Raw genomic sequence first — 72,089 nt, forward strand, 5'->3', positions numbered from 1 at the left:
TAGAGGTGTTATTACTTTGTAATGCCATGAGACTAACTTAATGGTTGAGTGCATGTGATAGGAAATCTATCCTATACTTGTTTGGTTTGAGTGCTTATATGGTTGCATGCTAAATAGCCGGTAAGTTTACCTTCCTGTTATCTGGACTTACTAAGTATGTCAATGCTTACCCATTTCATTTTCCCTTATTTTACAGTACGCATGGACTCTTGAGGATTGGAAGACGGTTGGAGCGTTGATCACACTATCAACTTAGTCCCATTTTGGTATATGAAAGCTTTTATTTTGTCATAATGGCATGTATAGGACTTTTGATGGTTTTGCTTGGTATATGTCATTAGTTTAACCAAAGTAATGGCTCATGAATGTGTTATTAATTCATCTTGTATAAAGCCATGGCTAATGGCTAATATTCATACTGGGTTATGCATTAAAGGTTGTTGTCCCTTTGGTAAATTGAATTGCTATTTGTTGTGGTTGCTTGGTCCATTGTTGATTGGGATATTGGTATGGTAGAATGCTATGTAGGTTATTATTAGCAAGGATGGCCTGAAGGCTTGGTAAATAGTCTATCTTTGGCCACACAGCCTGAGCACACGGGCGTGTGTCTCGGCCGTGTGACTTCATTTGAATCATGTCCAAATGGACAGAGAGCTTCACGAGCTGAGAATAGGGGCGTGTCAAGGCCGTGTGAAGGAAACAGGCCAAAGGCATGAGAGTGTGCCTTGCCCATGTGATTTCTTTGTTTTTAAGCCAAGTTGGCAGTATGTTCAACGGGCCATAGACACGGGCGTGTCCAGGTCGTGTGAGGAACACGAACTAGGGACACGGGCGTGTGTTCTGGCCGTGTGAAGTTTGCAATTGATTTATAAGAAATTGTGAATTAAATTGACCGTACGGACAAGGGACACAGGCGTGTCCCTAGGTGCTTAGGCCGTGTGAACCACACGGGCCATCAATACGGCCAGGTAGTGAAGGTCACACGGGCGTGTGCCCCTGTTTTTAGAAAAAAATTTCTTAATCCTTTTCAGGACTCGAGTTGTTTCTGAATGGGTTTCTAAGTATGTTTTGGGCCACGCAAACACATATTTAGGATGTTATGAATGTTCACTTTCGAACGAAAATGGATAGTCGTTTTTTCCCGAATATATTTGTGTGTACTTGGTAATGCCCCGTACTTTGTCTCGATCTTGGGTAAGGATAAGGGGTGTTACATTTATTGGTATCAGAGCTATGATTTAGTCGGTTCTCAGACTAACGTAGCACGTACTGAGTCTAGTTATTCATGATATTATACAAGTAATGATAGTGTGACATCTCCTAACCTTTGTAATTGTATTTGAATTTAGAAAATGTCTTTCAATCAAGCTCGAGATGAGTCCAAGGGAGCCGAGAGCCATGCTTCAGCTTCCGTATAGAGAGATAACTCTAGTAGTAGTAGAAGGCCCATGTCTGGGGGACGGGAAGAGGCGAAAGTTGCCTTCTTCGAGATGATGGACGAATAGTTCAGGGAATATATGAGAAATCGTCTTGAGATACCCCGACCTCCCCCATCTACTGCCCAACCTGAGGGAGCACCACAGGTCGTAGAACTTGTGAGATTGGGAAAGGCTCTGGTAGACAAACTTAAGAAATACGAGGCCAAAGAGTTCAGAGCCACCCTAGATGACTACCCAAAACATGCAAAATTTTGGCTTGAAAATACTATGAGAGTGCTCGATGAGTTGTTGTGTACTCCAAAAGAAAGTTTAAAATGTGCAGTGTCTCTTTTGAAGGATACTGCTTATCATTGGTGGAAGACCATTTATTCGATGGCACAAAGAGAGATCATTACATGGGAATTCTTTCAAGTCGAGTTTAAAAAGAAGTTCATCAGTCAAAGGTTTTTAGATAAAAAACGAAAGGAGTTCCTAGAACTCAAACAAGGAGATAGAACTGTGTCTGAATACGAAAAGGAATTTGTGAGGCTAAGTCAGTATGCAAATGAATGGGTCCAAACGAAGGTTGAAATGTGTAAACATTTTGAGGAGGGTTTGAATGAAGAAATTAAACTGTTGATCGAAATTCTTGAGATACGAGAATTCACTACCTTAGCTGATCGGGCCAAGAAGGCCGAAGAGCTCGACAATGAAAGGAGGCAAGCCAAGAGAAAGGCTCGGGTATCAAGTAAGAGGACTAGTAGCAAGGCGTATTCCTTTCCTACAAAGAAATCGAAAAGTCGCCAAGACCGCTCCACTTCATCAATAGGATACTCGAGCAGTGCGAAGAGTTCAAAATGCTATAATCTGAAGTCTTCTTCTCTTTCGGCCACAAGTGTGGGAAGTGTTGATAACCAAAGCCCCAAGTGCATGAGTTGCAATAAGTTTCACTTCGGAGAGTGCCGAATGAAGAGCAGGGCATGCTACAGGTGTGGTTCTCTCGACCACTTCCTTAGAGAATACCCAAAAAGAGCGAATAGAGAAGCTGAGCCAGCTTCGAAATCAAATGCTCTTAATTCCTAGGGTAGATCTTCTAGACCTCCCGAAAGTGCTAGTGATAGTCGAACAGTTGCCAAAAACTCCATTGCAAGGTCAGAGGCCTCAGCTCTGGCAAGAACCTACGTGATACGTGCTCAAGAGGAGGCCTCTACTCTTGATGTCATAATGGGTATATTTTCTCTTTATAATACTCGTGTTATTGCTTTGATCGATCCGGGTCGACCCATTCATATATCTGCATGAAATTGGCGTCTAATATGAACATGTCTATAGAACCCACTGAATTTGTAATTAGAGTGTCGAACCCTCTAGGCAAGTCTATTCTAGTAGATAAAGTTTGTAAGAATTTTCCTTTAACGATTCAAGGCCATTGTTTTTCGGCCAACCTTATGCTCTTGCCTTTTGATGAGTTCAACGTAATTCTTGGCATGGATTGGTTGACCGTCCCTAGCGTGGTTGTAAATTGTGGTAGCAAGTATATTGAATTGACGTGTCCTGATGGTAAAACTCTCCTAGTTGACTCAAGTGAGATGAATTCATTACTGGTTATGATTTCCTCGATGACAGCCCAAAGGTATTCGAGGAAAGGGTATGAGGCCTACTTAGCCACTATTTTGAATACCAAAGAATCTGAACTGAGAATGGAGTCGGTACCGGTGGTATGAAAATATCCGGATGTGTTTCCTGAAGAGTTACCTAGGCTACCTCCTGTTTGAGAGGTATAGTTTGGTATTGAGTTAGCACCCGGAACAACGCCTATTTCTATTACCCCTTATAGAATGTCACTGACTGAATTGAAAGAGTTAAGGGTACAGTTGCAAGATTTAACCGGCAAGGGCTTTGCTAGGCCTAGTTTTTCGCCTTAGGGCGCTCGTGTTTTGTTTATTAAAAAGAAGGATGGATCGATGAGGTTATGCATAGATTACAGACTACTCAACAAAGTGACCATTAAGAACAAGTACTCATTGCCAAGGATTGATGACTTGTTCGATCAGTTGAAAGGAGCCACTGTATTTTCCAAGATAGACTTAAGGTCCGGCTACTATCAGTTGCAAGTTAAAGAGTCGGATGTGCCCAAGACTGCCTTTAAGACAAGGTATGGTCACTATGAATTCTTAGTCATGCCGTTTGGTCTAACGAATGCCCCCGTTGTATTCATGGATTTAATGAATAGGGTATTTCGGCTGTACTTGGACAAGTTCGTTGTAGTGTTTATTGACAATATCCTGATTTATTCCAATGATGAGTCAGAACATGCGGAGTATTTGAGGACTGTATTACAGACTCTACGAGATAAGCAACTTTATGCTAAGTTCAGCAAGAGTGAATTTTGGCTCCGTGAGGTAGGGTTTTTGGGTCACATTATTTCAGGGGATGGTATCTGAATTGATCCAAACAAGATTTCTGCTATCACCGATTGGAAACCGTCGAAGAATGTAACCAAAGTTAGAAGCTTTTTGGGCCTAGCCGGTTACTATCGACATTTGTAAAAGGATTTTCCATGATTGCGACTCCGTTAACGAGATTGCTATAAAAGGATGTTAAGTTCGAATGGTCAGAGGAATGTCAGCAGAGTTTTGAGAAATTAATGACGTTGACCGAGGTTCTAATTTTGGTATTACCCGAGTCAGGGAATGAGTTCGTGGTCTATAGTGATGCATCCCTAAATGGACTGGGTTGTGTGCTTATGCAAGAGGGCAAAGTGATCGCCTATGCTTCGAGGCAACTAAAACTGCACGAGAAGAATTACCCAACACGATTTAGAGCTTGCCGTAATTGTTTTGGCCTTGAAGATTTGGAGACACTATTTATATGGTGAGACATTCTGTATATTCACCGACCACAAGAGTTTAAAATATTTGATAACTCAGAAAGAATTGAACCTGAGGCAAAGGAGATGATTAAAGCTGATTAAAGATTATGAACTAATCATTAATTACCACCCGGGAAAGGCGAATGCCGTCACCGATGCACTGAGTCAGAAGTCCTTGTTCGCTTTGAGAGCTTTGAATACGTAGTTAGCGTTATTTGATGATGGTTCAATTTTAGCAGAATTGAGAGCTAGGCTGACTTTTCTTCAGGAAATTTGTGATGCCCAGATTAATGATAATGAGTTGCAAGTCAAGAGAACTCAATGTGAGACTGGTGTTGAGTCGGATTTTTGGATCAATTCTGATGGTTGCCTGATATTCAGAGATAGGGTCTGTATACCCAAGCATGACAACTTTGTACGGAGAATTCTACAAGAAGCGCACGATAGCCTACTTTCTATCCACCTGGGAAGTACCAAGATGTACAATGAATTGAAGACAATGTACTGGTGGAATGGCATGAAAAGAGACATATCTGAATTTGTATCGAAATGTTTGATATGTCAACAGGTCAAGGCTGAACACCAAGTACCTTCGGGCTTGTTACAGCCTGTGATGGTTCCCGAATGGAAATGGGACAGGATTACCATGGACTTCGTAACCAGATTGTCGTCGACCCCGAAGAAGAAAGACGCTGTTTGGATTATAGTTGATAGGCTAACGAAGTCGGCACACTTCATCCCAGTGCGAACCGATTACTTTCTTGACAAGTTGGCTGACTTGTACATATCCGAAATCATAAGGCTATATGGAGTACCGTTATCGATCATCTTAGATAGAGACCCGAGATTCACTTCAAGATTTTGGAAGAAGCTACAGGAAGCTTTGGGTACCAAATTAAATTTTAGTACGGCATTTCACCCACAAACGAATGGTCAGTTTGAATGGACGATTCAGACTCTTGAGGACATGTTACGATGTTGTGTCCTTAAATTTCAAGGCAGTTGGGAAAAATATTTATCATTGGTGGAATTCGCCTACAACAACAGTTTTCATACAAGCTTAAAAATGGTGCCGTATGAAACATTGTATGGCCGGAAGTGCCAGACTCTATTGTATTGGACGGAACTCAAAGAAAGCCAGATTCACGGGGTTGATTTAATCAAGGAAATGAAAGAAAAGGTTAAAGTGATTCGTGACTGCTTGAAAGCGACATCAGACAGAAAAAAGTCGTATGTTGATCTAAAAAGAAAAGAAATTGAATTCCAAATTGGGGATAAAGTATTCTTGAAGGTATCTCCATGAAAAAAGGTGTTGAGATTTGGCCGGAAAGGCAAATTGAGTCCACGGTTTATCTAACCTTATGAGATCACTGAAAGAGTTGGTCCATTAGCCTATCGTTTAACATTGACACCCGAGTTAGAAAAGATTCATGATGTATTTCATGTATCCATGTTGCGTAGATATCGATCAGACCCCTCTCACGTGATTCCACTAGCGGAAGTTGAAATTAGACCGGATATGACTTATGGCGAAGAGCTAGTTAAGATTTTGGCTCGAGAGGTCAAACAACTGAAGAACAAGAACATAGCTTTGGTAAAGGTATTGTGGTATAGACATGGAGTGGAAGAAGCTACTTGGGAGCCTGAAGAAGTCATGAGGACACAATACCCGAATTTGTTTTTTGGTAAGACTATCAAAATATGGCCTAGTCAGAACAGTGGTTTTGGGACCATGAATCTTAGGCTAAGAAATTATTTTATTAATATTTTGGTGCTATAGCATGATTATATAGATACATGAAAATTTTCATAAGTTAATTTTATCGATTTTGAGCCCAATTCTGAAAAAAGACTAAATCGCATAAAGTGCAAAAGTCCAAATTGGATAGAAAAGTAGTGTTAAATTGTCATGGACTAATTTTGGGGGCTTTTAAAGGGCAAATAACCCCTAAAAATCAAGAGTGGCCGGCCATAGAGACATATAGGAGACAAAAATTTTATTTTAGGTGAACTTATTTGACTAGAAATAATAAAAACAAAGGAAGATGATATCACACTTCATCTTCCCCATTTTTCCACTGAAATTTTCAGCAAAGAGGATGGTTTTTAAAGATTTAAATTTTAGCAACTCATTTCTCACACAAGTAAATGATTTTCTTGATAATTTTTGTACTTTTAGAGTCCCCATTGCATGGGCTTTCTTTTGAGGGGACTATCTTGCAAAATGGTAAAGGTTCTAGGGAGTTGCCATGAAAGGTTTTTGAGGTTTGCTAAGTTTTCATGGAAGAAAATGAGTCTTAGTTGTTAGATAAACAACTTTTATGAAGGGTGTTACCATGAAAACACCTGATTGAACCATTTTGCAAAGTTTGCAAAATTAGTAAGAAATGTATGAAATAGATGGAATTGTGAGATGCCATGGGTATAAAAATTACTAGGCTAAGCTTGAATGATTAGAAAATGTGATGTAAATCGAATTACAAGCCCGAGGGTAAAATTTTAATTTTAGCAAGGTTCAGGGGCAAATTGGTCATTTTTCCCTAGGGTGAAATATGGACTAAAAAGGAATTAAATGATGCATTGATATGGTTATTTTGTTGATATAGACCCCGAGAGACCGAATCCAGAAGTCGATTGAGGGAAACGAAAGGTTTCGGAGTGATCAAAACTCAAATCCGAAACGATCACTAGGTAAGTTTGAATAACTCGAAGTAGACTTTTAATGTACCTAAATAGTATGTTCTTGATTGTAAGAATGCTGTAAATATTAATTGCATAATAATTATTGAGATTTATTAAAGAGAGTAAAATGCGTATAAGAATGTCCCGGTTGAATGAATCGAGTCATTCGATGGAATATCTCGAAAATGAATTGACGGTAAAAAGGATTCAGCCTGGATCGGTGATCCTAAAGTGATCTAGCCTCCTGGAGAATATGTGTGCCTTAAGGATTTAGCCCAGATGGGTAATCCGAAGTAGGATCTGAATTTAGCCCGGACTAGTAATTCACATCCGAACTCATTAGAGCATATGTCGTTGTATGGTATTTAACCTGGACTGGTAATCCCGACATTTACTCTATAAGTTTGTATTACGGAATATTTACCCTAATTTGGTAATCTTGCCATAAGATGCGAGGTTCGCGGGAGTTCGTACTACAAATAATCACTTATATGAATTGATGGGAAATGAGATGTCCATCGGAAGACCGTGAAATTCAACGGGACTAATATGAAATATAAATTTGGGAATAATGATGTGATAAGCTCATCTAGAGGTGTTATTACCTTGTAATGCCATGAGACTAACTTAATGGTTGAGTGCATGTGATAGGAAATCTATCCTATACTTGTTTGGTTTGAGTGCTTATATGGTTGCATGCTAAATAGCCGGTAAGTTTACCTTCCTGTTATCCGGACTTACTAAGCATGTCAATGCTTACCCCTTTCATTTTCCCTTATTTTACAGTACGCATGGACTCTTGAGGATTGGAAGACGGTTGGAATGTTGATCACACTATCAACTCAATCCCGTTTTGGGTATATGAAAGCTTTTATTTTGTCATAATGGCATGTATAGGACTTTTGATGGTTTTGCTTGGTATATGTCATTAGTTTAGCCAAAGTAATGGCTCATGAATGTGTTATTAATTCATTTTGTATAAAGCCATGGTTAATGGCTAATATTCATACTGGGTTATGCATTGAAGGTTGTTGCCCCCTTGGTAAATTGAATTGCTATTTGTTGTGGTTGCTTGGTCCATTGTTGATTGGGATATTGGTATGGTAGAATGTTATGTAGGTTATTGTTGGCAATGATGGCCTGAAGGTTTGGTAAATAGCCTATCTTTGACCACACGGCTTGAGCACACGGACGTGTGTCTCAACCGTGTGACTTTATTTGAATCATGTCCAAATGGACAGAGAGCTCCACGAGCTGAGAACAGTGGCGTGTCAAGGCCGTGTGAAGGACATGGGCCAAAGACATGGGCGTGTGCCTTGGCCGTGTGATTTTTTTATTTTTAAGCCAAGTTGGCAGTATGTTCAACAGGCTATAGACACGGGCGTGTCCAGGCCGTGTGAGGAACACGGACCAGGGACACGGGCGTGTGCTCTGGCCGTGTAAAGTCTGCACTTGATTTATGAGAAATTGTGAATTAAATTGGCCGCATGGGTAAGGGACACGCCGTGTGAACCACACAGGCCATCAGCACAGCCAGGTAGTGAGGGTCACACGGGCGTGTGCCCCTGTTTTTAGAGAAAATTTTCTTAATCCTTTTCAGGACCCGAGTTGTTCCCGAATGGGTTTCTAAGTATGTTTTGGGCCACACAAACCCCTATTAAGGATGTTATGAATGTTTTCACTTTCGAACGAAAATGGATAGTCGTTTTTCCCGAATGTCTTTGTGTGTACTTGGTAATGCCCCGTATTTTGTCCCGGTCTTGGGTACGGGTATGGGGTGTTACATGTGCCTTGACTGTGTGCCCCTTATTGGACACTGACGTCAGAAACAGAATGCCAAGGTTTTTTAACACGGGCTAGGACATGGGTATGTCATGGCCGTATGAGGGACACGGGCGTGTGTCAGGGGTAGGTTTGAATTTAGAATTTAATTCACACGGCATGGGGCACAGGCGTGCCCCTAGATGCTTAGGCCCTGTGTGTTACACGAGCCATCAGCACGGCCATGTCAAAATGACCACACGAGTGTGTTGCCCTCCACACGGGCGTGTGTCCTGTTTTAAGGTTTATTTTTCTAAAGTTGGTTTAAGACCCAGATCGGTCCCGATTAGTTTCCGATGGACATTTAAGGCCTCATAGGCCATGTTAAGGAGTTTAGATAAAGTTTTAAATTTGATCAATTTTGATGATCCGAAAACATTGTAATGCATGTGATTAAGTGTGGTAACGCCTTGTATCCCGTCCCGGCGTAGGACTCGGGTGTGAGGTGTTAGAAGAATGAAAAAAAGAAGAAGGGAAAGTTCAAAGAACATAAAAGAAAAAATAAATAGCTCAAAATGAAAAAAAAATATAAGGACCAAATGCATAATTTAACCTAAAAATTTCGTTTGAAATGATGATTTAATGTGCCATATCAGCTTATTGTTACACCGTTAACGACAATCAATGCTGAGTGACTAAAATATTGCAACATGATAACGTAAGAGACTAAAACGTAACATTTCAAATATAAGTGACTAAAATGTAACCTGAAACGAATAAAATTGACTATTTTTATAGTTTACCCATAATTTAAGTGGTATGTTTTACAGTTTAAGGATTAATTTAAAGATTAACTTATATTTTGAGGGTATCTTAAGAAATTAACCCTTTATTTTCGTTAAGTTAGCCCGACCAAACACGCCCTTCCCTTTAACCTTTTCTCAAAGTAAGTTCTATTTTTTATGATAAACACAAAGTGCGGTTCACTCCTCACTCCAGAGTCTCCAATGATGAAATAAAAACGCAGTCCTGAATAATTTGAACTCAGAAATGGAAGAGGTAAAATCAGCCAAGAATGCACCACCGACCCACGATCCAAATCCTACGCAACAACCTCCTCCGCAACAGCCACCTAGCAAGAAAAGATCTCTAGACAACTGCAACGACTTCAAAAACTCCAAGTTTTTCAAGATGCGACGTCTCCTCAAAGATCTTCGCCCTCATTTCATCGATGTAAATTTCCAAATTACTTCCCTTTTCTGTCTGGGTTTCATTTTTCCTTTTGCTGCATTTGGCATTAAAAGAAAAACCTTCTGTTGATCAAGTTTCGGTATAATTGGGTTGTAATTCTTCAAAACCTGATTTGTATTCATAAATGATTTCTTTGATGTAATTTTAACTAATGGAATAGTTGTTCAAGTTTAAATCTTGACCAGTAGTTGAATATTTGTTTGATTAGACTTGACAATGTAAAGGGATAATTCTCTAGTGTGAACTTGTATAGTCATATACAGTGTGATTGTTTTCGTTTTATTTTGTTGCTTGGCTATTCTCACTCAAGAATTAATCGTGCTTGAAAATTGAAATAGCTTCATCAACCTGGAATGCATGTTTGAATTATTTTTATCTTCACATAGCTTTATATTCATAGGACATTTTATTGATATATGTTATGGACTTTTTTATGTTTCTTGAAGGTTCTTCGAACGCCTGATTTTCGAAATTCTAAGGCTGTCAACGAAATTAAAGAAAGTAAGCGAATGGCACAAACACACACTGTTAAGTTTTGAAACTGTTGGCTCTGTAATTGTTGTTAACTACAGTCATACATGGATTTGATCTTTATTGCTATCTGTTTGCTTAGGATATCGGAAAGGAAAGGTATGATTCATATTGTTTGTTTTTCATTTATTAGCTATGATTAACTTCGAACATTTCCTGTTGAATCACTAAATTTTATGTGTAGTCACAAAATGTTGCATAACTCCAATTCGAGTTAGCCTAATACTCTGAGCCCTATTTGACTTGTTTAACCAACCTGTTAGATTAGACCATAAGGATAGCATAGTAGTGGATGGTGCAAGTTTGGATACCCACGTATTCAGATAATATTTGGATATTAATATCCAACCCGCTACCAACCCTAGTTAGATATTGAGAAAATAGTTGAGAAACAGAGTATCATCAGGGCAGGCCTGCCCTAACTTTCACATATAAATAGTTTATTCCCAAGTTTAGCATAAATTATTGATGGGTTTTAATATCCCTATGTCTTGAATCTCTTCTTTCATAAGCATCAATTCTCTTAAGATCGTATCATGTATTTATGTTTGATTCACAATTTGGGTTTAATGTTGTTTTGAATTCGTGATTTACAATCTGCAGATATGAAGCTTTTAGTGGAGTTATACAAGCAGGTAATGGCTGAAACAGTTCCCATAGAGAAATGTAATAATGCAGCAGTAAACCAACAAGTGCCAAGTGAATCTGGAATGAAGCAGAACCCAGAAGAGCAGCCGCAACTTGTTAAGCCGGCAATATCTTCCGAAAACAATGCTTTTCAGTCAAGTAGTGTCTTAGATAAACAACAATCCGAAAATGGTGAAGTTCCCGGGTCATATATTGTTGGGGGATCAGCATTCGGGTGGAACTTTATCACCTTTACGGGTAACAAACCAGTCTATTATGGAGTAACCAAGGAATTATTTCGTAGTGCTCAAGCAAGTTTAGGTGAGTGAAGTGTTTCTGATATGTATTGTTGGCTAAATAATGACTTTAACAGTAAATGCTTTTGGAGCTCTACCTTAATATTAACATCAAATGATTGTAGTGAAACGTGCTTATTAGGGTTTCAAGACGTATGTACGTATGTATGACTTTTTGCATTGCTCGATACTGATCTTTTTATTAATAGCATTACAGAATAAAGAAATAAAGGCTAGAAAGCCCCTGGGACAAAGGAACAAGTCCATAGTTAAACATAATGTAAAGAATCGGTACGATAGCTTGATCGAAAGTCCAGTAGTAGACCAAGAAAACTTGTCGTATCCTTACATCTTAAGATATAGAGGATGACAAAATCTCGCATCCTGTGAAGGCGACGGCCTCAATCAGGTCTCCCTCCAAGAAAAGTTGAGGGCCTACACAAGGCCAAGATATTATTTCTCCAAAAAGTCCTCTTTAAGCCGGAAAAACAAGCGGAGGCAAAGGAGACATCTGACAACCAACAAGGAAAGGGAGAGGAGGAAATGGAGGGAGAAGAAAGGGGGGGGGGGGGAATGGGGAGATATGGAAGAAAGAGAGAAGAGGGAGTTTGGGAGAAGGCCAGCATGGAGGGGGCGATGATTGGTGACCAACTGGCCACCAAGGAAGCGCAAAAGGGTAAGACCAAGGAAGAGTGAAGGAGGAGAAGCGTTTAGGGGAAGAGTTTTTCGCAATGTATTACTTTCAACGAAGTAAAAAATTACAGACACTCGTTTCGTTGTTATCCTTAAAAAGTTCCTCATTAGTTATGTAAATGGAGTAAATACGTAAATTGCAAAGTAATTAGACACAGAATATTAATGTTTATAGGTTGGATCAAGTTCAAGTTGAGCTAATTCATAATATCAATATCATATAAACACAAAATATTAGTTGAATTAATTTATAATATCAATATTATATGTACTTAATCTTGATTTGGGTCAAAATATAAACCTTAAATGTTATACAAACTCATTCATGGCTAATTAGAGTGGTTTAGACCTAATCATAATATTAGTGTCCTTGATGTTGATTTTCATCTCATTGCCATTCTTATCAAAGATAACCTCACCCCCCCCAACCCATTCAAATGGACCCAACGGTGGCCAATGGCCATAATGTCAGACCCAAAAGTACAAAACCACCCACGTCCTAAAAACCAAATAAAGAATTAAAAGAAAAAAAAAACCACCCAAATAAAGGTTAGGGTTAGGTTTAAGCACAGAGGAGGAAGAGCAGTGAAATTGGAGGCGGTGCCTACAAAGGAATATGTCGAAGAAGAATAATTTATCTCGTAGGAAAAAGCAGCACGAATTCGATCTCCAAAGTACGAATTTCTTCAATTATTTCCCCTTTCTCATTTGGGTTTTCTTTTCAGTGATTTATGATTTGTATTTGTCTTGTCGAATTAGGGGAGAGGGAAGAGAAAGAAAAGAAGGTTAAGAAGCTTCAAGCGAAGAAGAATAAGATGAAGGTAAAGGCATTTTATTCTTTCATTTGTTAATAAATTTTATTTATTTAAGGACTTATATCATGGATAAATCTGTAATGTTAATTAGGTTGATGGTAGTGAGAAGAAAAAGAAGAAAGGTGGAAGTGGGTTTCAAGTAGGGAAAAGAAAATTGAAGACCAAGTTAACTGAAGTTGCTAAAGCTAAAGCAGCTCAAGCAATGGAGCTTGACAAATGAGCTTCATGGTTATGTAATTTTAGAGGGAATATTCAATATCCTCTTCTTATTCTTCTTTTTTTATTTTATTTTTATTTCTGTTAAATTTTGATTATTGAGATGAATGCATATGTTAGCTTGAGAAATGAGAATCTTTTTGGGTATGACAGCATAATATTGGTTAATGAATCTATTTTAGCAAATCAATTTTCTTAGTTAAAAATGTGTATCAGTTTGGAAAACATGGAAAGTGAGATAATATAATTGCTTCCATTGATGGTTGTTTAAGTGCTAGTGTGCAACAGTGCGTTAAAGAGGATGGCAATACTTTCTTATGAATGTTTATATTAAGGTTTTAGTAAATTTCGCTAGCTATTTGATGAAGTTCAACTTGGCATGGTAGCTTACCCTTTTCGTTTAACAGCAAGTCGAATGTAATGTTTTTGTTGAAGAGTTTTATGATCTATGCTGTGGCCAATGGTGGAAATTTTGGGAAATGCTGATGACATTTGATGAATAAATTTGGAAAGATAGGAAATTGCTTTGCATGTTTGCATTGTTAGTAATGGGTAGATGGGGTAAATCAAGCCGTCGGTTCAGTTGCAAAACTTGCGTGGGTTTTTAGTTCTTTGGCATAAGATTTAGGGTGGTGGTCTGGTTTTTTCATAGTTCATTGTTGAATGATCAAATATTGAATGGTATAGAGTTTCATATTGTTGTCTTTCTTACTAGGAAAGGACATCTAATGAAAAAGTTTAGCCAAGACACATTAACGTGCCTCTGATCAAATGGGTTTGAGCTTTGGATGAACTTTTTTTGCTCCTTGTTTTTTGGTTTGAGAAAGGACCATTCATAGATTAAGGAACAATTCGATACGTAACATGCCCTTCGGAGTCAGCTTGGATCAAAGGGATCAAACATTCAATGGGAAAAGTATACAAACAAAAGTAGATTTTGCAGATGGGGAGCTTGAAAACTTGCTTCCAAGATACGCGAGGGCATCCGCATACCTATTTTCTTTGATGTTCGCATTTTTTGCCAAGGGAAGCCCATCACGTAGAACCCACAGCTCTGCCTTCACAAACTAGAAAGAAAAAAAAATGGGTTTGAAGTCCATTTCATCATTGACCAGTCTAGTCTTTGGAATTTTTCTAAACAACTTGCTCTGCTACTATTTTTGTGTCTGCAGGTTAGGTGAAATGTGAAACTTTTTAAAAGTCAAGTTTGGTAATAAGAAAAAACCAAAGCAACTTGTCTTGACATTGGTACTAAAATGTCTGGACCTGCCGACCATATGCCAAATTTCACCATTCGAAACAAATTTTAATCTTCTAGTTCTTGATTTTTTTTTTTAATTTTTTTTTTCTGAAATCAAGCCAAAACTGACGGCAAAATAATTAAAAGACAAGAACTACTCAGTGCGGCAGCCTATGTTAGTTTTTTCAAGGACAAAGTAATATTTAGTTTTTTTTTTATATTGATTTTAAAATTTTTTTCTCACTTTAGTCTGTTTTCTTTTAATTTGATCCCAAAATTTGATTCTACTAAGATATGATGATATGACATTTTGAGATTATGTTATAATATTATTTGAAATTTTTTAAAAATATTTTTATAATATTTTAGATTTTATATAAATTTTGAAAATTTTAGATGATGACATGCACTACCTTAAAGTGTCACTTCATTATGTTTTAATGGAATTTATGTTTAAGAACCAAATTAAAAATTTTGAGATCCAGAATTAATGAGGACAAAATATATTCGAGTATCAATTTAAAAAAATATAAAAATTTGGGTCTAAATGTTATTTTATTTTTTAGTGCACTTTACTTTTAACACCCTCACCCCCTAAAAAAAGTAAATGAGTCAACCATGGTCTACGCAGAATAATAGAGTAAGAAAAGGCACCAACAGTACTTATTTTGTCCGGGATTCGTTGATGGTTTGTCAACGTCATCCTGCAGGGCGAAGTGATGAATTCTATTTCAATTTAAAGAGATAAAAAAATAAAGATTTTAATTTTTTATTTATAAATTATGTTGTTGTTTTGATTTTTATGCTATTTCGTTGAAATATTTAAATTTAAATTTAGTTTAATTGATTCTTACAATTATGTTTAAATTCTTTTAATAAATTTAAGTTTATTTATTTTCATTTTATTGTGATTTATTCTTAGCAAAATAATTAATTTAAATTTGGCCGAAAAGAACTTCTGGCATTATAAACTATTATCAAATTATTGTGTATGGTTTAATTGATAGTTATATTTCGTCTTTAAGAAAAAGATGGCAGCTCTACTTTCTACCGTAAGACCTTTTAACTGATCGCAATTAGGATTATGAATTTAGATATTCCTTTCGAATTCTACAAATTTAAAAAAATATTTGGATTCAGATACTAAAAATATTATTGATAAAAATTAGATGTGGAGTTAATTCCTCGGATATTTATTATTTGAATCCGTATTCGATATTCGAATAACAGATGTGGATATCTGATTTCAAAATTCGCCTCTACTTACCATGCAAATCTAAATTCAAATATAATGTTGAAATTTTTTTGTGGATTCAAATATCTAACGTAAAGTTAAAAATGTTAAATTCAGGCTTGAATATCCATTGGATATTGCTATTTAATTCAAATTTGGATTTGAATAGTAAAAATTGGATAATTTGTGGATTTAAATTTTAAGGCAGATTTGCGGATTAAATTCGAATGATCCAGAATTTACAAATATCCAAACCGCTATCATCCTTTATGATTATCTCCTAGGGTTTCTTGTAGATTTTTGCTTATATTTTTACTTCCTCTTAAAACTGTTTGCTGCGGGTTTTTTCTGTTTTCTATCATTTTTAGCTTTGTTCTCGAGTTTTTGGGGGTCCTTTTGGGTGGTGGGTTTTGGTGTGTTTTTTTTGCTAATAATAATTTTCTTGGGGTGCTTGCATGGCTTCTTAACCCTCTGTGTTGTGTCTTGTTCCTCTATCATTTTAGGTTCGTTGGTGTTTGCCTTAATTGTATTTTTCGTTCCTAGTGGTTTATTGGTGCCTTATTGCTTCTCTTCTCTGTTGTGATCTTGCAAGTTGTATTGGTGGCTCTCGAGGAAAGTCTCTCGTGCTTGGCCTGATTTGGGGGTCATGTTTGTTCTCTTGCGCACTTTCAATATTGTCCTTGGATATGGCGGAGGACATAAATGTGCTACTGAAAAGATTAAATTTTTCAGAAGAAGAGTAAAAAAGAGTGATTAGCTCTAATCAATATTCTACAAAGCCTAAGAGCTATGAAGTTTAGGCTGTGGGGAAGACAATGTCTAAATATATATATATATATATATATATATATATATGAGTATATGAGAAACTCTTACCTAGTGGTAAGTTATATTATACTTTTAATAAGAGAATGTAGATTCAATTTTGAAAACTATATTATTGAAAGAAACAATAACAAATTTTGAATATAAATCATAAATGACATTAGAGATATCGATATATATCACAACATGTTGACTGAATTCAAACTCGCTTAACCATTACTATTGTAATAACTAAAATAAATAACGTGAATTTGAATACACTTAAATGTATATTTTATTAATAGATTATATATAAAAGTAAACTTTATATTAACATATATATATATATATATATATATATCACAGGCTTTAATTCATTAAAAAATAAAATAATAATAGTTGAAACAAAATGGAGTTTTTGCTAAGTAGGAAAAAAATTCCAAGCAATAATATTTTTTTGGGGACTTTGATACACCCACGAGTATTGTTGATAAATTCCATAATCAGTACTCTACCTCTCAAATAGTTCCATTTTCCTCCACGACAACAAGGATTTAAAAGTTGCCTACTTTCATTCTTGTTTCAAAAAAAATATTTTATATTTAATTATACGAAAGTACACATAAGTTTATATTTTATATTTTCTCATGATGTTTTTCAAAGCTTTAAGAAAATTTGTGACGATTTTTCTATATTTATAGACTAAATTTTTTATCCCGTACAATGCATGGGTTAATTATGTGTATAAACTTTTGAAATATAATATAAATATAATTTATACTTTAATTATGAAAAGAAAATTTGAAATATAAAATTGTTATAATATGTATATATAATAATAATATATATGATATCATCTTTTATCCGTTAATAATTAACTATCATTAAATTATTTTATTAGTTTATTTTAATTTTTATGAATGATGTAAAAATTAATTTAAAGAATATTATTTTATAAAAATATTAAAATTAATAAGTCATATTATTATGAAAGATGTAAAATAGATAATTTTTTTTTGAATAATCTCATTGTAAGTTCTAGTTATATCAGATCTCTTTTTTATACAATGCCTAAAACTACTCATAGCCCTTTCCTCAACCTATAAATAGGAGGATAATGCGTTTCAACGCACTCGAACTTACGTCCTCCTGTATTGGCAACAGTACCTAATGGAACTAAGACTCAATCAATAAGATGCAAAATAGATACTTGAATATAGGCTCCGTTTGTTTTATTGAAAATGACTTCCGAAAAATAATTTTTGGAAAAGTTAATATTTTCTGGTGTTTGGATAAATTTGTGTAAAATATTTTCTGTTGCTTGGTAGATTTCGTTAAAATATTTTATAAAAGTTGTTTTCAATTAAACAAACATACATGTGAGATTTTCTTATTTTTCATTGTTTAATTGAATTTATTTTTATCTATAATTTTATATTTTACATTGCTTTTCATATATTAAAATATTATGTTAAATTTAGATTTATTGCAACATCATTTTTAATTACATGACTACTAAATGAGTATTTTTATTTAAAATATGATATCAAAAAATTGACAAAAAAAATTAACGATATCAACAATTGGACTTGATTTTCAAATTTGAAAAGTAAATGGACTAAATTCTTGAAAATAAAAATACAAAGATTAAATTACAAATCATGAAATGTACATAGACTTATGATATATTTTAACTTTTATACTACAAAACATTTATTATTAATATATTTATAATTGTAATAAATATTTATTATTAAAATATTAATATTGAATATTTTCAATAATATGTGAATAATATTATTTAAAATTATTATTTTTAAAATTTATAATTAAAATAAAATTAAAATAATAAATTATATTTATTATATTAATAATTTATTATATGATTAAATATAAATAATTAAATATGTATGTTTAATAATATTAAAAATATAATATTTTAAATATTTTAAAAATAAAAATAAAATTTATTATCAATATAATAATATTAAGCTTGATTTAAGTTAATTTTTATATAAAAATAAAATTATCTATAGATGAGCACTTTTCCGGAAAATGACTTACGCTTTTTAAAAAGGTAAGTCATTTTACAGGAAAAATAGCTTATTTTACCTTGACCTGTAAGTCATTTTTCGTTGACCAAACTATTTTTTGTGAAACAAACACAGGAAAATGCAGAAAATATTTTTCGTAAAACCTTTTACATGTAAACAAATTATATAGATGCAATTATTTTATTTTACAAGTAAATATTTGAATAAGTGATATGATACCATTCAATAATTTTGCATTGCTCTAGGTATAGTTCTTTTTGTGAAAAGGCTAATTATTCAAATAAATCTTTAATTCTCTAATGTAGCGAGTTGTAAATAATGATACACGTAAGGAAAAATATAAAAAAGTATGTAATTAGTAAATATATATTTTCAATTATAATTTCTAAAATATATTTCTGTTAAACTTCATGTAAAATTTCAAATATATTTTTATTTAATGTTTTAGGGTTTAGAATTTTTAAATTTTTTATTTTTAATAATGTTTTTAAATAGTATTCAAAATTTTTGTTAAAAATTAATAGTATTTAAAAAACGAAATACAAATGAAAATTAAAAAAAAATTAAATGACTAATTAAATAATATTTAGTTTTCTTTAAAAAGTTTAGTAGTATTTTTTATTTTTTTAAAATTTCGTATAAGTTTAAAAACTTTTAATAAAATTTTTAAACATTGTTATATTTTATTTTAGAATTATGAAACCTTATAAAATCTAATATTTCAATCAGATGTTTTTAAACACTATTGATATTTTAATTAACTACTTAAACAATATTTATTTTTGAAATTTTATTTATACCCTTATTAAATTTTTAGCGGTATTTGAAAAAATTTAAAATTTGTTTAGTTTAATGATATATTTATAAAAGTAGTTTTAAAATTTAGGTAGCTTTTAAAGGATAAATTATTTTGAATTATTTTATTTAAAATTTTAATGATATATCTACAATTTGATTTTATTGAAAAACAAATATAATGAATAATTAAAATTAAAAAATAAATATAAAAAACGAGAGAACCTCACTTGTCATAATTTTAGTGTATGTACTTTGTTATATATATATATATATATATATAGATTATATTAAAAGATGGACAATCAAACCTATTTATTTCTCGATTCAATAGAAGAAAAAAAGAAAAGAGGTGAATAGGGTCCCAAATAACGAGAGATATGTAAAAAGAAGGCCCGATTACGCCCATTCCTAATCATAAATGGAATGTAACGACGTAGGGATCCATATGTAAACATAGTATCTATTTAGATACGCTCGAATGACCCCTTCTCATAATGAGAATGTATATAGCCCTATTTCGGCCTAGTCCGGTATGGAATGAACTTATAATCATGGAATCGACTCGATCATCAGATTATAGATTATAAGTTCATAACCCCGCCCATTCCCATTTTGGGCGAACAGATCTACTAATTCTTTGATTCCAGTTAGTAAAGAGGACCTTGAACTAAGAAATAGATTCTAGAAGCTAACTAGAAGCTAAACTAAAAAAGGGTATCTGAGCAATTGCAATAATCGGGTTCATTGATATTCTGGTATAGTAGATGCTATCACACATACAATCATACTCAATTCGATGGAATTGTTTGATCTTAAAGGGATCTTCTATAATTTCGCACGTGAGGGTTATTTCTTGGTTTCGTCCAATCATTAATAACTTGATTATTTTAGATAATAGTAGATAGAAACAACGCTCGTAAGGAGTCCTATTGAAACCAAGAAATATAGGCCCGCACGCCATCCACACCGAATAAATGGAGTTTTCCGAAAAACACGCTAGTGGAGGAAGACCTCCTAGAGATAAGAGACATAGAGCTAAAGAGAGAGCCAAAAAGGATCTTTTGTGTATAATCCTGCATAATCTCGAATGTTATCGGTTCGACGTAGACCAAATAATACAATGCAAGCAAAAGTTCCTAGATTCATGGAGATATAGAACATCATATAAGTTATCATGCTCGCATATCCACCATTTGAGTCTCCAACAATTATTCCAATAATTACATATCCGATTTGACCTATGGACGAATATGCAAGCATACGTTTCATGCTTGTTTGAGTAATAGCAATGAGATTCCCCAATATCATGCTAAGAATAGCTAGGATTTCCAGAAGAAGATGCCATTCAATGATGAGAAATAAAAAGGAATATCGAAAATTCGAGTGGCTGAAGCCGAAGCAGCTACTTTCGAAGTAACAGAAAGAAAAGCAACGACTGGAGTGATAAGAGTATGAGTATAAAATGCTTAAAATGCTGAGATTATTGCAAATTTTGAAATAGAGGAAAAATGGAATTTTGGTTTCCCTTCGTTTATGCATTTATTTTCAAATAAAAAGAAAATTATTGTTAAAAGGATATTCATTAACATCAAGATAAATTTAATGTATAGACTTCAAGAAAAAGAAAAAACCATTCTCGCTAGACTTTAAGGATCGAACTTTGAAATCTTTATTACTTCTCGCTCGCCCAATTTTGGAATCTAAGTTTTACATGCGAAGAGAAGTTATAAAACTCGATTCAAGTATTTGATTTCAATCCTAGAAGACTGACTGTCTGGGGCTATCACTTGCTTTTGGCACTTGAATATTCCAAGACTTTGATGTTTTACTTATAAATTCATAAACTCCCATATCATATTTATTCATTTAAGGATCCAATATCAGGCTTATTGTTCGAGGTCATAAACATAATATGCGAGATTTGTTTATTTTAAATTTACTTTAATTTTAATTTTAATTCATTATTAATTTTTTCCTTATTTGATTTCCTTTTTTTTGAGTAAATTTTAAATTGATAAGGAGTATCCAAGTTTTTTTCTTAATTCATGTATGATTGTGAAATTTTCTTTTATTTTGTCTTAAATATGATTGAATTTTATAGTTAGATTATTAAATATTGCAGCAGATAAATATATAATTAAACAATGGTGTATGCAACTATACAGGTCAAATTATAATATAGTGAAAATGTTACAACGAAACATTCCAAAAGCTTGAAAAGATTTTAGGTTCGAAGTGCAGTGTCACGACACATAGATGTGGTGTTGCGACATCGCCCTGATTTTAAAAATCCTGGGAGTTTCGAGGTTCGGTGTTGCGACACCACCTTTATTTTCTCCATTTTCAAGTTTTAGGGTATGTCGGTCCCTCCATTTTACTCCTAATTCCAAATAAGTCCCTAATAGGTTCCCTTTAACCGTCTAAGGCCTTAATCCTATTCTAATTAAAACTTTCTAACCTAATTAAAATCCAAAAATAAAAATCCCGACGTTCAAATGTACAAAATTTTACAACAATCATTCAAAGTTTCATGACGAAATTAAGTGTGGCTATCGGACTCATTCGGTAGCTGTCACGTTCCATGCATCGTCATTTTGCTCATTGGGCGATCATCTTGATTCATCCAACATGTGCCCTTCCATCTGGGGTCTTTCCACTTCTCGCACTCCCTTGATCCTTGCTTTCCTATACACATCAAGCTTGAACTGTACCTTTGACTAAGGTTGTTAAGGGTGCTAAAAGAAATTAAATAACAATCTTCCCCAACTTTATTTTCATATTCCACATTTTGGGAATCATGACCACATTTGAATATATCTATTTCACCATCGAGCTTCATATTAACTCGTTCTTTACAACATCAATTCTAGACATAGCCAAAAATGGCCGACCCAACAGAATAGGAATATCTTGGTCTTTCTCGAAGTTCAAGACCACAAAATCGATAGGGATTGGAAAACCCCTCACCTTAACCAATATGTCTTCAAGTACACCTTTGGGGTGTACGAAAGACCTATTGACTAATTGTAATGTAATTTCCATACTTTTTAGCTCCCTAATCTAGTTTTAAGTATGTGGATGAGGGTATTAAATTAATACTAGCCCCTAACTCACAAAGGGCCTTACTAAAATGTTTGTTCCCTATCTCCACGGGAATTGTTAAACTTTTTTGATCTTTTAGCTTCAAGGATATTTTTCAGGCAATTATGGCACTACAAAAGGCTTCGATTTTAATTTGCTCATCTTTCTTTATTTTCTTATGCCTAGACATTATTTTTTTAAGTATTTGGCATATTTTGGTTGTAACACCCCTAACCCGTATCTGTCGCCAGAATAAGGTTACGGAGTATTACCGGACTTATTACTTAAACAAATATACAATTCACATACAATTTTCATTTTCAAATAAAAATCATTCACATTTAATCATATTGTCCCTAATATGAGCCTACTAGGCCCAAATCATGCGTTAGAAGTGGTTTGGGACTAAACCGATAACTCAAGTATTTTTTGGAAAACATAGAAAATTTTTCAAAATACAGGGGACACACGGCCAAAGACACGCTCGTGTCATAGACTGTGTGGTCATTCGAAATGGGATCACATGGTCGTGTCCTAGCCCGTTTCCTACCCCATGTAACGCTCTGACTTGGGTTACACAGCCAACCACATGCTCGTGTGACTAGCCTGTGTACCCTTCGAAATGGCCTTACGCGCCCGTGTGCCAGACTGTGTGCTAGGCCGTGCCAAAACTGTAGGATATATTGACTTATGCCACAAGACCAAGTCACATGCTCGTGTTTCGGGCCGTGTAGAGCATACTGACTTGATTTCTAAATAAGTACCAGGGGACACACGACCATGTCACTTAACCGTGTGTCACACACGGCTGAGACACACTCTCGTGTCTCTACCTGTGTGGACAAAAATAAGCTATTTTCCAAGCCATCTTTCTCACCTAAATTTACATCCACCTAAACATGTCAAAAGGCATATGACCATATCATCAAACGACATTCAAACCAATCTCAATTAAGTCTAATATCATACTATACCAATATCAACAACTATAATGCTCATAAGATCATGTTTTACCGATTCAAAACATCCCAATTTCACATTCACAAATCACCCAAATGGTCACTTTCAACTATGTATTATTTTGCCTAAAACCACAAGCATACCATATCTCCAAATTTCAACCATTTGGTACTCAAAATACCAATTGACAACAAACATTCACATAACAACTACAAACCATATAACAAAAGGCCATTTGTACATATATATACATAACCAAATATACCAACATATGCCAAAATAAGCCAAATCACATGGCTATCAACATTACAAACATGTAAGCAATACTAACCACAACTTCTATACATGCCATATAACCAATTATACAAGTTCCAAAAGTACCAAAATGACAGCTTGATAGTGTGATGAGATCTCTGACAACTCCCAATCCGAGCAAGCTTCAAAATCACTGTAAAACATAGAAAAGTAAAAATTACCATTCAACTACAATTCAAACACCTAAACGTCACATAATTAAATTAAATTTAAATCCAAAACTTAACACATATTCTATCCAAAGGTTAGACATTAATTCCATCTATTTTCTCGATTCAATGATTGTATAGTTCACTTACATACTTGTACTAAATCGTATCAATTTAATACTCTTCTAATTCATCGATATACCCATTGGACCATTTGGAATAATATTGGATACTCGAGAATCTCACACCCTAAGTGCCAATACAAGGCCGAAGCTATCTCAATCTCATATCTCATATAATGCTCACTCTCGAGCTATCAGCGGGTTTGCTCACATAAGTTGTCGGTCAAGACGTAACTATACGGTGCTGCTCACACAAGCTGACGAGAATTCGCAACAGATGTCAGGAAACTCAGCCACCGGTAGAACGTACGGACCAGCACCCAAAACACAATAACCCCTAATGACATGTCATTTGTATCCTAATATATTCCTAAGGTTCAACCGGGATTTCATATTACCGATTCTTCGTCGATCATTTTTGTATGGTCGTATTCATTAACAATACAATTATAAGGCATTTAAAACACAAATAAATTAATGCTTATTAACATACGAACTTACCTCAGATTTATACGGAGAGAAACGAGCTATCAATCTAAGATTTTATTTTTCCCCCGATCTAATTCCGAACTTCGCTTTTATTGATCTATATATAATAAAATTTAACTTATTTAATTACCACTCTATTCAATTTAATCCAAATTTCATATTATGGAAATTTTACGCTTTTGCCCCTAATATTTTAACTTCTTTACAATTGAGTCCCTAGCTCATAAAAATACAAATTCACGCAATTAAGTCCACACCTATGCTAGTCAAATTTTACTTATTCTCATATCAACCCATATTTTTCATTATTTCACAAATTTATGACACAATTTATCACATTTTTCAATTTAATCCCTAATTAAAAATTTTATCAAAAATCACTTAATAAATGTTGTTTATCTAACAACAACCATCTATTTTCTATAATCAAACATCAAAATACACATATATTCATCAATGGTAAAACCCTAAACCTTTAAAAATTTTGTAAATTAGTCCTTGGGCTAGCTAGATTAAGCTACAACAACTCTGAAAACATAGAAATCATTAAAAATGAGACAAAAACCATACCTAAATGGACAGGAATGAGATTGTCGAAACTTCAAGCTCAACAATGGCTTTCAAAAGCCCTAATTTTGGTTTGGAGAAGATGAATAAATGAAAATTTCCATTTTTTATTTAATTTAACTTTAATTACTAATTACCAAAATTAACCTTCAAAATTGTCACAAATTTTAAAATTACCAAGCCATTATCATCCACTAACAAAATAATGGGCTATTTACGACATAAGGATCTCCAATTTAAGGTTCCATAGTTATTAGACACCTTTAGCTATTAGAACTCAAGTTTTACACTTTACGCGATTTAGTTCTTTTTATCGAATTAAGCATTCAAACGATAAAATTTCTTAACAAAATTTTCATACAATTATATAGTCATTCTATAGAACTCAAAATAATAATAAAATAAATATTTGGACCTCAGATTGGTGGTCCCGAAACCACTTTTCTAAAAACAGGCTGTTACAACTCTCCCCTCTGAGGAATTTTCGTCCTCGAAAATCTTACCAGAAAATAGGTTAGGGTATTGTTTTCTCATAGCTTCCTTGGGTTTTCACGTAGCCTCTTCAATACTGGGACGTTTCCATAGAACCTTCATTAAAGCTATGCTCTCGTTTCTTAACTCTTTAATCTCTCGAGCCAAAATTCTGATCGGTTCTTCACTATACAACATATCGGGCTAGATCTCCATCTCTGCCGGAGAAATGATATGTGATGGATCTGATCGATATTGTCATAACATTGACACATGCAATACATTATGAATATTTTCTAACTCTGACAGTAAAGCTAGCCGATATGTCGTTGGCCCTATTATCTTTATAATCTCATACGACCCTACAAATCGCGGACTTAATTTTGCTTTGCAACCAAAACGAAGAATCTTTTTACACGGAGATACTTTTAGAAACAATCTGTCGCCGATTTGAAATTCAATTTCTTTACGTTTCAAATCCGTATATGATTTCTATCAATCTGAAGCTACTTTCAAACTGTTGCGAATTGCTTTCACTTTCTCTTTGGTCTCTCTGACCAAATCAACCCCGTGAATCTTTTTCTCACTAAGCTTAGTCCAATATAGAGGAGTTCAGCATTTACGACCATATAAAGCTTCATACGGTGCTATCTTTATGCTCAATTGAAAACTGTTGTTATACGTGAATTCAACCAACGATAAATATTTTTCCCAATTGTCTTCAAACTTTAAAACACAACAACGAAGCATATATTCAAGAATATGTATAATTCTTTTGGGCTGACCATCTGTTTGATGATGAAATGCAGTACTAAAGTGCAACCGCGTATCCAAAGTTTCTTGCAATTTCTTCCAAAATTGTGATGTATACCTTGGATCTTTATCCGAAATAATAGAAATTGGCACCCCGTGCAATTTGACAATCTCAGCGACGTACAATTCAGCTAATCTATCAAGTGAAAATTCTGTACATATCAAAATGAAATGCGTAGATTTTGTCAATTGATCAACAACAACCTAAATAACATCTTTCTTTTTCGGAGATAGCGGTAAACTTGATATGAAATCCATCGTAACTCTATCCCATTTCCATTCTGGTATCATCATCAGCTGTAGTAGTCTCGAAGGCATTTGATGTTCAGCTTTGACTTGTTGACAAACCAAGCATTTCGACACAAAATCTAAAATGTCTCATTTTATGCCCGACCACCAATACAATTATTTCAAATCATTGTACATTTTAGTACTCATTGGATGAACAGATAAACAACCACTATGTGCTTCGTATAAAATTTTCTGAATAAGCTTAGAATTTCTCGGTACAAAAATTCTACCTCGAAACAATAAACAATCATCAGACCTGATCTGATACTCTGAATTAGTAATCGACTCGCACTGTACTCTTTTAACTTGCAATTCATTGTCACATTTTTGAGCTTCGCGAATTTGCTAAAGAAATACTGGTTTAGCTTTTAACTCAGCTAACATCGAACCATCATCGGATAAGGTTAACTGTGTGTTCATTGCTTACAAAACAAATAAAGATTTTCTATTCAGAGCATCTATGACTACATTCGCTTTTCCTAGATGATAACCAATCACTAAAAACTTTCAACAACTCGAGCCATCTTCTTTGTCGCAAATTCAAATCTTTCTGAGACATCAGATACTTCAAACTCTTGTGATCGGTAAAGATATGATATTTTTTACCGTACAAATGATGTCGCCAAATTTTCAATGCGAAAACAATAGTAACCAACTCTAAGTCGTGCGTCAGATATTTCTTTTCATGCTGTTTTAACTGTCTGGAAGCATAAGCTATCTCTTTGCCCTATTGCATCAAAACACATCCCAAACCCTTCAATGAAACATCGCTAAAAATCACAAACCCTTTTACAAGATGCCTATAATAGCTAGCTAATCCCAGAAAACTTCTGACTCAGATACATTTCTTGGTGGTTTCCAGTCAAAAACTGCTAAAATCTTACTCGGATCAACTCATATGTCTTCCACTAAAACAATATGTCCCAAAAATCCAACTTCTCGGAGCCAAAACTCACATTTGCTGAATTTAGTGAACAGTTGCTTATTTGTCAATGTTTGTAATACAATTATCTAATGCTCGGCATGTTCAGGTTTGTCTTGAGAATAGATTAGAATGTCATCAATAAATACATCAACAAATCTATCCAAATATGGTCTGAAAATTCTATTAATCAAATCTATAAAAACTACAAGAGCGTTAGTTAATCCGAATGGCATAACAAGAAATTCATAATGCTCGTACCTAGTTCTGAACGTAGTTTTTGGCACATTTGAATATTTAACTCGCAATTGATAATAGCCAGATCGCAAGTCAATCTTTGAAAATACTGTTGCTCCTTTCAATTGATCAAACAAATCATTCTCAACAAAGGATACTTATTCTTAATTGTAACCTTGTTTAGCTGACAATAGTTGATACATAGTCTCACTGATCCATATTTCTTCTTTATGAATAAAACTGGTGCACCCCAAGGTGAAAAACTAGGTCACGCAAAACCTCTATTGTTAACTCTTGCAACTGAGCTTTCAATTCCTTCATTTCTGTTAAAGCCATTCTGTACGGAGCTATTGATATCAGTGATGTTCCTAGTACTAATTCAATAGAAAATTCAACCTCTTTGATCAGTGGCAACTTAGGTAATTCTTCTGGAAACACATCCAGATATTCACAAACCATTGGCACTAATTCAATCTTCAATTCAGACACTTTTGTATCCAATACATACACAAGATAAGCATCGCAACCTTTCTTCACATATTTCTGAGCTAACATCGTCGATATCACAACAGGCAATCCAATCGACTTATCGGATTGGAGAAGATGAATAAATGAAAATTTTTGAAAGCCCTAATTTTGGTTTGGAAAAGATGAATAAATGAAAATTTTCATTTGTTTTATTTAATTTAACTTTAATTACTAATTACCAAAATTAACCTTCAAAATTATCACAAATTTCAAAATTACCAAGCCATTATCACCCACTAACACAATAATAGGCTATTTACCACATAAGGACCTCTACTTTAAGGTTCCATAGTTATTAGACACCTGTAGCTATTAGAAATCAAGTTTTACACTTTATGCGATTTAGTCTTTTTTATCGAATTGAGCATTCAAGCGATAAAATTTCTTAACGAAATTTTCATACAATCATACTATCATGCTGTAGACCTCAAAATAATAATAAAATAAATATTTTGACCTCAAATTTATGGTCTTAAAACCACTATTCCGATTTGACTAAAAACGAGCTGTTACATTGGTATATTGTTTATTAGCTTTAAGAGTGGCAAATTTATGTTAAGGGATTTAAAAAGATTTAGAAAAATTACGAATTCCTCCTCATCCCTTTTTTGGTTGTCCTCCACCCTTGATGGAAATGGTACATTCTTTTGCACTAGTTCTGAACGTGGAGTATTTTTCGGTTTAATTACCAGTTCGGATCTTCTCTCCATGTAAACTTCTGTTTCAGGCTCATCAAGGTTTTGGTCTTCCGGCTCGACCTTATTTTCCTCCTTATTAGCTTACTTTTCTGATTTTACTAAAGTTTTACTCGAACAAAGTGCAATTGCATTTACATGCTTTTTTCTGTCCCTCCGAGGATTATTTTTAGTATTACTCAGAATATCTGTGCCCATTTGCCTCTGTATATCTTTCAACACACTCACAATATTGTGCATCTCTTTTTTTAATCCGGCAACATCTATACGAGTTTGTGCACATTCAGTCTTTACGTGTTGAAAGTCGGACCTCATGTGTTGTAATACTCCTTACCCGTATTCATTGCCAGAATAGGGTATGAGGTATTACCGGAGTTTATGATTTTTTTTATATTCAATATAGCCCCTTTATAAATATCTAGCCTTCCCTGCAATATTAAATCGAGACCAATCCACTTCAACCAAACCAATTCAACATATTTTCAAGATAAATTCATGCATATTTATAAGATAACGTCATCTCATACCCAAAACCAGGTTTGTTAACCATACTAATGGCTAACTTTATATTCATTTCACGTTAACATTTACTTTATTAGCTTATACATGCCATTGATTTCCAAAATAAAGTTTCTTTATATGCCGAAATCCTGAGGTTGATAGTGTGATGTGTCTCCGACCAAATCCGACCTCCAAGCTCTTAACACTACAAAACAAGGAAAAAGGAAACGGAGTAAGCACTTCATGCTTAGTAAGCTCATGTAACAAGAATTATACTTACCTAATATTTTCAATACAATACGATAAGCATTCATATATCCATTCAATGCATTATTACCCTAATATGCACAAACTCAACATTCAAGTTAGTACAATAATTTCCATGTACCAATAATATATACCATGATTGATGAGCTCATCAATACCATGATTTCCATTCCCTTGTTATTATTTTTTTTTCCATATTTATCCCGTTGAATTTCTCGGAATTCGATGGATTTTTCAGAGGTACACTTTTAGTGTACATTTCCGTCCGTCAATTCATATTCATGGGCACACATTTCCATTTCAGAGAGCACACTCCATGAACCTCATCCTTACAAAGAGATTACCGGTCCAGGCTAAATCACAGTAATATAAACTCATAGAGTATTGTCGGGATTACCACCAAAGCTAAATCCCTGCAATGACCATTACTCTAATGAGCTTGGATCCAATTACCACCCAAGCTAAATTCAGTCCCTAATTCGAATTACCCATCCGGGCTAAATCCATTTTCCACATATTCTTCGGGAGGGCTATATCAGGATAGGATCACCTGTCCGGACTAGATCTTTTTTTACCGTCAATTCCTTTTCAGAGATCCATCGAAATTTCCTTTCATTCAACCGGGATTTCTTCTCCTTTTTATCAAATATATCAATGTTTCATTAATTTTCATACAATGAACATTCAAATCATATTCACATCAATAGCATACATTCTCAAGCATTTAAGAATATAATTCAAGTTACACGAACTTACCTTGATACTTGTTTGTAAACAAAAAAAACTACCAATCCTGAACTTTTTCCTTTCCTCGATCTAGCTTCGTATTTGAATCTTCTGGATCTAAATAAATAAATTTAATTATCAATTTAATACATTTCATGTTCATATGCAACATTCTCTATAATTCAACTATTATTATTTATAGTTTATTCAAAGCTGTCTATTTGAGTCATAGTCACTAAATTATTTATAACTCGAGCTACGAAACTCCAAATTAAGATCCGTTAATTTTAAATGAAATTATATTCATATATATTATTACCATAAAATTTTCAGAATTTTTGGTTTAGGCAATAAGTACATTTTATACTTTGAAGTCACCCCTGTTCTGCTGTCTGACAGTTCTGACCCTTTTTCACTAAAAATTAATTATATATTCATAAAGGATTCAAATGATGTTCTTGTTTGTTTCTATTGAAAATATACTCATTCAAGATTTTATACATGTAAATTTAAGCCCCTAATTATTTTTCTTCAATTTTTTATGATTTTTCAAATTCAGAACAGGGGAACCCAAATTCATTCTGACCTTGTCTCACAAAATTCATATATCTAAAACTTTACAAATCCATTGCTTACACTATTTTTTCTATGAGAAACTAGACTCAATAAGCTTTAATTCCATATTTTTTTCATCTTCTAATTCGATTTCTAAAATTTATGGTGATTTTTCAAAGTTAGTCTACTGCTACTGCCCAAACTGTTTTTGTGCAAGCTGTTTATTACCATTTTTCCCCTAAGCTTTTAATAAATGATAATTTCGTCCCTACTCAATTAGCCTCTCAATTGAGCTGATTTTTCTCAATTAAAATTTTCTTCTATCACCTTAAACTAGTTTAAAACCTTTAGAAATCATAATTTCAGCAATAGACTTTAATTCCAAGCATTTTCACAATTAGGTCCTAAAAATCAATTTCTATTGAAATTACCTAATAAAATCATCTCATAAACAAATTAAAGCTTTAATTTCATTCTATTTCATCATAAACGTACAGTACTCAACCATGGTGACTTTCAATTTCATCCATGAAATCAAAAACTAATGAATTTAATAGTAGGACCTAGTTGTAAAAGTCTTAGAAACACAAAAATTACAAGAAAAAGGCAAGGATTAACTCACTTGGTGCAAAAATTATGTAATACCAACTTAGACAACCCTCCTATGGCATTTTTAGCTGCTGGAATTGAAGAGAAATGAAGAGAAATCTAGATATTTCCTATTTAGTCCTAGTTTTATTTTGTTAATTTTGCAATATTCCAATTTTTCCCTTAATTTATCAATTTTCCTTTTGATTTCATGCCCTTGCCATCCAGCCCAAATAAATTTTGGGTCTAATTTCCTTTTAAATCCTTTCTCATTAGACTCTTAAGCTATTTAATCATTCTAGCAACTTTTACACCTATTATAATTTAGTCCTTTTCTTTTAATTGACTACCTAAACATTAAAATTTCCTAACGAAATTTTTAATACCTCATTACTAACATTTCATAAATATTTATAAAATTATTTTTGACTTGGTTTTACGAGATAGAGGTCCCGATACCTTGTTTTTATCCAATTTCTTCAATAATTTCTTTTTCTAACTAACCACTAAATCGGTAAAATTTTTTTCTATCAATATTTTCATACGATTTTCCTATCATATCAATTTTCATGCAAAAATATTGAAATAAATTTCTCTTTAAATCGGATTTGTGGTTACGAAACCACTATTCCGATAACCTTGAATTTAGGCCATTACATGTGTTGCATCTCATTTTCAATCCAGTCCAATCGTTGACCACAACCAACATGGTCATTACCTATGGATCTCTCTTGAGATCTTTGCAAATGAGGGATTGATATTGAGGGTTTTATCAATTTGGAACTGGGTTTCCACTACCTTGATTACGTCCCCACGTTAGATTTGGATGGTCCTTCCAACCAGGGTTGTAAGTGTTTGAATAAGGATTTCCACTATTATTACCCAAGTAATTCACTTCCTCTGATTGGGTCACTGAGTATGACGTGTAGATTCGAGCAACATCGTTCATATAGGGCTTAATAGTAGTATTTAAATGATGTAATTTCTCCAAAATCTATTGATACTTGTTGTCTTCTTTAACCACCTTAGCTCTTGAAGGCTTCTGACTATATGAAAAATGCTCGTTAGGCCACATGTATGAGTTCATTGCCATGTCCCCAATCAATTGACATAGTCACTCCTAGGTATTGTTCATGAAGGCTTCGATTGATGCTCCATCTAAGCTAGCTCTCAAGCTCCCATCCAATCCATTATAGAAAATTTAAAATTGTAGCCAGTCTTACAGATTGTGGTGTGGGCATTTCCTAAGAAGCGACTTGAATTGTTCCCATGCTTTGTATAATATCTCACCTTCAAATTGCTTAAATATAGCAATGTCACACCTTAATTGGATAGTTAGACTAATGGAGGAAATTTTGTGTAAGAATTTCCTTGCTAAGTCGACCTATGTTGTTATGGAACCCGACTCTTGTGAATCGAGCATTCATAGGCATTATCATAAAGCGAGAACGGAAAAAATTGAAGATGGATCGTGTCATCGGTCATTCCGTTGTATTTGAATGTGTCGTACAACTGTAGGAATCTTTTTAAATGTTGGTTCAGGTCTTCTATCATATTACCCCAAAATTGCAAATTATTTTGTATCATTTGGATGGTGGCCGTCTTAATCTCAAAATTGTTTGCGTTGATTGTTGGCCTCTTGATACTACCTCGGGCAACGGCTAAACCAGTTAACACTTACTCACGCAATGTCCACTCTTGTCGAGCCATTAGTGGCTCTCTTTGTTACTGTGCTGGTGGTTTGATGTGTTCTTTGAACAGTGGGTTCCCTCGCGGCAATTCAGCCACCACGGGTGGGTTGTTTCGCATTTGTTGATGAGCTCGCCTCAAGATTCTCTCCAGTTTAGGATCTGGCTCGATTGGAATAGTTCCACTTCAAGTCATACACTGAAATCAAAGTGTAGTGGAAATAAAATTAATAAGTGCAAAAAATAAAATAATATGACTGAAAATAAAATTTGTATCTATAATCCTAAATTTTCCTATTAAAATGCAAAAAAATTAAATTTAAGTCTAATGCCAAAACCTCCTTGGGAATGGTACTAACAACTTGACCGCCACCAAACGTGTGAACATTTGGGCTGAAAATATTGCAACAAATAAATCTATAATTAAACAACGATTTCCGTAAGTACACGTGTCAAATTGTAATATAGTAAAGAATGTTACAATGAAACACTCAGGGAAGCATTTCGAGGATTGTACCTAAAGGAGGTTGAATTAAACTTAGATTAACTTTCTACAGTAACAAGGCTAAATAGTACTAATCTAAAATTATATTACGCAAACCAAATTAAAATGGGCTAATTAAATTAACATAAATTATTTAAAACAAAAATCAACCAATTAACAATTGGAATTAAATCCAAGAAAACAAGTATGAGATCAACTCACTTCAATGGTCTTAATTAACTTCAGAACTCGAGTTTTATTGAGTTAGCTATTAATTAACCAGTTATTACCTCTTGGCCTCTAACTAATTAACTAATCGAAAAATACATGCTTACCTCTCGACCTCACTTTCTTGACTGGGATAAATTATGATTTACTCGGTAAACTTATCTCTCGATCTCGTTTATCCTAAATTACTTCCTAGGTGCGTCACTTCATAAGGTTTAATTACACATAATTTAAGCCAACTAATTCAAATTTAAACCCTAATTCATCCATTAATTAGTCACACATCCGTTTGCTAATCTCCCTAAGGAAATTAGCTACTCATGGATCTAGATGCAATAATACCTAAACTCATATTTAACATACAAAGCAGTAAATTAAATAAAAGAAATGAATAATAAAATAAATATGTTTTGATGTCGATTTGTTCTTGGAAGTGAAATCTCCTTTAACGATCGCGAAGATCACTCCGATTGCAATTGGAATCCGGAAAGAAATAACTAAAAACTATTAAGTTAAAAGCTTGGATCGAAATCGAATCCAATTTAATGAGAACAAAAGTTGTCTGGAGGACTAAATTGAAATAAATTAAAAACTAAAATAAAACCCTAAAACTAACTAAGTGGCTCACTTGGCCAAACCTTCTAAAATGAGGCTAAACATGCCTATTTATAGAGTTTATGATCTGATCTAATTAGGATCACTAAGTAGCCCAAAAATCTGATTTCAAGTCATTGTGTGGACAAAAATACCCAGGCTTAATTTTTCTAATCGTAGCTCGATTTCACAACACCACAAGACCGATGTCGCGACACAATCTTCATTTTCTAGATATTTTGGCTTCAAAGTTCAATGTTGCAACACCAGTCCTCACTGTCACGTCACTGCAGTTGTCCTTCGTCTTCTAAGCCCGAAAATAGTGTCCTGCACACTAAATAGAGACGTTTGATGTGCGTGATAAGTTTTATATTTATGATTGATCATACTTGAAAACTAACTATTATCACGATAAAGGCAAGTGCACCTATCGAATAGTAGTATAGCTCACAGCAAGACCGGAATGTCGAACCTACAGGAACTAAAAGTACTAGTATTAACCTTCTTTTTATTATCTAGCCTAAAAATAAAAGGATTTGTTTTATCTAAACTAATTAACTAAACTAAGAATGCACAGGAAGTAAATTGGGGAAATACTTTTGGGAAAACTGATTGATTTGGACAATACCCAAGGGAAAATCCACCTAGACTTCACTTGTTATTTGACTTTGAATTAGACGATTTATTCACTTGACTCAATCCGTAGAAATCCCTAATTTATATTATTATCTCTCTCGAGACTAACAACGTCTAACCCTAGGTTGATTAATTGAAATCTCTTTCTAATTAAAAACCCTAGTGTTGCATTAACTCAATCTATGAATTCCCTTATTAGGTTTGACCTTAATCCGACAGATTTTTGTTGCCCTATGTCTAGGGGTGCAATCAAATCCGCTTAATTATGCTAGATCTACTCTTATACAGGGACTTTTGCTCCTCTGAATAAGCACATCAATACTTGAATCAAAATCCTGGAATATTAAAGTAAGAATTAAGAACACATAATTAAGAACAAATCAAGTATTTATCATATAATTCAGAAAATAATAACAAGATCCGTCTTAGGTTTCATCCTCCTTAGGTATTTAGGGGATTTAGTTCATATATGTAAAAGAAAACATCTCAGAAGTAATGATAATGAAACATAAAGAAAACCCAAAAAACCCTAGAGGAAATTGAAGGGAGATCTTCAGTCTTGAAGGAAAATCTCACTTCTGAGATGGATCAATTGGATTTCTTCGAGTAACTCCTTGCCTTCTACTCCCCTCTCTCCTCCTAATCCTCTTCTAGGGTGTTTATATAGGCTTTAGAATGCTTCAAAACCCTAAGAGTTGCCTTTTTCAAGTAGAACTAGACTTGGGCTCGATAGGACACGCCCGTGTGACATGCCCGTTTGAGGTCGCTTAGGTCATGTTAGAGTTTTCTAAATAGACACGAGTGTGTGGTCTACCCGTGTGAGGAAGTCCAGGCCGTGTTGATTTCCCACGTTGACCCATTTTTTCCGTTTTTGGCCCGTTTCTCGCTCTTTTTACTCTTTTATGCTCACCTAAGTATAAAATATGAAATTAAAGGATTAGGAGCATTAAATTCCACAAATATAATGATAATTCATCCAAAAATGTGCTTAAGCGTGGGATAAAATATGTATAAATTACGACTTATCAAATACCCCCACATTTAAGCGTTTGCTTGTCCTCAAGCAAAATCCTCAATTCACAATTAAGAATTCATTTTTTTCAACTTATAATTCCTATCAATAATATCTCAGACTAATCCATAAGTAAATATACATTGAGAATTCAACTAGAAGAACATCAAAGTTTCAAACATTTCAAGTTGAGCATTTTATCACGAAAACATAGGTGTTTCCCCTCATCTAAGTAATCACCTTTGATTCAAAATATCACAGAATTCAACATCCTCACTAAAGATTCACTCAAATCACTCAAGGTGTTAAGGACAACAAATTTAGCACTCATCAGTCAATATGGAAAGTTATTACCATAGGCTTGCGTGAAAATCAAATCTCCACCATTATATATTTAGATGATGCATTAATCAAAAGGTCTTTAGAGGGTTGTAACGTGGCTTTGGTTAGGGGGTATGGTCACAAGCTAGAAGAGAAGGTTAGAATCAAGATTGAATTGAAAAATTACCTAACTAGAAAAATACTAAAGCTGACAAATTACATTCCTAATTAGATGATCCTAGAATTGAGCTTTTCTTCATGGTTAACATTGTTTTAAACCAAGCATTACATAATTTAATCTCAATTGCAGTAACTTCGTTCGTTCTTTTTTTTTTAAGAACATAGAACTTTGCTAACTATCAAAAATAAAACATAGCTAAGCAATTTATTCAAATCAAATCTCGACAAAAATAAGGATCAAATTAATTGAGGGGATTTCAACAATAATGGGTTATGGGTTAATATTGAGGGTAAATCAATGAATGGGCTCAAGGTTGTTCACTAAGGGTTGATTATGAAGGTAGACTTTTATGGAGTGAGTGGGTTAAACCTAAGTGCCTTTATCATCTCGACATATCAAATCAATAGTGTGGTCTTGACATGCATAATCGAAGCAAGTTCTAGAATACCAAATCAATATTGACGCATTCATAGCAACAATAAAAGTGAGCATGAAAGAATTAATATATGCTCTAAATGCTCAAGATCTTACAAAAATTGTGGCTTTTTTATGTTCACCCTGTGAATTTCAACTTCAAGATAATACCTAAACTTGGAGAAATAACCTAAAAATTTTTAATTCTCAAAAATCAACTTATCATGCTTAATTCTCTAATTTCTTAAAGTTTAAACAATCAATACATAAATGCCTATTTTTTAATTCAAGACATATCAATAAAAATCATAAATTAATCAAAATTTCATTCTAATAGTGCTATGAGTGAATCACGTTAGAATAAGACAAAATTTAGGGATTTTTTTGATAATGATATAAATAAGCCCGCCCACACTTAAGATGTACATTGTACTCAATGTACAAAGATATATTTACTAAAAAATATAGATATAAGATCATAAGATAGGGAGAGAAGTGAAATTTCCTGAATGTTAAATGGAATCCTTGAATTGGAGTCATGGAAAGTAATCAGTTAAGGCAAGGGTGAGATTGGAGGAGGATACACCGGTGGTGGTAGAGGTTGTTAGTCCACAAGTCCTACACCAAAAGAATATTGTAGCTGGTGGTATCTATGGTCGTGGTTGAGTAGGGCATGGCAGTCGTGGAGGACCTTTTCTAGTGGAGTTGCAAAGTCCTAAGTAATAGTGAGCTTTGGAGTTCTTTATAACTGCAATAGAATCATTAACTCTTTAGGAAATATAAAGTAGCATGATTACTCGTAAAGAAATGGCCAAAAACATAAATTACATAATATAAATTGTAAAACCTAAAGATGAAATAAAAATAGTATTAAAGAGAAATAAAATGAAAAGTAATTGAAAGAGATAAATAAAGATAAAAGTAAAAATTAAAATAAAAATAATAAATAAAAGTCTTCAAAAATATTCATCGCTAGATGGTTCGTGAGGTGGGGGTGGCGATGAGATGTGAAGGTGCTGACAAATCTAACGTAATGTTGCATCAATATGATCAAAGTGCTGAAAACATTGCTGCTCGAATCGAGTGAGGCGCTCTGAGATGTCAGAGAGTGAAGTAGCCGCATGAACTGGACGATGAATGGGAAGTGGCTGAGATGGTGGATCCTCGTGAGATGGAGGGCCATCATCAGTAATGTTCTCTGGGTCCTCCCGCTCAGCTGACTGGACGAGGCGGTACTGAGGACGATCAAATCCACGTCGTCTCTCGATCATCCTCATATGGAGCATACTCGAGATACCCTGTGGAGACATCTGACCGATGAGGGTGAGGGAGGATGCTTGCACCGTCGTGTTGAGAAGACCAAAGTATCGCGCCAAGCGAGTCACATAAGGGCCAATGGAAATGACTCCCTTCCTATGCCGCTCTGTCTGATGGCGAATGGCGAGGGCGATGAAATAAGCTAGGTCGAATACGTGCCCATGTGCCATACTCTATAAAAAATAGGCGTTGTTAGTGTTAATGATGCCGGTACTCTCTCGCCGTCCTGGCAGGGTGTGGGCTAGGATGGCGTGTAAGTATCTCAGTGATGAGGAGAGAGCCGATGCCTTGGAGCGACTAGATTCATAAGTGGCCGAAGCAGGGACTAGAGCCTTCTGGAAATTTGAAGGAAAGTAGTGGATGTGGCGATGGAGACTGTCAAAGTCGTCGTTATCATGAACTCCTCCGTATATAGTCCTAATGCGACACCAAACTCAAACATGCTCAACTGGTGAACTAAACTACCGAGACAGAACTGGACTGTTCCGGGATCATCGAACTATTTCATAATGACTTGGAGGTGGAAGGTCAAACAGAGTTCTAATGTGAGCTCGAGATATGTTGGCTCGACGATCTCGAAGAAAAGCCCCCATTGGTCAGTAGTTAGGAGAGCCCGGACTACGTAGTATATTCCTAAGTTTATTTGAAGCAATAACACATAGTAAACCTTAAAAATGTTAAAGCAAGAATAGTAGTAGTACTAAGAATATAATCATATAGAACATGAAATAAGGAATTTCTAAATGAACTGAGAAAGTCATCATTCATATGTAAAATTAAAGTAGTAAAATGGAGCGAAAGATGCAAGAAAGAAAATCGAGAGTAGTGGTTGGAGGAGGTGCCGTGGTGTGTGGCGGTTGGGGGAAGTGAGAGGGAAGGGGGGAAAAGAGAGAGGAAGAATGTATAGGGAAAGGAGTACAAGAGAAGGTTTTGATGTGTATGGAGGAAAAATGAGGAGAAATGGTGGATTTTGGGGTGATGATCGGAGCTTAGGTGGCGATGGCGGTGGTGGGAGCGGTGGCAAGGGTTAGGGTATTAGGGAAGGGGATGATGAATAGTGTGGGTATATATATAGATTTTGGGGCATACAACCGTGGGGCATGCCCTTATGCCCTTATTTTATCCTATGTGTTTCGTGATTTTCAAATTTGGGCTCATTTGGAATTCGGCCCACGCCTATTTTCTTTGGGCGTGTTGGTTCACACGGCCGTGTCGCACGGCCGTGTCCTGCTTCGTTTGCTTCTCCCACGCCCGTGTATATATGCACACACCCGTGTTATTTTGACAACTTTAACCACGGGTGGTGGGCGCGGGCGTGTCGCACGCCCGTGTTAATTTCTCAGTTTCTACCACGACTTATAGACACGGGCGTGTCGCACGCCCGTGTTGATTTGGCAGGATTGCCCACGGCTATGTTGTACGGTTGTGGCAACGTATCAAATCCCGTGTTTGGGGAAAATTTTGCTCAGTTTTCACACGACCGTATCACATGGACGTGTTGCCGCCTGTGGTCTGAGTACAGCCTAAGGTATGCCTGTGTGCCTGGCCGTGTGGATTTTAGAAAACCTGTGTTCAAGGACTTAGTTAGTAAGTTAGTAATTTAGATGTCAAAAACTTAAATTTAAAGAAATCAATACCGTTAGTGCTCGGGTTGCCTCCCGAGAAGATCTTATTTAGAGTCTAAGCTCGACTTACCTCTCTGTTGCATGGTTATGGTGGTGTAAGGAGTTTACATTCCTCATTCCTGCTATAAATTTTATCAAAATAAGGTTTTAGATGATTACTATTTACCTTAAATGTGCCGAATTTGGAGTGGGTTACCTCAACTGTACCGTATGGGAAAATATTAAGTACCGTAAAAGGGGTTGCTCCATTAGGTTCAGAAGTGGTGATACGAGGTTCTGCTGCGTCTAGTAGTACTTTGTCTACAACCTTAAGTTGATTTGGTGAAACATTGAGTCCATCAGGGCGTGGTTTTGGTTTATCGTGTGATTTCGATTTTTGTGTCCGCCATTCATCTGGTTCCTCGATCTGAAGTCTTCATTCTTCATAGATGGGTCCTTTGTTGTTTCTTGAACATGGCTTATGTATGCTCTTCGAATGTGTTTGCTGTAAAGAAGGTTGCACCACATGATCAGTATTAGTATCTTGATTTATACAACCACCCTCAACATTTGATGTGTTACTCAAATTACGAGCTTGAAGAGTGATTGTTTCTTGACCCACACGAAGTGGAGTTCACCTGTACCAACATCAATAATAGTTCTAGCAGTTGCTAAAAAGGGCCTTCCTAAAATTAAAGGCATGTCACTATCCTCTTCTGTGTCTAGAATAACAAAATCAATTGGGAATATAAATTTGTCAATTTTAACAAGTACATCTTCAATAATACCCCTAGGAAATCTGATTGTTTTATGTACCAATTGAATGCTCATCCTAGTTTGTTTGGGTTTCCCAAGACCTAGTTGTTTAAATATTTTATAGGGCATGACATTAATACTAGCCCCTAAATCAGTCAAAGCATCGTTAACGTTTAAACTACCAATTAAACTAGGAATCGTAAAACTCTCTGGATCTTTCAACTCGTTTGGTAGCTTATTCTGTAGAATGGTTGAGCAAACAACATTCAACTCTACATGTGACGCCTCATCCAACTTCCGCTTATTTGCTAGACGCTCCTTTAAAAATTTAACTGCATTCGGCATCTGAGAAAGAGCTTCAATAAATGGCGAGTTAATATGTAATTTCTTTAGTAATTTAAGGAATTTACCAAATTGTTCGTCCGTGTGGTCTTTCCTTGTCGCACTAGGATATGGCACGCGAGGTTTGTACTCTTTACTTACCAATTTTCGCTTACTGTGGTCCACCTTACCTTTACGTTTACTTACCATAATTCCTTGCCTCGGTTCTGGTTTAGGTTCAACTAACCTTTCTTCATCTTGAATGGTAATCACATTAAGCTGTTCCATTGGGTTAGATTCAGTATTACTTGGCAAGTTACCTTGTGGTCATTCGAAAATCAGTTTGGCAAGCTGACCTATTTGAGTTTCAAGCCTTTGGAATGATGCTTATTGATTCTTAAGTGCTGTCTCAGTATTCTAAAAATGAGTTTCTAATACTGAGATAAATTTTGTTAGCATCTCTTTAAGGTTCGGCTTCTTTTCCTGCTGGTAGGGTGGTTGTTGAAAACCAGGGGGATGTTGTGGCCATTGATTTCATTGGCCACCCCATAAGAAGTTGGGATGGTTCCTCCAACCTGCATTATAAGTGTTACTGTACGGGTTATTTTGAGGTCTAGAATTATTGTTACCCATATATTGAACTTGTTCCTCCTTGGTGCCAGGGTTGAAGGGTGGAAAATCTGGGTTTTGCATTCCTCCATTTGAAGCACACCTCATCATTGGATGTACCTGAGTAGAACCATATAAATCATCAATCTTTTTATTTAAAAGTTCTACATGGTTTGATAGCATAGTGACCGAGTCGAGGTTGAAAACACCAGCTGCTTTTGTCAACTTTTTCTCATGACTTGCCACTGATAGTTATTCAGTGACATTTCTTTAATAAATTCATAAGCCTCTTCAGGTGTTTTGTTGTTTAAAGTTCTACCGGCGGCTGTGTCGATGAGTTGTCTTGTTGAGGGGTTCATACCATTGTAAAAAGTCTGAACCTCCAGCCATAGAGGTAGCCCATGGTGAGAGAACCTTTTTAATAGGTCCTAGTATCTCTCCCATGCATCATAGAGTGTTTCTAAATCCATCTACACAAAAGAAGAAATATCATTCCTTAATTTAGCCGTTTTAGCCTGCGAAAAGTATTTAAGCAAAAAATTTTCGGTCATTTGTTCCCAAGTGGTGATCGATCCTCGTGGTAACGAGTTCAACCACTGTTTAGCCTTATTCCTCAATGAAAAGGGAAATAACCGAAGACGAATGACATTTTCAAAAATGCCATTGCTTTTAAAGGTGTCGCAGAATTCCAGAAAATTTTCCAAAAGAGTGTTTGGATCCTCGTCCTGCAAACCATCAAACTGAACAAACTGTTGTATCATTTGAATCATGTTAGGTTTCAGTTCAAAATTATTTGCAGCAATAGCAGGTCTAACTATACTCCATTCAGCTCCTGTTAAACTAGGTTTAGCATAATCATACATAGTACGAGGAGCAGGATCCTGATTTACTGGGTTTGCAACAGCCACAGGAGGTAGCAGATTATTATGATTATCAGCCATCTCCTCGGTTGTGGTTTGAATATCGTCCTCTTGCCCTTCCTCTATGTATTGTAGACTTTGCCTTATCTCTCTTCGGTTTCTGCGAGCTGTGCTTTCGATCTCACTATCAAAAAGTAGAGGTCCTGACGGGTTTCTTCTAGTCATAAACTATAAAAACCTGCCAGAAGTAAATAAAAGAAAAATTTAATAATTTAAGAAAAAATAAATTTAAATTGCAATAAAAATAAATGGCTAAAGTAATAATTAAGTGTTCCTAAACTTGATGCGCGTGATAAGTTTTATATTTATGATTGATCGTACTTGAAAACTAACTATTATCACGATAAAGGCAAGTGCACCTATCGAACAGTAGTATAGCTTATAGCAAGACCGGGATGTCAAACCCACAGGAACTAAAAGTACTAGTATTAACCTTCTTTTTTTTATCTAGCCTAAAAATAAAAGGATTTGTTTTATCTAAACTAATTAACTAAAATAAGAATGCACAGGAAGTAAATTGGGGAAATACTTTCGGGAAAACTGATTGATTTGGACAATACCCAAGGGAAAATCCACCTAGACTTCACTTGTTATTTGACTCTGAATTAGATGATTTATTCACTTGACTCGATCCGTAGAAATCCCTAATTTATATTATTATCTCTCTTGAGACTAACAACGTCTAACCCTAGGTTGATTAATTGAAATCTCTTTCTAATTAAAACCTCTAGTGTTGTATTAACTCGATCTATTAATTCCCTTATTAGGTTTGACCCTAATCCGACAGATTTATTGTAACACCCCGAATTTGGGCCTAGAAGTATTGGGCCTTGAGTGTGGGTCCGTAAGGAGGTTTTATATAGGTATTTAATTGTGTAATGAAATGACACAATTAAATGTCCGCTTTAATGGTTAATGGCCCGAGAAGTGTTAGAGAAATCTTGGGTTCAAACTTGGGCTTTAGCAAAATTTTGGTATTAAGTGAAAAAACCTAGATGCTTGGATGAGGGTTTTAAATTATTGTGTTAAATAAATGACACAAGGAAGCTTGTAGTCTAGTGGTTGTGGCGTCATTAAGGTTGTATGGGAGCACTGGTTCAAGCCTTGGCTCTTGTAATTTATTTTGGGTTTTTAAAGGGAACACGGACTTTGGCCTCTAGACCTTATAATTAATTGGGGATAAAATATGACACAAAAGCCTTGTGGCTTAGTGGCAAGTAGCGTGTGGAGCATTTAAGGGAGGCATAGGTTGAATCCCATGGCAAGCAAAGAGCATTTATTTTGCTAAAAGGGGCGGCAAGAGTTGGTGTTGAATTTAAACTCGATGTTGGAGGATCCCACATCGGGAAGCTAACATAAGAGTGGATACAAAGTGGCTTTAAATAGAGGAACCATGAGGAGAGTAAAGGCACCTTTCTTGGTGATCCCTTTATTTGTATGGCGTGCTCGTTTGGGTTGGGCGTCATTAAGAGTGCTCGGGCGTGGATTAACTCCAGTCTCCTATCGGTGTGTATTTCTTACTACTCTAGTCAGGATGGCTACTTGGTAGGGATAGGCCGAAGGGGTCATGTGGGCCTAATGGGCCTCTGAGCCCAATTGGATAAGTTGTTTGATTGTGTAGTAAATATTGGGCTAGGCTAGGTGAATCTAATATTTGTGGCTAGATTTGGGCTAAACAGGCCACACGAGCGTGTGGGCCCATTTGGGTGAGAATGGGCTTTAAAGCCATTAGTATTGTTATCCATGTTTAGAATACTTTAGTTTACCAATTATTGAAATACCTCGACTTGTAAAATTACCAAAGTACCCCGATTTACATAATTACCGTTTTACCCTCGATTTATAAAACCGTTTTACCCTTGATTTATAAATTCTTTGTTTTACCCTTGATTTACAAAATTACCATTTTACCCCGATTTACATAATTACCATTTTACCCGTTTTACCCTCGACTTACGTAATTACTGTTTTACCTCGATTTACAAAATTATCGTTTCTGAGTCGATTTATAGAATTACTACTTTACCCTTGATTTATAAAATTACTATTTTACCTCGATTTACAAAATTACGAAATACCTCAATTTGTAAAATTACCAAAATACCCTAGTTTGTAAAATTACCAAAATACCAATTGGTTTGTGAAATTATCGAAATACCCTCAATTTTAAAATTACCAAAATACCCCTAATTTACAAAGTTACAGAAATACCCTTGACTTTCTAAAAATTATAGAAATACCATTGGTTTACAAAATTACTGAAATACCCTTGGTTTGTAGATTTACCAAAACACCCTTGTAGGATGAAATGACTAAAATACCCCTATTAGGTAAAAAGACCGTAAAGCCCCTGTAGGGTAAAGTGACCGTAAAGCCCCTGTAAGGTAAAGTGACCGTAATACCCCTGTATGGTAAAATGATGAATATGCCCTTATGTTTCGTATGACTGATGTGCTTAGGATTTACATATATTGATATTGGAATAGTTGAGTTTGAGTGACAGTTGGTGGTTATCGTAGGTGATTGATTATGGAAACGTTTCAACTTCAACCCGTAATAGGTGTGTACTAACCCTCGTAATAGCTTAGATTAATATTTGCTTTGAAAAGCCGAAAGCTTCATATTTTAGTGATTCGGGAATTAATATTTAGATCTATTTTCTACGCACGTTTAAGTTGGATTCACAACGGATATGGGGTAGGAAGGTATTTGGAACGTTCTTCAACGAGTAGATCTCTTGGTAAGTATTCGAACCTTCTTTCCATTTGTATCTTGTGGTTTAAGAAAAGCTGAAAACCCCTCTGTCGACTAAGGCTAAAAGGGTTTTTGGTGTTATTTGGTTTGTTGGTGCTAGTGAGGATTAAAGGCTACCGATCGAGGAGTGTGAAAAGCTTGGATCATCGAGTGACTAAATCTAGTCATCAACTTCTAAGAAAGGTATGAACCCAAGGGTCATTGGGGATGGTGGCGAATGTGTAAGTGATGATAATAGGTAGTTTTCGATTTGGTTTAATATTAACATGGTTTAATCTATAAGTGGTTGATTATAGGAAAAATCGCATAGGAGATCTCGTCAAGGAATATCGCAAATCAGGTGTGTAACGAACCCTTTTTCATAGCTTAAAGTGATAAATGCCGAAAAGCCGAAATGCAGAAATTCTGGCATTTCGAGGACTTGTGAGCAAGCGAACGCTCACTAGTTAGTTAGAATCAATGAGATGATGATTGGGAACATTGGAAACGGTAAAGACGTGTTTTTGGCATTCACGGTAAGTTGGGCCTCGAGGGGCTGAAATAGGGCCCAATAGGCTTTCGAGCCCATTTGGGTAAAATTGGTAGAAAACGGAAATCTATTAATTGCCTGTTAAGATTATTAATACTATTATGGATATAGGCTAAATGGGCCTAGATGACAAAATCGGCTAAGTAGGGCCCATTAGGGGTTTTAGGCCCAATAACTCGATTTCGTTAAAAGTGGGCTAGAAACGCGGTTTAAACAAATGAATAGTTAGTAACTGATGATGAACATGGAAAAATCCCTAATTTTTGGTAAAATTACGATATTACCCTTATAATATGAAAATGACCATTTTGCCCCTAGGTAAAAATGACCATTATACCCCTAGGGTTTATACATGAATTTAATGCATGGGATTTTGATAAACATGGTATGTATGATATGCATATGACATGTATGATATGCACATGATATGTATGATATGCACATGACATGTATGATATGCACATGAGATGTTCATAAATGCATTGGGTTGGGTTTTTATATGGATGGAGGAAGTGCAAAAAGGCTTATGCCCTAGTTATTAAAGGGCTTATGCCCCAGTTATTAAAGGGCTTATGCCCCAGTTGTGATAAAGGGCTTATGCCCCAGTTATGATGAAGGGCTTATGCCCCAGTTGTGATGAAGGGCTTATGCCCCAATTATAAAAAGGGCTTTTGCCCCAGTTACTAAAAGAGGCTAGGCCTCCAGTTATATGATAAAGCAGCTATGCTGCTAGTGGAGAGTTATGGCGGGGTGGGTCGAGTTAATCCCCACATGGTGTGTTGGTTGGTACGGGTGGAGAGTAGCGGATGGTGGGTTGAGTAGTCTCCCCAATTGGGCTTGCATTCTTTCATTGACATTATATGTGATATTGAAATGGGCCTATGGGCCATACCGTTTCTGATAAAGGCTTGACCCGATAATATGAAATTTGAAAAGGCTTGACCCGGTGTTATGAAATATGAAATATGAAAAGGGCTATGGCCCAATACATGTTTGAGATTGGATTTGGGCTTAGACCCAACAGTCATTATTGTTTTGGGCTCTGAAAGGGCTTATTGCACTGCTGAGTTTCCAAACTCACCCCTTTTCTTAACCTTGCGGTGAGCCTTGATGTGGGGACTTGGGCCGGAGGGGATTCAGAGTAGCCACGGTGATTGTCTTTGGACTTTTAAATAAGCGTTGGTTTTCATTAGTTTCCCTTTAATTATTATTTATTTTTGGGTTGTAATAAGGCCACTTTAACTTTCCTTTTATTTCTTTTCGGGATTATTTTAATTTTAATAACTTCAAACCTGGTTGATAATTATTCAAATGGGCTAGACTTAGGACGTGTTTTCAAAACGATACTTGTTTTCAAAAGAGTTCAACACCACGATTAATCGATTTATCAAAGTCATTCACTTAAACAAATTTAAACTCGATATAACAAAGTGTGGCTATGGTTGTGGGCATGTCTAGGATTGGATCCAATCAAAGAGCTTGGTACTTAAGCAGCCTTCATGGCTCACCTCCTCTGTCTCGGATACATACCTGGTGCCCAGCTTCCATACACTTTGTTAACTCCACAAAATATATGGTTTTAAAACACTAAAACGGAACGTGGGTTTTCAACTCCAATGTGGCACGTCAGATTCGGCCATAACGTCTGGGCCGGGTTTGGGGTGTTATATTTATGTTGCCCTATGTCTAGGGGTGCAATCAACTCCACTTAATTATGCTAGATCTACTCTTAGACAGAGACTTTTGCTCCTCTGAATAAGCACATCAATGCTTGAATCAATATCCTGGAATATTCAAGCAAGAATTATGAACACATAATTAAGAACAAATCAAATATTTATCATATAATTCAGAAAATAATAACAAGATCCGTCTTAGGTTTCATCCCCCTTAGGTATTTAGGGGATTTAGTTCATATATGTAAAAGAAAACATCTCAGAAGAGTAATGATAACAAAACATAAAGAAAACCCAAAAAACCCTGGAGGAAATTGTAGGGAGATTTTCAGTCTTGAAGGAAAATCCCACTTCTGAGATGGATCAATCGGCTTTCTTCGAGTAATTCCTTGCCTCCTACTCCCCTCTCTCCTCCTAATCCTCTTCTAGGGTGTTTATATAGCTTTAGAATGCTTCAAAACCCTCAAGAGTGGCCTTTTCCGAGTAGAACTAAACTTGGGCTCGACAGGGACATACCCGTGTGAGGTGGCTTAGGCCGTGTTAGAGTCTACTAAATAGACACGGGCATGTGGTCTACTCATGTGAGGAAGTCCAGGCTGTGTTGATTTCTCATGTTGATCCATTTTCTCCGTTTTTGGCCCTTTTCTCGCTCTTTTTACTCTCATATGCTCACCTAAGTATAAAACATGAAATTAAAGGATTAGGAGCATCAAATCTGATGATAATTCATCCAAAAATGTGCTTAAGCATGGGATAAAATATGTATAAATTACGACTTATCAACGTTAGATCATCCTAGGCTCGTAGTAGCCCATTAAGTCATAAAATAACTCAAAATTGCGCAAAAACGATTATTTTGTATAAATTAAACATAAAGTAATGAAAACAAAAAATGAGTTGAAAAGATATAAAAACACTAGAAAATAAGCTTGTTAAGTGCCAGAAAAACCTTAATTTGCCACAACGAATTGTGGTAGATCATGAGCCTTCATAATATATTATTTTCAAATGATTTTTGTAAAAAAATGTATATTAATATTTTTATTTAATATTAAAAAACTTGGGTTTTAGTAGAAATATATCAATATCGTTGCTTTATATTTGAGTACATATTATTTTCTTATCAAATGTTCTTTGTTTAAATATATATGTATATATATTAATTGTCCACTTAAACATGAATTTTTATATTCAAATTTTTAAATAAAAATCTATTGGATTGTTTAGAAATCCATCCTACTAGATCTATTGCATTCTCAAGTAAATGCAAGCATAAAAAGATTAAATAGTATAATGATCCACATGATAAGTGGCATATAGTAACCATTAAAAATAGGAACATAGTAATAAATAACAAAACAATGAGAGTTCTTAAGATAACTCTTCAAAGGATAGGAATAACTTACATTATTAATGTGATATGAAATATCATTGGTGACATACTTGTTGTATGCATAAATATTTTGTAACAATGAATATAATCCTTACAGATAAAAATTATATTATTTTGTACTGAAACAAAATTAATATTAATGCAATATTTGAAAGCTCCAAAAAACTAATAAAGTATCAAAATTTTGATGGTGAATACATTGGTTTTAAAATATATTCACTATAATGGATCTCATATTGAGATTTTCAATGAGGAAAATTATTTTTGTATGAATCATTATTGTTATAAATATGTACATCATTTGATAGAGAAAGATTCAGTAAATTATATTATGCATAATATTTGGATACCTATCTTTATTTTGAAAAGGATGGAGAAAGATTGAGCTTTGATTGTGAAAGATCCACTTGAATTTTGGATTAATTTAAGAAAAAACTATGACCGTCGGAATATGATAATTTTATAATTTGATGTAAAAAGTTGCAAAATCTCTTATCTAAAACTCGCTATAATTGAATGCACCTAAATTTGTAAGATTTAAAATTGTGATTTAGTATTATAACTCTACACTGTTTAGAATAAGTTCTCAATTAAAATTATGTGGGAGAATATTACAAATGAGACATTGTTAAAGAAAACTTTTTCAAATTTTTAGGCTTCAAATGTGCTATTAAATAAAAATTATTAAATGAAAAAAACCATAAAGCTCATCCTATTAGATTTGTTCCCTAAAGCAAATGTCACAATATATAAAGACATAATCTTTGACAAGGATGTAATAAGTGGCTATATAATAATCATAAAAGGGATGATCATATTAATTCTTCTCACCATTGGAAGTGTTAAAATTAATATAAATAAGAGAAGAACAAGAATTCCTAAGAGAACTCTTTAAGGAGTGAAGATAACTTATGTTATCGATGTTGTATGAAAGACCATTGGTCTTGTACCTGTCATACAACTAAATATTAAGTATGAATTGCATCCTTTTTTTATAGAATGTGACATTAATTACATAATTATTAGATTTCTTACTAGTAATAATTCTTCTCATCATTAGAAGTGTTCTCACCCTAGAAATGAAGATATAGAGAAAAATAATATAAGAACATGAGTTCTCAATATAACATTTTAAAGAAGAGATATAAAAGATCATTGGTTATGTACCTATCGTACACATGAAAATTTTATTATTCAATTAATATTTCTTAAAGAGAATGAAACATATGTCTCGTAGACAATACAAAAGAAGCATTTTTCTTGTTTAATTACCAACATACCAATATTTGATGTTACAAAATTAATTTAGGGCTCCAGAAGAGCTAATATATTGTTACCCCATGTTCAATGTGATAATAGAGCATGCTAATCTTTCATAATACAAATTTAATTCAAGGCTCTAAGAGAGTTAATACAATGTTTTCCGAAAAAATAAAGAGATACTTAATGCATTATGTGTTGGATCTGGTGCCCTAACTGTAGTATTTTCATCTATGTAAACTTTTATTTTTCGAAAAAATTGGTTTAATAATAATATCTATTAATTAAATTAATACCCTTTGTATATTGTCTTCAATGGTTTTTGCACACAAAGAAAGATGGTAACAAATATTGGCTTACTGGTTATCTAATGTTTAATTAGTACTAAGCGGTATTATGTGGCCAGATCATAATACGGAAAGACATCTTGTATTAGTAGATGAACCTAAACATGTCATTAGTATTGTGACAACTCGTTTTTCAATGGTGTTAAAAATGGTGGTTTCAGAACCTCATTTCTGATGTTCGAGTCTGTAAATACTATAATAATATTTACGAGGTTGGTACTAAAGTTTGGTCCTTTAACTTTTTCAAATTGATAGTTAATTAATGTATAAGGTCTAAATTGTAAAAGTGGTAAAAATTAATCATTATGAATTTTTAATTAGTCGAAGGACCAATTAATTAATTTAACCATTAATATGTAGCCAAACGGTGATGGGGATTAGTTGTAACCTACAAAATAAGTTAATTAAGCTTAATTTTAATTAAACAAAGGTTAGTTAAGTTAATTATAATTAATTATAAACTAATTAAAGTATATAAGACAAATTAAAATTGAAACAAAACATTTTCTCATGTTCATCATCTTCTTCAAGAACGAAAGAGAAAATGATAGGGTTTCAAAACTTCAAAGTTTCGACTACTAATTGGTTAGTTCAATTTAGTTATTTTCTTGTAATTTTTATATTTTTGAGATCGTAGGAGCTTGACTTAGCTAGCCTATGTGCCAATTTGCAAAACTGTTAAATTTTCTAAAAGTTTCCATTGATGAATGATTGAAGAAATTGATACTAAATTGTTAGATTTTAAGCTTAAAAGTGAAAAAGGACTAGTTTGTAAAGTTTAATTGGTAGTTTTTGAACATATGGACTAAAGTCTATCAATTTCAAAATTGATGTAATTTTAGATAGTATAAGGTTATAGAAGGATGTAATTGAAATCAATTTTTAAATCGAAGCTCAAATTTGAAAATTATGGCAGTTTCAACTTTAGGAACTAAATTGAATAAAATGCAAAACTTTAGGGGACACCCGAATAATGAAATTGAATTGGTACATGCATATAATGGGGGTGATATAATATGTTTATAATTGGTAAATTGAATTGAATTATTATATAGATCAGGAATTGAATGAAATCGATGATAATTAGGGAAAAGGCAAACTTGTTTTTTAGTCCTTAAAGATGCTATTGGTTGCTATTTCGTTAGGTAAGTTCATATTGTATAGTTGTATTTAATTTTTTATTTAAATTATAAATATATGTTTGTTTAATTGAAAATTGGATTGTTTGCGATTTGGTAAAAAATGTGAGACTTGGAGTAAATTGTAAAGAAATGTATATGAACTTATATGTTGAAATTGCCTTGATGAACTTAGTAAAGGTCTTGTACATATGGATATGAATTGATTACTGAGATCTACCATTTTTTGTGAACTCGAAGATACACGTGACATAGGTTTAGCTTAGACGAATAACTTGATGTCTTTTTAAAGGTTTAGCCCATACGGGTAATTTATCATGTAAATTTAAAGTTTGGCCAAGTAGTCGAATGTGTCACTAAAGGTTTAGCCCAGATAGGTAACCTAATAGGAATATATGTTCATTTCAGACGAGCATTTGGTATACCGAAGATATTTGAGACACATGTTTAGCTCGAGCGAGTAACCTAATGTCAACTTAAAGGTTTAACTCGGATGGGTAACCTAACACAATTATATATATTTTTAGCTTGAATGAGCAATTTTTGTATCGAAGATACATGTGACATAGGTTTAGCTCGGATGAGTAACCTAATGTCAATTTAAGGGTTTAGCCTGGATGAGTAACCTAAACTTTATATATATTCAACTCGGATGAACAACTGCGGCATCAAGATACCTAAGTATGATATGAGTTTGAAGTATAAATGATAAAATGTTGAATTGAACTTGAATACTGATATGGAGTAATGGCATGAATATATATATATATATATATATAGATGAGATTTTTATATTTCATGATTGAAGGAGATTGAAAATATGGTATTCAAAATGACATGAATTTGTTTGATATATGATTGAAGTTGCTATATGATTTAAATTCATGATAAGCTCACCTTGTTGTTGTTGTTGTGATTTGCCATGTTTAGATAACTTATGTCAAGCTAGTAGCTTATTATGTTTGAATTGAAAGTAAGGTAAGATTTTGTTTAAATATTTATAAACTTACTAAGTGTTCGATATGCTTATCCTATTGTTTTCCCTTTTCCCTGTAAATTACCAACTTGCGAAATGTGTCTAGCGGATCGGATAGAAGCTCACACTATCTTGTTATTGATTTGGTAGTCTATTAATCATTTTGATGCTTGATTTTGTGGTATGTATATAGGTGTTATGTTTTTGATAACATAGAAGTTGGTATAGTTGAACATTTTCTAATGTTTGAATATTTGGTAAGGTTAAAGACAAATTGTACATGTTAGTTTTCGTACATTTTGATCTATTTGTGTCGCGTGTGAATATGCTAAGCAAATTGTGCAAGTGTACACGTTAGATCCAGTAATAAAGTGATAAGTGAGATCATCTCCACAGGGATCAGCCATGTATAAATTGGTCAAGTTATTATAAAGGAGTGTGTTTAATGTTATGACAAAAACAATAATAAGAATGCAAAGTTAATTAAGGAATATTGATATGAGGAATATGTGAATTCTAACAAATAAATGAAAATGAGATGGCAAGACAAGAGTAAGTATGCAATGGAAACTAAGAGAATGACTACGTGAATAATATGTAAACAAGCAACAAATAAGGATGTGAAAATAGAGATGCTACAACAAAGGTTAAAGGATCTACGATGTTGAATCGTAAGGTTGGATTTACTGAGAATCTACCCTTATTAACCAATAATTCCTTGGCAAAATCAATTTTACTCTACTGCTCGGAGGAGATATAAAATGGCCTGCTTCTTTCGAGAGCAAGACCTCAAGTTACCTTGCCTAAAGCAATATATGTCTATAGGCCTTTAGCACGGTATCCAGAGCTATTTTGTTTTCTTTCCGTATGGAACACTGCTTTATGTCTAGAGATTGCAACAAGTATTCGGTCGAATACTTGCTCATATCATTCAATTTCGATCTAACTAACCTAACCTTGTCAGCATTAGATTAATTTCATAAATATGTTACACATTCATCCATGTCTAGAGATTATACGCATGCGATACATAAATATCATTGAATGAAATAGTAAATTAAAACTAATCTAGGCTTTAGCTATTAAAGGAAATAAAGGTTTCATCAAGCAATCCCAAACCTATGAGATTAACTCATGGGTTGGTAAATAACATCCAAATTCAAAATAACATTCAACATCATTTTCATCAATTAAGATCACAAAGAAACAAATACAAAAGAAAATGAAGAAGTTAGGGAAGATAGCTTTTGCCTATCCAGCCCAAAACTCCAGTGATGCAATATCTTGTGATTGCCTTCTTCTTTTTCTTCCTTTCTGACTTTGCCTTGTTCACAATCGTTATCCTCTACTTTTGTCTAAGGATTTTTTTAATTTTCTCTCTAACCGTCTCTCTCTCTCTCCCCCTCTCTACCATTTTTTCCTCTTTCTTGTTGGGTTTTATACTTCTTCCTTTAGAGTAAGTCCATCATCCCATGATCCCATGATCTTTTTCCTCCTTTTTAGGCTAATTTTTTTGGTACATGTACAACAAGGTTGATAACGTTTAAGTGTTGACTAGGTCGCTTCCTAACATTGCCACGACATTCGTGTTGTTAAAATGTCAAACTTTTTGCCACGACAAACGTTCACTCCTTTACTTCTTTTCCTTATTCTGCACCTATCACTTAACAAACAAATCATTCCCACAAACAATTAGAAGTAACATGTAATAACATTTAACATAGTCCAAGCCTTTTAATGCAATTTTCTAAAAACACTAATAGAAAATCCTAAAATGTAACTAAACTTACCTAAGTATAGGTAATTAACCAAGTTTAAAGGCATAAAATATAACTCCTTTCAAGAGTTATCACACCCCCAAACCTGAGTTATTGCTTTTCCTCAAGCAAGATATGCATGAATGCATCTATGCAAGACTTTGCCATCGTACATAACCACCTTGAATTGTTAGTCAACTCAAAGAAAAATATATACATCAGTTCTTAGCAATATTCTTTCTCCAAAAATTTGTTCAAGTGTCAGAGGTTTGCTTAATAAATGTAGTGTAAAAAATTTCATCTTAAAAAAAATATTTCCTAAGTGCTCATGTGTGCTTTCTAGCCATAGCAAGCATCTCTTAATTCACTTAGTTCATTTGTTACCTAAACTCAAGTTGCTCTAAGCTTACTCAAAATGTACATGTATTATTCATATTTGTTAAAAAATAAATATGGGGGATTTAGCATGTCACAAAATTCTTTGACTCGATAATCACAATGGAGCAAACATTGAATTACCGAGTAATCAATCATGTCAAAATTTAAATCAAAGTCACTTTTGAAGCTAAGGCTTTTAACGTAGAAGATGGATGGAGCAAACAACTACCTCCTTAGCTACTCAGCCTATTACTTTAGTAGAGTGCCCCTTTTTTTTTCATTACACACTCTTACTCAAACTCACCTTTCTAGTCAACAGCATGATGGAGCAAACAAAGTAATACTGACCTACTTGGCAATTCAATGCCTTGGAGTGCCTACTATCCTTTATTTAGGTAATGCTTTGTAAATTTGACTGAGTTTGGCTTCAAAAGTCTCTAAGTTCATAAAAAGACACTCGCTATAGTCCAAAACTAACTAAGGTTAGGACATCTCATGTTTAGGAGTTAATTTTCAAGCAACTCTCGTAAGCTAAATTCACCTAATCCACTGTCACATGTTCTAGGGGTATTGAAGAATTTACGCTCACCATCGAACATCATAAGTAAAGATTGTACTCATCGTAGGCAGAACAAACTGTGACAATTATGTGTGCTATGTCAAAATAAATGACAAGTGAACCAAAAATTAAAACATGCTCAACTAACTATTTAATGCAAAACTAAATGCTTAACACACCCCTTAACCTAAGGGACAAATTTTCCTCAATGCATGTATAGATATACAATAGAAAATGTCATGGAAAAATATATGAAATGCATGATATAAGGGAAAAGAACTTCCCTAGCTTAGACAAGAGTGTAGTTACTTCACTTTGTCTTGCGAGTGGATTTACGTACACTGTGTTTATAGCATATTTTCTTTTTCAATGATTGGAGTGGCATGTCTTCTTATTCATCATTAGATTTGGTGATTTCATCAATAATCTGATTAATTTCATGATATTGTTCAGCCGTATGTTCAATAAAGGGAGGTGGAACAGCTGTAGTGCTGTCCACTGGTGGTATAGGCGTGGGATTTGCTTCTTCTTCTTTCTCACCATCAGTTGCAATATTGATTGATTCTATTTTCTCTGTTTCTTCCTTTGGTTATTTGGTTTCTTTCTTGGTAATGGAATGGTTTGTGGGAACAGGGTCTGTTCTACTACAGCTACCCACAATTCCTTAGGGAAGTTAGGAAAAGCAGAAATTGGCTTGATCAAATTCTTTTGTAGGAACCTTTTCAGAGCAACGTCCCTTCTCTCCACATAGGCCTAATAGATAGCCAATTTATCCTGAACCTTTTCCAAATCTACAGTAAGCTAAAGTTGCTGAGTCTTGAAAAGATTATTCTATTTCTACAACTTCTCTAATGAATTGAGCACTTGTTGCTCAAATAAACTATTAGAAGTGGAGGTGGTTGCAGTGGCAAATGTTGGTGTAGAGGATGTTGAGGCTTAACCAGGAGGTTGTTCCCGTGGCAAATCTTCCCAGAAATTTTTGCAACAATCAATCTTGTAATGGTCCCTTTGTTTGGGATGACATCTTCATTGGCTTGGACTGAGACATAAATACGCTAAAAAAGCGTAGTGATTAAAAAAGGAAATTTCAGACTCTCGGCATTCTTTTGTGCACATCGATCAAATTTTTTGAATATAATCTTACCCATATTAATCTTCCTACCTTGCATGATGGAACGGAGGAACAACATCCGCTCCTTATAAACTGTTAAGTTATAGGTAGAAGGCAGTAGGCGTGTCTTAAAGAAGTGAGACTAAACCCTGTACTTGTGCTTCAAAGATGCCCTTTTCACGGTGTAACAATCTTTCCTCGACATCGTCCATTTAGTTCCTGCCACACAAAGGTCTTAAAGAACCTGGTTCAATCCATCAGCAGTGATGGCTGCAACAAATTGGGTTTGCTTGTCTTGGATATCAGAAAGACCATATTGAGCATTAATAGTGTGCTTATCAAATAAGACCGATACCCCTTGCACATATATAAAATCAACATTTGGGGAAGTAAGGTGAGGATAGAACAGACTGTAATGCCCCAATTTTCGGGAATTCTGTGAATGTTGGCAAAATTTCATGCTTTAATTTTGTCATTTGTGAGTGAAATTATGAAATAGGACCTATGTGAAAATGTTTGAAAATGCTATAGGCTAAAATGAAGTGGCCAAATAAATAGGAGTGCAAAATAGGAGGATTTGCATGACAAACCTCCCATTTTACATGAAGTGGCCAGCCATCATGTTGTTGTAGACAATATGAGCACTTGATATCCATAATTCATGGTACAAATTGATAATGGGTTAGGTAAATGTTCCATGATAATGGATTAGGTAAATATTCCATGATAATAGGTTAGGTAAATGTTGCATGATAATGGTTTAGGTAAATGTTCCATGATGGGCATTTCATGTCTTTTGTATTAAAGAATTAAATGGATGAAATATGAAATTTTATTAAAAGAAAAAGGGGTGAAAAGAACAAAGTTTTGTCCATCTTTGTTCATCATAGCCTAAAGTTAGAGAAGAGAAAGGAGAGGAGAAAGCTCTTGAATGTTTGGTCACTTGGGGAAGAAAATTAAAGGTATGTTCATGGTAGTTTGCTTTTATTTGATTTCATGAGTTCTTCTTGATTCTACCTTAACTCTTGAAGCATATTTTGGTTTTTGGTTGTGTTGTGAGCATTTGGTCATGAATTAAAATGAAGGAAATGGTTGTTGTTTCATGAATTAAAATGAGCATGCATGTGCCTTAGATGCTAAAGGGAAAAATCGGCTAACATGTTGTACTTTAAAATGATGAAATGGAGATTATGCTTAAGTAAAAATCATAGATATGTGATGATTGATTGGTGATATACATGTTTAAGTAACATGCATGCAAGATAGGTGTATGAAAGAGTGATTTGGTAATAAATCTGCTTGGGACAGCAGTAGTAACGTGACTTTGTAAAATCACCATAAATTGTGGGAGATGAATTAGAAGCTGAATAAATTATGTAATTAAAGCTTAATGAGTCTAGTTTCAAATGAAATAAACTAGAACATATTTTGAGTTCTGTACAATGAGAAATTTGATTTGTAATGAAGAGTGGTCAGATTAGTCAAACAGTGAAACATGGGAAACTTTAAGAAAAATATGGTATTGATTTGCCATACAAAAAATTCTGAAAATTTTATGGATAGAAGATATATGAGTCTATTTTCAGGGAAAATTAACGGCACTTGATTTGGAGTTTCGTAGCTCCAGTTATAAATGATTTAGTGAATGTTACTCAAGAAGACAGCTTGCAGTGAAATTATGATTATGTGGTAAACATTGACAAAAATTTGTTAATGAGTTGCTTATTGATTTCTTATAAGCTTACTATGATCTGTAGGTGTGGTTGGCCGAATATTGTAAGGGGTTAATACGTAGTTTGTATTTAAATAGTTAGATTAACGTGTTAGTAATCCAATTGTAGGCGGTTCGTGTGTTGATCTCGTCAGCATATTGTCACAAACAGGTGTGTAACTAACACCCTCTTTCTTAGTCTAGATCGGAAAAAGTCAAAAATCTGAAATGCTGAAAACGGTATTTTGTAGATTTGCGAGTGTGCGAATGCTCGTGAGGTAAATCGATTAATGTTTTTGGTAAGCTGCAATGTTTGGACGCAAAGTGCATGATTTACGTGCCTCGATATTTTTGGGCTTAATGGGCCAAAATTGGAATGATGGGCCAGCAGCCCAATTCGGTAAGAACCCTCGATGCGTGATTACGTAGTACGTGAAAGGTAGGAATATGCATGAAAAACCCTAAAATAGATAAATTACTGAAATACCTTTAAAAGTGGAAAATTTACGCTTTACCCTTAAGAGATAAATTAAAAATACCCCTAGGGATAAATTGACTTAAATGCATGTTTGATTGTTGTTATTTATTGCATGCCATGTTGTTATTATCGATGCATGGGATTGGGATATTAACGGAGGAAGTACTGAAAGTGGCTTGTCCACGTACTGGAGGCTTTGCCTCAATTTATCGATAAGCTGAGCGGCAAGGTGCAACTATGGAGTGTTAATGGGTGGGTTGAACTATTCCCCACATGGAGTGTATGGTGGTACGGTGGAGTGTAGTGGTTGGTGGGTTGAGTAGTCTCCCCAAATGGGCTTGCATATGTTTATTGATGTTGCATGTATTATGAAATGGGCCTATGGGCCATACTATTATCTGAATAAGGGGCTAAGGCCCAGTTTATTATAATCTGAAAAGGGCTCTGGGCCAGTACCACTGTTACCTGAATGGGCTTAGGCCCAATAGGCTTGGGCCCAATAGAATTGAGCTGACTTGGGCTTTGAATGGGTTTTCCTTACACACTGAGTTTCCCCAAACTCATCCCTTTTATTTTCATCCACGCAGGAAATCCCCAACCATAGTGGGCTTGGAGTTGTGAGGGAATTCGTAGTGGCCACCCGTTCTGAAAGTTTGATTTTCTTTTGGTGAACTAGACATCCTTTTATTTACGTTTGAAGTTTTGGGTTTTTTAAATGTAATAAGGCCGCTTAATTATTTTTGATGGTTTTAATATGTATTACTAAGATAGGTATTACTTATTTTAACTGTTGAAATTGGATAGCTTTAGGGCGCGTTTTCAAAAAAACAACAATTGATTTCAAAATAACACGACAACAAGCAAAGCTTCCGCAATGAAAGTATTTTCCAAAATTAATCACTTTTCCTAAAAATGACCTAATCAAATCGGTTTCCTAGAAATATCCATGACGTTAAGGTGTGGCAATGGCGGTATGCATGTCTAGGATTGGATCCGAAGGGAGCTTGGTACTTAAGCGATCAGATAGACTCACCACCTCTTTTCCTGGTTTCCTACCTAGTGCACGACTTCCATTCACTTTAACCTATAATGAAATTATCTTTTAAAACACTAAGTAAGTTTTTCTGGATCAACAATATAAAATGTTTTGAACGCTTCGATGTGGCATGTTGGATCCAGTCATAACGTTTGGGCCGGGTTTGGGGTGGTACATTTAGTGGTATCAGAGCCTAGGTTGCAACAACTCGGCTGTGGAATGGGTTTACAAAAATAAAGATTTTCGAAAGCGAAAATTTTATAAAGAATACGAAAAACTCGAGTTTCAAAATTTAGACATTTAGAAGGTGGCATTCTGAATCTCCGGCTCAAGTCTGTAAGTATTATTCTAAATTTTTCTGATATATTTTCCTGAATTATCTGTCTGTACTGAAACCCTATTAGGATACTCTAGATAGGATGATACTGAAACCATAGAAAAATCGATAAGAGATCAAAGCGTAGCTACACTTGATTCTGCGAAAATAAACTCGAACTCTTCGATTCATAAAACATCTGTAATAAACACTGGAATATTGAATCAATGCATAAAAATTTGTAATTAAGATAATACGATATGAGTACAAGAGGCCGTGGACGGAGTCGAGGAAGTGCTCGAGCGAGATCTTCGTCTTCGGGACATATGCGGGCGGTGGATGCACCGGTACCACCGGCAACAGAGGTAGAGTCTCATGACCGCGGTGCCGAGGATGATGCCCTGTCACAGGCAATGCTTCGTGTTCTGGAAAGAGTTGCCGGGGCAAGTACAGGCAATGGAATTCGGGGATCTATTTCTGAACGACTCTGGGCTAAGGAACGGAGATCTTTAGGGGCGTGTCTGGTATAGCCCCGAATGTGGCAGAATATTGGTTGGAGGCCACAGAATAGATTATGGACGACTTGGACTGCTCTGAGGAGATTGTGAGTGGGGTATCTGTACTAAGTCCTTTGGGTCACTCAGTTAGGGTAGAAAAACTGTATAGGGATGTACCCTTAGAAACTCAAGGTAGGATTTTCCCTAGAGATCTGATGGTGTTACCGTTCGGAGAGTTTGATCTCATTTTGGGATTGGACTGGCTTGTTAAGCATAAGGTGACCCTGGATTGTGCTGCTAAAGGAATGGTGTTAAGGACCACAAAGGATGAGGAGGTTATGGTGATAGGTGAGCGAAGGGATTATTTGTCCAATGTGGTGTCGGCATTAAAAGCTGAGAAGTGGATTTGGAAAAGTTGTGAGGCCTATTTGGCATTTGTAAGTCAGTCGGAAGAGGAGGGACTGACAGTAGATAAGGTTAGGATCGTAAAGGAGTTTTAAGATGTTTTTCTAGAGGAGTTTCCAAGATTGCCTCCGAACCGAGAAGTTGAGTTTGGAATAGATTTGTTGCCTGGAAAGGCGCCTGTGTCCATCGCACCGTATAGGATGGCACCGAAGGAGTTAGTAGAGTTTAAGGCTCAAATTCAAGAGTTGTTGGATAGGGGCTTCATTAGGCCAAGCGTGTCTCCATGGGGAGCACCAGTGTTATTCGTGAAAAAAAGAAGGATGGTATGATGTGGATGTGCATTGATTATCACCAGTTGAACAAACTGACGATTAAGAATAAGTATCCACTGCCAAGAATTGACGATCTGTTCGACCAGCTTAGAGGAGCTTCTGTATTTTCCAAGATCGACCTTCGATCTGGATATCATCAGTTAAAGGTCAAGGAGGCAGATATCCAAAAGAAGGCATTCAGGACTCGGTATGGTCATTACGAGTTTCTGGTTATGCCATTTGGACTGACGAACGCTCATACAGCGTTTATGGATCTGATGAATCGTGTGTTCCAACCATTTTTAGATCAATTCGTAGTCGTCTTTATTGACGATATCCTGGTATATTCTGAAACTAAAGCGAAACATGATGAGCATCTCCATACAGTGCTGCGAGTGTTAAGGAGAAGGAACTCTTTGCGAAGTTCAACAAGTGTGAATTTTGGTTGAGGGAGGTAACCTTCTTAGGACATGTGGTCTCTGCCGAAGGGATTTAGGTGGACCCTCGAAAGATTGAAGCAATTTTGGAGTGGAAGGCACCTAGGACGGTGTCGGAAATTCGAAGTTTCCTAGGGTTGGCAGGATACTACAGAAGGTTTGTGGAAGGTTTTTTTCTGTGATGGCAGCACCTCTGACAAAACTCATAAGGAAAGGGGTATCGTTTGTATGGACTGAGACCCAACAGGAGGCTTTTAAGAAGTTGAAGAAAGTTCTGACTGAAGCACCTGTGTTAATTCAGCTAGAGTCTGGGAAGGATTTTAGTGTGTACAATGACGCATCACACGTGGGTTTGGGCTGCGTGTTAATGCAAGAGGGTAAGGTGGTTGCATATGCATCATGACAGCTTAAGCCTCATGAGGGGAACTATCCGACTCATGATTTGGAGTTGGCAGCAGTGATATTCGCACTTAAGATTTGGAGACATTACTTGTACGGAGAAAGGTGTATTATATACACTGACCATAAGAGTCTTAAGTATTTGTTGACTCAGAAGGAGCTGAACCTTAGGCAAAGGAGATGGATTGAGTTGCTTAAGGATTATGACTGCTCGATCGAGTATCACCTGAGCAAGGCTAATGTGGTAGCCGATGCTCTAAGTCATAGAATCAGATCGATCCGAGAGCAATGTTTGCTCGTCTGCGAGTCTCAGATGATGATGGAGGTCTGTTGGTGAGTTGCAAGTGAGGCCAACTGGGTGGATCAGATTAAGAAAAAGTAGTTGAACGATGAGTCTTTGGTCGCTCGTTTCCAACAAGTTAAAGAAGGGGAAACTTCTGAGTTTGGGTTAAATGGCGAAGGAGTTCTGTGTTTCCGAGGAAGAATTTGTGTTCCAAAGGACTCTGATTTGAGGCAGACAATATTGAAGGAAGCTCATGGAGGACTATGTGCCATGCATCTTGGAGGGAATAAGCTGTATCACGACTTGCGAGAATTGTACTGGTGGCCTGAACTTAAGCGAGAAGTAAAGGAGTTTGTAGGAAAATGTCTGACATGCCAACAAGTGAAAGCTGAGCATCAATTACCTTCTAGACTGTTACAGCTGGTGAAGATACCACTTTGGAAGTGGGAGAGGGTAACCATGGACTTTGTGAGTGGGTTACCTTTGACACCATCAAATAAAGACTCGGTGTGGGTGATTGTGGATAGGTTGACCAAATCGGCCCATTTCATACCTGTTCATACTGACTTTTCACTTCAAAAGTTAGCCAAGTTGTATGTGGCAGAGATTGTGTAACTTCATGGAGTCCCAGTTTCAATTATTTCTAATCGGGATCCCAGATTTACATCTCGATTTTGGCAAAAGTTGCATTAGACGTTGGGGACACGATTGAATTTTAGTACGGCTTTCTATCCCCAGACTGATGGTCAATCGGAAAGGGTTGTTCAGATTCTGGAGGACATGTTGAGAAGATGCGTGATTGACTTTCGAGGTAGTTGGGAGGATTACTTGCCGTTGGCGGAATTTGCATACAATAACAGTTACCAGGCGAGTATTCGAATGGCACCGTATGAAGCACTGTATGGACGAACGTGTCGTACACCTAGTTGTTGGACTGAACTAGAAGAGCGACAAGTGCTTGGACCGGAGTTGGTGGCAGATACTTAAATTAAGGTTAAGTTGATAAGAGATCGATTAAAGGAGGCATCTGATAGACAGAAGTCGTATGCGGATCTAAAGCGCAAAGAGATAGAGTTCGCAGTTGGGGATATGGTTTTCTTAAAGGTTTCACCTTGGAAGAAGATCTTGAGATTCAGCAAGAAAGGTAAATTGAGTCCGCGGTTTATAGGGCCTTATTGGGTTCTTAGGCGGTAGGGCCATGAGAGTATCGATTAGAGTTACCACGAGTTAGATGAATCCATGACGTCTTTCATGTGTCTATGTTAAGACGATATCGATCGGATCCCTCACATGTTGTGCCGAGAGGAGATTGAAGTAAGGACTGATTTGACCTTTGAGGAAGAACCCATACAAATTTTAGATCGAGAGGTTAAAGTTCTAAGAAGGAAGTCGGTTCCGTTGGTAAAAGTAATGTGGCGTAATCATGGAAGGAAGAAGCTACTTGGGAATCGAAAGAGACTATCGTCAACAATACCCTCAACTATTTGGATCGTAAATTTCGAGGCGAAATTTCTTTAAGGGGATAGAGTTGTAACGCCCCAATTTTCGGAATTGTGAATGTTGGCAAAATTTCATGCTTTAATTTTGTCATTTGTGAGTGAAATTATGAAATAGGACCTATGTGAAAATGTTTGAAAATGCTATAGGCTAAATTGAAGTGGCCAAATAAATAGGAGTGCAAAATAGGAGGATTTGCATGACAAACCTCCCATTTTACATGAAGTGGCCAGCCATCATGTTGTTGTAGACAATATGAGAACTTGATATCCATAATTCATGGTACAAATTGATAATGGGTTAGGTAAATGTTCCATGATAATGGATTAGGTAAATATTCCATGATAATAGGTTAGGTAAATGTTGCATGATAATGGTTTAGGTAAATGTTCCATGATGGGCATTTCATGTCTTTTGTATTAAAGAATTAAATGGATGAAATATGAAATTTTATTAAAAGAAAAAGGGGTGAAAAGAACAAAGTTTTGTCCATCTTTGTTCATCATAGCCTAAAGTTAGAGAAGAGAAAGGAGAGGAGAAAGTTCTTGAATGTTTGGTCACTTGGGGAAGAAAATTAAAGGTATGTTCATGGTAGTTTGCTTCTATCTTGATCTTCATGAGTTCTTCTTGATTCTACCTTAACTCTTGAAGCATATTTTGGTTTTTGGTTGTGTTGTGAGCATTTGGTCATGAATTAAAATGAAGGAAATGGTTGTTGTTTCATGTTCTTTTGATGAAAAATGGAAGATATGTGAAGTTGAGCCAAACAAATGAGCATGCATGTGCCTTAGATGCTAAAGGGAAAAATCGGCTAACATGTTGTACTTTAAAATGATGAAATGGAGATTATGCTTAAGTAAAAATCATAGATATGTGATGATTGATTGGTGATATACATGTTTAAATAACATGCATGCAAGATAGGTGTATGAAAGAGTGATTTGGTAATAAATCTGCTTGGGACAGCAGCAGTAACGTGACTTTGTAAAATCACCATAAATTGTGGGAGATGAATTAGAAGCTGAATAAATTATGTAATTAAAGATTAATGAGTCTAGTTTCAAATGAAATAAACTAGAACATATTTTGAGTTCTGTACAATGAGAAATTTGATTTGTAATGAAGAGTGGTCAGATTAGTCAAACAGTGAAACATGGGAAACTTTAAGAAAAATCTGGTATTGATTGGCCATACAAAAAATTCTGAAAATTTTATGAATAGAAGATATATGAGTCTATTTTCAGGAAAAATTAACGGCACTTGATTTGGAGTTTCGTAGCTCCAGTTATAAATGATTTAGTGACTGTTGCTCAGGAAGACAGCTTGTAGTGAAATTATGATTATGTGGTAAACATTGACAAAAATTTGTTAATGAGTTGCTTATTGATTTCTTATAAGCTTACTATGATCTGTAGGTGTGGTTGGCCGAATATTGTAAGGGGTTAATACGTAGTTTGTATTTGAATAGTTAGATTAACGTGTTAGTAATCCAATTGTAGGCGGTTCATGTGTTGATCTCGTCAGCATATTGTCACAAACAGGTGTGTAACTAACACCCTCTTTCGTAGTCTAGATCGGCAAAAGTTGAAAATTCGAAATGCCGAAAACCGGTATTTTGTAGATTTGCGAGTGTGCGAATGCTCGTGAGGTAAATCGATTAATGTTTTTGGTAAGCTGCAATGTTTGGACCGCAAAGTGCATGATTTACGTGCCCTCGATATTTTTGGGCTTAATGGGCCAAAATTGGAATGATGGGCCAACTGCCCAATTCGGTAAGAACCCTCGGTATGTGATTCAGTAGTGCGTGAAAGGTAGGAATATGCATGAAAAACCCTAAAATAGATAAATTACTGAAATACCTTTAAAAGTGGAAAATTTACGCTTTACCCTAAGAGATAAATTACCAAATACCCCTAGGGTTAAATTGACTTAAATGCATGTTTAATCGTTGTTATTTATTGCATGCCATGTTGTTATTATCGATGCATGGGATTAGGATATTGACGGAGGAAGTATCGAAAGTGGCTTGTCCACGTCTTCGGAGGTTTTGCCTCAATTTATCGTTAATTGAGCAAAAAATTTTAACTATGGAGTGTTAAATGGGTGGGTTGAGCTATTCCCCACATGGAGTGTATGGCTGGTACGGGTATTACTTATTTTAACTGTTGAAATTGGATAGCTTTAGGGCGCGTTTTCAAAAAAACAACAATTGATTTCAAAATAACACGACAACAAGCAAAGCTTCCGCAATGAAAGTATTTTCCAAAATTAATCACTTTTCCTAAAAATGACTTAATCAAATCGGTTTTCTAGAAATATCCATGACGTTAAGGTGTGGCAATGGTGGTATGCATGTCTAGGATTGGATCTGAAGGGAGCTTGGTACTTAAGCAGTCCGATGGACTTACCACCTCTTTTTCGGTTTCCTACCTGGTGCACAGCTTCCATTCACTTTAACCTATAATGAAATTATCTTTTAAAACACTAAGTAAGTTTTTCTGGATCAACAATATTAAATGTTTTGAACGCTTCGATGTGGCATGTCGGATCCAGTCATAACGTCTGGGTCGGGTTTGGGGTGCTACACAGACGAACAATCTTGGTCAAAACATCCTCTGGATGTAAACAAAAAATTTTCCATCCATGTTGTTCGACGATAGTAGAAAAGGAAGCGTCGTATCCCATGAAAGGCTCGTCTTTAAAAAGAAAACCATTTTCCAAGAAAAAGGATGACTTGAAGATGTTATTCTAGTACCACTCTTTTTCCGCAACCTTAAAGGAAGTGTGAGGTGGCATAACAGATGATTGAGGGGTAGATCGTCTAGCCATTGTGAAAAGTTTAAGGTAAAAGTCTGTGTAGAAAAGGAAGAAGAAAAATTGCAGTGTCTGAAGAAAGCACAAATAGTATGGAAAGAAAGAAAATTTAAGGTAACTGTAAAAGAATTAAAGGGGTTAGGATAAAAGAAAAAGACGACAAAGTAATGAGTAAATGGGTATGACGTGAGTGATGGGAGGTTGATAATTATGGCCTAACTTTGGTGTGATGGAAATTTGGAGGGAAAGTGAAAAGGTTATAGGCCCAAATATTTGGGACACAAATTCCTAATGGGCCAATACGTATCATACGGCCTAACCTCAAAATTGCCGTTATGAGATAGTGTTGATGGTTTAGAAAAATTAGATGTGCAAAATAAGTTTTGCAGCATGGAGGAGGGAAAAACAAATGGATTTTTGGGGGAAACTATGAAGTGACCTAGTCATAAAACAAGAATTTTGGCTTTTCTACCATAGGCTACCCAAGTAACGTAATGGGCCCAACTGTCCAGAAATCTCTCCCTTGGACTTTTCTGTCTGGTCAACCCATATTACCTCGTACGTCAACATCCATTTCCCAGTTTGTCATGGCATAACTCTTTTTCGTAATGCTGTGCCAAACTCCTCTTCGTCGGACAACTGATAAGTTCGCACTTTTTATTCTGTCTCTAGAATCCATGAAAAAAAACTACTCAAATATAAAAACATAAATGGAAACAACATTAAATAATTAAAGATAACTAATAATAAAAATGAAATTAAAGTAAATCAATTAAATAAAAGAAAGATAGAAAGAATTGTTAGCTCAAACATCTCGAAGATCAATGGATTATTTGTCTCGATCCATATGAGCATTCCAGTAGTGCTTTAAACGTTGTCCATTAAATTTAAATGTGACCCCCATTTTCATATCTTTAACATCAATAGCATCATGAGGGTATACTCGAGCTACTTCAAAAAGACCTGACCAATAAGATTTTAATTTACCATGGAACAATTTTAGCCTAGAGTTGAACAACAACACCTGTTGTCTTGATTCAAATTGCCTTGATATAATGCTCTTATCATGCCACCGCTTGGTCTTCTCTTTGTACAGTTTAGCATTCTCATATGCTTGTTCCCGAAATTCTTCCATTTGATTCAGTTTTAACAACCTGTTATGGCCAGCAACTTTGTAGTCCATATTCAGCTTTTTAATATCCCAAAATGCTTTATGCTCTAACTCAACAAGTAAGTGACATGGCTTTCCGAAAATAAGCTTAAAAGGTGACATCCTTAACGGTGTTTTGAATGTCATATGATAAGCCCACAAAGCTTCATTGTCACACCCTAAAATAGGACCTAGAATTTTTAGGGGTATTTTAAGAATTTTGGCCTTTATGAGCTTGGAATTTTGTAAGGTTGGTACTCGAAAATGTTTTCAACAATGGTTTTCATAAAGTTAAGTCAATTTTTGGAAACGAGTTTTGAATGTCTTTAATTTTAGAAAAGGGACTGATTTGTAAAAAGATCAATGTTGTGAGTCTTTATGAAGCAATTAAACCAATTTTTCAAAATCAACCTAATAAACCCCCATTCCCAATTATTTTCACGAATGCTTCTTCCCATCTCTTTAGTGTTGTTGTCCCTTGCTCTTTTTCACTCTCTCAATTGAGTTTTGACTCCCAAACTATAATACTTTGAATTTCTATCTCCAAGCATTAGACCTCTCTAAATCCTCAAGAAATTACCCAAAAATCTCACCAATTTGATCATCTTCTCCACTTGTGGGTTTTTTCGAGTTTGCATCAAAAACTCGTTATTCTTCTCCTTAAAGGTAACCATTCGCATTCTCATTAGTTTTTAATATTATTAGGTCTTTGAAACTGAATTCTTAGTCATTAAATAGCATGTGTTGATTAAAAGTCGAAAATCAGGTCTTTAATGGTGAATTCCGAGTTTGTGGATAAAAACTTGGTTGTAAAGTATTTTTCAATTAGTTTTAACCTAATTAGAAGCTTTCTACAGTAGTTTCATCGAGGATTGCTTGGGTTTTAATGAATTTTCATCGTTATAGCAAAAAAACTTGTTAAAATTTTTTGATACCTTAAAAACACATAGTTTTGTGTAGTTTAAAGTTTGAGAATTAGTCGTGCGGAAAGATTAAGTGTAGACCAAGTTATTTGAATTTTAAGGTTGTCATGCTAAAGGGTTTGTTATATGAGAATGTAATTTTGGCTTGTACTTTGACTGGTTTAAGTGAGTCATTGGTTGTTACTTGACTGTGTATATCGTGTGATTGTTGTGTGTGAAGCCTCGAATTCAGTAGAGCCTACTACGAGTTGAAGGAAGAGCTAGTTCAAGCTCTTGATTTACGACGAAAGTTGATAATCAGTGAGTGTTTTAAAATCGTTGCTCATATTTGGGAATTTAGAGGTAGCCTAAAACCATACTCTAAATTTTGAGTGTAAGTGTTCTTCTACTTATGCTAAATATGAGATAAATATGTTTGTGAATTGTGATAAAAAGAATTATGATGTGATTAAATAGGAACATGTTGTGATGACTGTTGTGACGATAAATATAAGGGTATGTTATCCTTGCCATGTGACAGTGTGTATAATGTGCTAATGATATGATTATGCGGTGAATATGTGCGAATAATTGATAAGTAATATTTGATGACATTATGGATATTTTGGCCTTGTGACTTAATGAGAAAATTGAATATAGTTGGCATGCCATAGGATTGTGAGTACTCATATATATGTGTTGTGATATATGGGGCATTAAGGCCTAGGGACAGTTTGGAAAGATAAGGGAATGTGAGCCAAGCTTATAACAACCTGGTTTAGACCCCAGTCAGAATAGTGGTTTCAGGACCACAAATTCGAGTCAGAAAAATATTTTAATATTATTTTCTGTGCTTATTATATGTGAATTAGTATGTATAAAAATTTCGTATGAAAATTTGATTGTTTGTGTGCTTAATTTGATAAAAGGACCTAATCGCGTAAAATGTAAAAGTGGCCTTCTATTTGTTAAAGTACTTAATTTCTATGTCTTATTAAAGGAGAGATCCCTGTGATGCAATTATACCATGGTTTTAATGAATGGACATATATAGATATGTGATAGTGGATTTTAAATGAATTTAACAAGGCTAAATAGGTCATTTGTGTAATAAAGATTAATTAAATCAAAACAAAAGCAAAAATTCATTCATTTTTCACATTGCTTTGCCGAAAATTAAAAAGAAAAAGAAAGAACAAGAGCTTTAGGGTTTGACTATTAATTTTGATGATTAAGGTATGTGTTTTGATCCATTTTTTATAATTTCTACATTTTTGTGATCGTTGCTTTGTGTTTTACTAAGCCTATGTCTCAATTTCTGATTTTATTGATGATTTTGAGCTGAGCCATTGATGAAATTATGAGATTTATGAAGCTTGATGTTCGTAAATGAAAGATATGTATTTGGTTAATATATTTTATCTTTGAATTTTTGATGAAATTGAGTAATTTGGGCTAAATTGTGAAAATGAAAAATTTATGAACTAAAATGTGAAATAAATGAAATATGTGGACTTATATGAATATTAGGAATATTCAGCTAAGCACATGCCTAAAGAAATTTTGTGTATTTTGTGTATTTTGTGATTAGGGACTAAATTGTTAAAATATGAAAATGTGAGGGTTAATTTGTAAAATACCCTAAATATGTATATATGGACTGATTTGAACCAATGTGAGTTTGAATAAATTAAATTTGAATTGATATAAATCAAGAACCAAAGAAAACGAAATTAGACCGAGGAAAGTCAAAAGTCGTTGAGTAGTCGACTCCGTCTGTTCGAATCCGTACGAGGTAAGTCGATATACAAATAAACGTGTTTTGAATTGAATTATTGTTTATATACTCTTGAACAATGATGAATGATTATGGAGTTGAGTATGAGATATCTAAGGAAGTATCGACAAAGTTTCGACATCAGAAAAGCCCCGTACGAACCATAGGAGTAGTTAGGATACATATGTCATGACATAGGATCCGATATGTGATTTCGTGTAAGACCATGTCTGGGACGTTGGCATCGACTTATGAGTGTAAGACCATGTCTGGGACATCAGAATCGTATTTTATTTCGTGTAAGACCCTGTCTGGGACAATGGCATCGATATTTGATTACATGTAAGACCACGTCTGAGACGTTGGCATTGTACGAGTTTTTCGAGCTATCCGAGTATCCTTATTGATTCCGAATGGTTCAACGGGAATTTTGAGAAAATGGATGATTATGTGAATTTATATTCGATCCAGGTACGTTTGAATTGTATACCATTTTTGAGAATGAAAAGTAAGTATATGTTCTTTGGTGAACATATGATATAAGTATGAGTTGCTATGAGAATGAGTTATGATATGTATATGTGAATCATGTTCAAATGAAATATAAGAGATATATGGTTATGTGAATGTATTTTGCATTGAATTATACGAATGAATTGATCTAGATTGATGTTATTTGTTAAGTTTATTTGTATATGAATTACTAAGCTTTTGAAAGCTTACTTTGTGTGTGTTTTCAATTATTTTATAGATATCTTAGCTATTGGGAGCTCGAAGATTGTTGAGGATCATCACCACACTATCGAACTCTATTTTGGTACATATTGAAGGTGTAAATATTGGAGTGTTTTTTTAAATATGTTCTGTGAAGTGTATATTTAGCCATGTGAGATGGCTTAATTATGGTTGAATTTATGGTTTGATTTTGGTATATGATATGTGATGCAAATTATGCCTATGTGATGTGTTCATGAATGGCTAAGTGAATTGGTCAATTTGGTAGGTTTTGATGTGTGCTTATTTAAGGATTTGGTAAGATTTTGGTATAAGAATGAATGAATTTAAATGAGGTTATGAAACAAATGTTTAGATATGATTTTGTCTTATGATTTGGCATAATTTGGTATGGTTATTAAGCATGATATTGGTTGATTATGATATGGTATGACTGATGTGTGTTTTGATTGTGAATTGGTTGAGAATTTGGAATAAAATGCTTGGTTTTGGTGCTAGTAGGTTTGACCCTAAAAGGGTGGAAAAATTGGCCTTGTAAATGGTCTATTTTTGCCCACACGGGCAGGGACACGGGCATGTGTCTCAGCCATGTTGCTCAATGGCCATTTCGAAGTGAGCCTGGGCAGACCACAAGGTTGCACACACGGGTGTGTGCTAGTTCGTGTGGCCAAGTCAGTTTCGAGCATGGGCTAGACACACGGGTGTGTGACTGGCCGTGTGACCCAAGTCAGTGACCTCCCTAACTTTCACACGACCTGGCATATGGGCGTGTCATGTAGCCATGTGGATAAGTCAGTAAGTATGCCCT

The 72,089-nt window shown here is 35.0% G+C and overlaps 3 protein-coding genes and 1 non-coding gene across 4 annotated transcripts; all 4 read left to right on the forward strand.

Annotated features, from left to right (window-relative positions):
- The first annotated feature begins 2,009 nt into the window (after positions 1 to 2,009).
- On the forward strand, positions 2,010 to 5,001 carry LOC108468256 (uncharacterized). Its single transcript, XM_017769147.1, has 4 exons — positions 2,010 to 2,396; positions 2,502 to 2,646; positions 3,729 to 3,820; positions 4,930 to 5,001. The coding sequence occupies exons 1-4, from the start codon at positions 2,010 to 2,012 to the stop codon at positions 4,999 to 5,001; spliced, it is 696 nt and encodes a 231-aa protein (XP_017624636.1).
- A 4,644-nt stretch (positions 5,002 to 9,645) lies between these two features.
- LOC108468880 (uncharacterized) lies at positions 9,646 to 11,568 on the forward strand. Its single transcript, XM_017769747.2, has 3 exons — positions 9,646 to 9,966; positions 10,431 to 10,485; positions 11,119 to 11,568. Exons 1-3 carry the CDS (start codon positions 9,784 to 9,786, stop codon positions 11,469 to 11,471), a joined length of 591 nt encoding a protein of 196 aa, XP_017625236.1. The 5' UTR covers positions 9,646 to 9,783; the 3' UTR covers positions 11,472 to 11,568.
- A 958-nt stretch (positions 11,569 to 12,526) lies between these two features.
- LOC108469035 (mediator of RNA polymerase II transcription subunit 2) lies at positions 12,527 to 13,291 on the forward strand. The gene is made up of 3 exons (XM_017769924.2): positions 12,527 to 12,805; positions 12,891 to 12,952; positions 13,038 to 13,291. Exons 1-3 carry the CDS (start codon positions 12,748 to 12,750, stop codon positions 13,164 to 13,166), a joined length of 249 nt encoding a protein of 82 aa, XP_017625413.1. The 5' UTR covers positions 12,527 to 12,747; the 3' UTR covers positions 13,167 to 13,291.
- Positions 13,292 to 42,130: 28,839 nt separating this feature from the next.
- Positions 42,131 to 42,237, forward strand: LOC128279622 (small nucleolar RNA R71). The gene has a single exon (XR_008269821.1). It is a non-coding gene; the product is annotated as a small nucleolar RNA R71 (small nucleolar RNA).
- Positions 42,238 to 72,089: the final 29,852 nt, after the last annotated feature.

Source organism: Gossypium arboreum, chromosome 8, assembly GCF_025698485.1.
Source record: "Gossypium arboreum isolate Shixiya-1 chromosome 8, ASM2569848v2, whole genome shotgun sequence".
In the NCBI taxonomy this organism is placed as follows: Eukaryota; Viridiplantae; Streptophyta; class Magnoliopsida; order Malvales; family Malvaceae; genus Gossypium; species Gossypium arboreum.

What these genes read in the sequence shown, in the direction of transcription:
- LOC108468880 (XM_017769747.2), top strand. Translation starts at nt 9,784, where the DNA reads ATGGAAGAGGTAAAATCAGCCAAGAATGCACCACCGACCCACGATCCA. An exon ending in TTCGCCCTCATTTCATCGAT is followed by an intron (nt 9,967 to 10,430) that starts GTAAATTTCCAA and finishes TGTTTCTTGAAG; the next exon opens with GTTCTTCGAACGCCTGATTT. An exon ending in TGTCAACGAAATTAAAGAAA is followed by an intron (nt 10,486 to 11,118) that starts GTAAGCGAATGG and finishes TACAATCTGCAG; the next exon opens with ATATGAAGCTTTTAGTGGAG.
- LOC108469035 (XM_017769924.2), top strand. Translation starts at nt 12,748, where the DNA reads ATGTCGAAGAAGAATAATTTATCTCGTAGGAAAAAGCAGCACGAATTC. An exon ending in GCACGAATTCGATCTCCAAA is followed by an intron (nt 12,806 to 12,890) that starts GTACGAATTTCT and finishes TTGTCGAATTAG; the next exon opens with GGGAGAGGGAAGAGAAAGAA. An exon ending in CGAAGAAGAATAAGATGAAG is followed by an intron (nt 12,953 to 13,037) that starts GTAAAGGCATTT and finishes AATGTTAATTAG; the next exon opens with GTTGATGGTAGTGAGAAGAA.
- LOC108468256 (XM_017769147.1), top strand. Translation starts at nt 2,010, where the DNA reads ATGTGTAAACATTTTGAGGAGGGTTTGAATGAAGAAATTAAACTGTTG. An exon ending in AGTGCCGAATGAAGAGCAGG is followed by an intron (nt 2,397 to 2,501) that starts GCATGCTACAGG and finishes CTTAATTCCTAG; the next exon opens with GGTAGATCTTCTAGACCTCC. An exon ending in GTGAATTTTGGCTCCGTGAG is followed by an intron (nt 3,821 to 4,929) that starts GTAGGGTTTTTG and finishes GAAATGGGACAG; the next exon opens with GATTACCATGGACTTCGTAA.